Genomic DNA, 72,089 nt, shown 5'->3' on the forward strand with positions numbered 1-72,089 from the left:
GCTCTCTCTGGTGCTGGAAGGGAGCAATTAAGGCCATTGCGAGGCAGGAATGCGACTTCCTAACAGCAGCCACCTCTGCAGGCAGTATGGAAGAGACGCCGGTTCCGGGCTCAGGAGTGATGGTAAAATCTTCTGAGGATGGGAAGTACCTGAACAAACTGGTGAACAAAGGAGGCACCAAACCAATATGGCACATAAAAGAGAAGCCTGTTCCAATAGGCCCAGCTGACTTGTGCTTGAGAGTTTGGAAGGGACATAAACTGGACTCTGAAAGGATGCACATGAAATTATGTCATAGTATATAACACATTGTAAACCTCACTGCATACCCCATATTCAATGTTTATTAAGTGTGTGTATACTCAGATTACCTTAATTGATTTGTGTTAAATGTTTATTTTTACTTTAAATCTATTATTTTTAAATTGTACTGATTATTGATAAACTATGTGTATTTTATATTATAAACTGTATTACACACACTGTACATTCTATATGAATGTTGTTCCAGGTTTATATAATAGAGGGTGTGTAATATATGCACATGTTAGTATAATTATATACTATCAGATTACACAATAAAATGCCATATATTATTTCACAGAATTATGGAATGGCCTGGGTTGGAAGGGACCCCAAAGACCATCTCGTTCCAAACCCTTTGCCATGTGCTGGGACACCTTCCAGTAGACCAGATTCCTCAGAGCTCCATCCACAACTTTAAACACTTCCAGGGATGGGACATCCACAGCTTCTCCAGGCAATCTGTTCCAGTGCCTCATCACCCTCAGAGTAAAGTGTTTTTTCCTAATATTTAATCTAAACCTACGCTCTTTCAGTCTGAAGTCATGTTGCCCTGTCCTGCAATTTGTAAATAGCTCCTCTTCATCTTATTTGTAGCCTCCCTTCAGGTACTGGAAGCCTGCAATTAGGCCATCCTGAAGCCTTTTTGATTTATTGTGATTTATTATATAACACAATGTTCTATTTACATTATAGAATGTATAAAATATATGTATAGTACTGCATTATATAGTCTATCTATATAAATAATATTACATAATATATAAAATAGTATATATTACATATTAGACATTACTTTCTCACTGAATCCTGATTTTATGCTAGAAGGTTAAGGAGGCACAAAATACTGAGTGTCTGTCATGTTCTGCTGAGTTTTTTTATTTTCTAGATAAAAACCCCAAGATTTCTGGGTGATCCTCAGAATCAAGAGCCAGTAAAACTTATGCCCGCAGCTGACAAATAAGTTTAACTGATTATTTGAAACAAACTAACAAAAACCCCCAAAACAAACAAACAAAAAACAACAAAAACCCCTGCCAAAGAAACAAAACAAAAAAAACCCCAACCAACCAAAATAATAATAAAAAACATATATGAAGGACAACATAATGAAATCAATCATTCAAAAACCTTTCAGGAAGTCCTTTCTCAGCAGCTATAAAAATGCAGACTTTTCTTATGGCTACAAATCTGGCCATGATACAAGAAGCAGAGTAGAACAGACAAATAAGTTTTCAGGGTGGCAAAAAATTAGAAACATCAAAACACTTAAAAATATTAAGCTTCAACAGGTGATCTACATAACATTAAATACATCAACGTTTGGAAAGCAGATGTGAACAGCAAGTCAGCAAAATTTGTGGAGACTTCAAGGCTCTTTGTTTTGGTTAAAGACTGAGATTATTACAAGGCAAGTTGAATGAAGAAGAACCTAATGAGAGACAAGTAATTGGAGGGTTCCATGACAAATGGCCCTCCATAGTCAACATAAAGGAAAGAGGAGTGGAAGGAGAAGACAAACCTCTTCAAACACTTGAATTTTAGAGGGAGAATACATACCAACATGGTGGTGAGATTTGGGCACTGCTGTAGGCAGCTCATGGAGACCTCTGCTTGGGGGGAGGTTCCATGAGGATAAAACACTGAAATATCACCTTGAGACACAAATTGGGAAAATGTGGCCATTCTTGTCTTCCTTTCTGAACTTCACAGTTTTATTCACTTCTCACCAATGCAGGCCTCTCTCAGAGGTTGCCATAAAGAAGACAAGAGCCAGCAGCCGTGCTACTAACTGGACATAAGGAAAAGGGGAAACTCCCAGAGGGTAAATAAGCACTGGAACTGGCTGCCCAGAGGGGTGGGGAAGTGTCTACCTTTTGAGATATTTGGAATTCAGGAGGACAGTGCCTTGAGGAATCTGATCTAATGTCCCATATTGCTTTTTTGGAGCAAAGAGTTGAATGAGATCATCTCCATTCCAACCTGAATCATGCTGATCCCCAGGAAAAGATTCTGACTTTTCCCTCTGAGCTATCAGAACACAGAAGTAGATGACTTTCTCATCCAGCTGGACAATTAATTTGCACCAATCTCAACATTTTTATATTACACAAAAATACAAACCAGATGCCCCTTTCAAATCTTGCCTAGCACAACATAAAGCAGTTGCTTTTATTGTACATCATGCATACAGGCTCAAATTTGCAAGTAACGTTGACAGATTTTAAGATACAATATATAAATATCATTATGCATTCTTGGGGAAAAACTTGTATATATTTGTAGAGCATGTTCTGAGCCTTCAAATATCCTGGCAATAAAGTTACCAAATAGCCAAACATGCCCCGCATGTAACCATGTGAAAACTGAGATTCCTTTTTGATCAGCTTTGAGCAGAAGGATCAGGTACAATAATAGGCAAAATCAAAGCTCTAACTGCAAACTGAGCGGCTTTGATGAATGTACAGATGGACATGACCTGGCAATGGGCACTTACAGCCCAGAAAGCAAAACTGCATCCAAAGTGTGTCCTGGGCTGCATCCAAAGCAGCGTGGCCAGCAGGGTCAGGGAGGGGATTCTGCCCCTCTGCTCTGCTCTGCTGAGAGCCCACCTGCAGGGCTGCATCCAGCTCTGGGGGCCCAGCACAGGGAGGACAGGGAACTGTTGGAGTGAGTCCAGAGGAGGGACACAAAGATCAAAGGAATGGAGAATCTTTTCTGTGAAGAAAGGGTGAGAGGTTTGTGGTTCAGCCTGGAGAAGACTCCAAGGAAACCTTACAGAAGCCTTCCAGTACCTGAAGTGGGCCAACAAGAAAGCAGGAGAGGGATTTTTCACAAGAGCATGAAGTGATAGGACAAGGGGGAACGGCTCCCAATGGAGAGTCAATTCAGATATAAGGAAGAAATTTTTACGATGAGGATAGTGAAACACTGGCACAGGTTGCCTGTGGATGCCTCATCCCTGGAAAAACTCAAGGCCAGGCTGGACTTTGACCAGCCCGATCAAGTTGAGGATGACCCTGATCATTGCCAGGGACTTGGACTAGCTGACCTTTAAAGGTCCCTTCCAAAGCACCCCATTCTGTCATTCTGTGATTCTCATCCTTTTGAGCTGCTGCCTGAGGGCATGCACAGCTCTGAGGCAGTGCTGTGCCTTCTGGCAGCCTTCAGTGCCATACCCAGTGCTGAGTCATTTGGAGCAATCTGGAGAAGCCATCTTGTCTTCGGAATGACACACGGATCACGCCAAAGTTGACACCAACTCTTACTGATTTTCATAAGGTCACTCACTCCACTTTCTGAAATATTTGGGTCCCTTTACACTAAGTTAAAAGTTATTTTTATTTGAGTAAAAAAACATGCTTGTAACTAGTGCTGATAAAATGGATAGGATTTTGTTGTCTTCTTTAGGGGTGGGGATGTTAACCACATTTGTCTCTGAAAAGGTGAAGCTTTCTTTTAAGTGATTTGAAGTGTTATGTTGCTCAGGAAGGAAGGAATGGATGCATGAAGGGAGGACAAGGTATTTCCTGGCAACTGAGATTTAATTGTGTGAGTCTCTTTTATGGATGTTTGCCTTACTGATAGAGTGACAAAAAGAGAGTGCAGGAGTGACATGAGGGTGGTTGTCTGTCTCAGCTCAATTCATTTTCTTGTAGCTGATTCTCTGCATTTGCTCCCTTTGGCTAGATCAGTAACATCTTTGCAGGTTGGTCTGTGTTAGCTTTGCTTTCCTTTCTTCTCCCTTACCCTGCCCTATTCTTCTCCCTCCATTTCTACCCCAGCACAAGGAATCTGATAAATTTAGCATTAGTCACTGGCAGATGATTCATTTAGAGAAATAAAAAATGGGAAGGGAAAAAATGTTCTTTTCCACAGGCAGCCTGGTGACAAAGAGATATCTCTGGTCAAGGAACTATGAAATAAGAAGCAGTCTCCTGTTGCATATTTCCTTCTTAAATGGAGAAGCTAAGACTTCACATTTTCTTACAAGAGGGTGGAGTCCATCAAAGATACCTAAATGCTTCTCTTCCAGAGTAAAAAATTTAATCTTGTTGAAATAATTTACTACAAAGCATTATATTTTGACTAGTTGTTTGAGTCACAGAGGATAATCTCTTTACATTACAGATGTTGACTAAACTTTGCCAGTGTTGAGCAATGGTATTCCTGGTTTGGCAGGCTATGAGGGAACATATGAGGATCAGTAAGGCAGGACACGTCTGTGGAGCTGGAAGCAATGCACAGTGGCAGGGGGGTCTGTTTAAAGGAGATTTTTTTTACCCTTAGTGTAAAACTAGCCTCTGTAAAAAGTTAAGGACATTCCTAGGGATCCTTTGAAGACATTTTTTATTGGAAACAGGGAGGTCCTATCCTTTTACTAGTTTCTGCTTATGTAGAGAAAAATCTGGCTAAATATTTAAAAAACCTTCTGTGCTTTGCTCACGTCAGTTTAAGCTGGATATGCCAGCTGTTTACTTTCATGAGTTAATGAGTATTCTTAAGCTTTCCTCATTTGTTTAAGAGCATCAGCATTAGAGGACAAAGGGATGTCGGTACTGGGAAATCAAAATGCTGCTTCAATTTCTCCATTACGTTAGAGCTCTTGTTACACGTCATGTGGCAAAATCTCAGATCACTTGACAAAGTGTCCTGAAGAGAGAATCTATTTCTTGAAATTAATTTCAGTGGCAGAGATGAGATGAGATGACCTTGTTACAAACCAGGACTCTCTACTCTCAGATTCGTACATCTAGCTCTAAGAGGAGATGGCTGCCAGAATTGCTTTGACCCAGCAAATCATAACTTGAAGCCACACTAAGGCTGCAGCATGTTTCTTTGTGGTTATTAAGCTAAACATGCACTTCAATTTACTTTTTAAGGACAACTTTCCTCTCTCGTTCCAGCTGGTACATTGCACAAAACTCCCCAAAAAGAACATATCAAATTAAGTATAGCTCTGCAGTAACATCCTCTGCTTGCTAGCTGAGGATGCAAGAAATACACTAACATTTCTGAGTGCTCTCCCTCCCACTAGCAATTTTACATTTAAAAGGAGTCTGGCCTTTGATGGTGTCACTGACAGGACCCCTTGAGTACAATCCACATGTATTTCAAATCACTTGGGAAAACACTGGGAAAGTAGAAAGGCATATTTAACAGAATAGCTGCTCAAGGCATGTGAAGTAATGTAGGACAAAGAGCTATAAAGAATTTTCTTGTCATATTTCAAATATCTAGGCAACCCCTGACTTCTCATCCATCCCTCTTTGGCTTTGTTTACTGGCAGGAATGAATGTTCTTCTCTGTTAAAAGAAGATTTCAAGAGAAACCAGCGGCATAAACCGAATCTTCTCTCTCAGGAGACTGCAATAACTTCTGGTTCTTTTCCTTCCAAAGAACCTGTAAGCTCTTCCAGGAATACAGTCAGTAGGTGTACTGGTGAAGGGTGTTTCTGCCTCCTCCTTTGCCACCACATCATGGTGGATCCTCACCACTCGTACCCTGGCTTGTCTAGTTACATTTATGCTTCTTCCATAAAGAATTTACCATGGGTTTTATGGGCAGCATCCAGCTGTGACTTTTTGAGGGCTGGTGCATGAATTGTAGATAGCTCCAACTAGCAATGGATGGATCACATCATCTGTCCATGAAATTCATGTCACAAAATACTTGGACTCTTCAGGTCACTCCCAGTGGGCAGGAACCTTTAAATTTATTACTGCCAATACAGAAAGAAGAGCAGAAATGGCCCTAGATAAAGTTGTTATTTCTACCTGAAGTCCTGCAGAAGATGTCTATGTAATTATGCCCCAGATGTGAAAACCTCATGGGTATTATGGTCAAAAGAATACCAGAAGGGAGTCTGTTTCATCTTTGGTCTTGATTTGGGTCCAGGGTTCACCTATATATATGTGTATGTGTATATATATAAAAGTAAATACCAAATAAAAATATATATAAAAAATAAAAGTACACCAGGAATAACTGACTGCCCACAGAGTAACTGCTCAGAAGGTCAGGACGAGGGTCAGATTTTCTCTGCTCAGTGATGGAGGAGAGGGGAGAAGCAGCTCAGGTACACCTTGTTTGCAAGAGCCCTGTAAAGGCTGGGCACCACTTGTTCTCACTGAGAGCAGCAAAACTGCTCTTGCAGTGCCTGACATTCAGACCGAGGGCACTTCCAGGGTGACTCCATTTTGCGGGTGGCAGAGGATAAGGGAGCTGAATCACAGCACTATTCACTCTGGCAATGTTACCAGCTGTGCTCTAGGGCGACTCACTTGGAATGCATGAGCCCTTTGTTCCATCCCTTTGTTTTTCCAAGTGCTCTGACTGTCCTTGTGAGGGAGGGGTACTTGACAACACAACTTTATCTCAGAAATGGGGTCAAAATAAGTGCAATCAGAGAAGGCTTTTGTATTCAGGTGCAGTGATGTAAAGCATACAAGGTAGCAGGGAAGGAAAGGTAAACCAGGTCCTCATATTGCCTGTAGAGCCTTTGATCCTATGAGCTGGACAGGGGAAGTACATGTGTTGACCCAGCTGGGATCTGTTGTGCAGCAGAATGTGGACATCAAATGCAAAGCAGAACTGTACTGTGACATAACCTGGATGTAGAACGTGAAGAAATACTAAGAAAATTTGCAATGACACTAAACTGGGAGGAACTCCCTCAAGTGCAGAGAGACCTTGAAAAATTAAAGAGATGGGCAATCTTTCTGGGATTCTATGAATTTTATCAACTGTATGAATTTTAACAAGGTCAAGTGTTGGATTCTGCACCTGAGATGGAGCAATCCTGGATGGGGAATGAGATGTTGGAAAGCAGTGCTACAGGAAAGGTGTCTGGGGGTCCTTGTTGAACATGAGCCAGCAGTGCCCTGGCAGCCAGGAGGGCCAACCCTGTCCTGGGGGCATCAGGCACAGCATCACCAGCCGGGCAAGGGAGGGGATTGTCCTGCTCTGCTCTGCACTGGGGCAGCCTCACCTCGAGTGCTGGGGACAGTTCTGGGTGCCACAATATAAGAAAGACATGAGACTGTTAGGAGCATCCAAAGGAGGGCAACAAAGATGGTGAAGGGCCTTGAGGGGAAGCTGTATGAGGAGCAGCTCAGGGCACTCGCTCTGTTCAGCCTGGAGGAGACTGAGGGGAGACCCCACTCCAGTTACAACTTCCTCATGAGGGGAAGAGGAAGGGCAGACACCGATCTCTGTGGTGACGAGTGACAGGATTGGAGGCAAAAAGTTGTGACAGGGGAGGTTTAGGTTGGATGTTAGAAAAATGTTCTTTACCAAGAGGATGACTGGGACCCAGAACAAGCTCCCCAGGGAGGTGGTCACAGCACCAGCCTGACAGAGTTCAAGCAGTCTTTGGACAATACTCTCAAGCACAGGGTGTGACTCTTGGGGTGTCCTGTGCAGGGACAAAAGTTTGACTTGATGGTCCCGGTGGGTCCACTCCAACTCAGCAGATTCTGTGATATGACATATTTCAGGAGTAAGTCCCTGTCAGAAATGTTACCAAAATCCTTTTATTGTCAAATATTAATTTGCAGAATGTTTAGAGGAGGTAAAACTAGAGCAATATTGAGAACAGAGGCTTTGGCCCTAAGAACTCTAGGATAGCTCACCTTAGCAATTGTGAGACTTGTACTGTGACACAATTTCAATTGGAGTAGCTTGCTTTCTGTAATTTAAATATCTTTCTTGCAGGAGATCCCCTCTGTAAGCTCCAGGCTTGCTTTTCATGACTTCTACTGAGGGAAGTATTTTTCAATCTTGCATTGCAGGAAACCAGACAACATAACAAACCCCTTAAAGTTCTTCAGGGAAAACAGAATTAAAAGTTCTCTCAAAACACCCATTTATATGGAAAATATTTGTAACAGTGGAGTTGTAGCTGGTGTAGGTATGCAAGAGTTTTAGTGTGAATTAGTGATACCTCCCGCAGGTGTTTGTACAACTTCATATTCCAACATCCATGCAGTCAAGTTAGAGCTCAGGGTGCTTGGAAAGGGACACCTTATACTTTCTGGAGGTTAGCAGCTTTATGAATCAGGCATATTTTTGGCTATAAATTTTGTTTTCCCAATACTCTGAAGAGCAGAATTTTATAATACATATAACAGAATAATGGAAACATTTCGTTTGGAAAAGACCTATGGAGATCTCTAGTCAAAATGCCTGCTTCAAGCATGGATCAGGTTACTCAGTGCATTATGCAGCTGAGTCCCAAAAATTTCCCACAGTGGATATTCCATTATTTCTGGGAAACCTACTCTAGTGCCTGCCTCTTGCATGGTTGGAAAATGTTCTTCCCTTCATCCAGCTGGGACCTTGCTTCCTGCAATTTGCATCTACTACCTCTTTGTTCACCTCAGAGAAGTGGCTTCTTGCATCTTCTCTGTAATCCCCTTCCAGCTAGTCCAAGACTGCTGTCAGCCCCCTATCAGCCTTCTCTTCCCAGTCTAAGCAGAAGCTGCTCTCTCATGCTCTTCCTGCACATCATAGGCTCCAGACCTTGAACCCATGGGTCTAATGCCTGTCACTGTCAAACTTCATGAAGTTCCTGTTGGCCCATTCCTTCAGATTCTCTGGGTTCCTCTGAATATGAGCCCTGCCTTCCAGAACATCAATCACTCCTCCCAGTTTGCTGGGATTATCATAAATTCTATTAATACATTGCAAAAGTATATTTATGTAATAATCAAATAATTAAAACCTCATCCATGATAAGGCATTACCTGCATTGTATTGCTACCATGCATTTTCAGAACAAAATGATCCTGGCAGAAATGGTTTAAATTGCTTGTAAGGATAGTCTACTTTAATTCCTGAGACATATGCTAATCCATGTCAGTGTGGATTTGGTGCTGAAATTGAAGTCTTGGTTTTGTTGAGGAATATCTAGTAAAAGTCTGCAGATCTTGCTAATGCAAATGGCAATTGAAGTACGCTTCTAAATCACCCAGGCAACTAGAATTGGTTCAGTTACATTTCACTGATTTTTGCCAAGAGGACCTGCAACATACTTCACATATTTCTGTTAGTGAACCACAAATAATTTAAACACAGGAGGTCACTGAATAAGAAAATACAAGAATATTTGACAGCAGAAGATAATGAATGCTACGTGTGGTGGCAAACACTGAGTATAAAATGCAAAGTTTCAGAGTTTGAGGAGTTATCTCTGAATTCCTGTTGGGTGAAGCACAACTGCAATGAATATTTATTGCCACCTTATTTAGCAGCATGAACAAAAGGAACTGTTATAAATAAACAAACGCTATGACAGTTCCACGCGGTTAGCCTGACGTTCTCGTCTGCAGTCAGTCAAACCGAAAGACAAAGCAATCAGCGAAAAGACAAAGTCAAACATCCAAATTACAGAGGTTCTATTTTTGTGTTAACTACCGTCATCGCTGATTTGTCCATGACTTGTGCGAGGAAGCTGCTGGTGAAATTTGACAGGCGTCAGCATGGCATTTGTGTGCTTCCAAATTGAAACTAAGGCTTTTAACAAAAATTAAAACACGACTTGCTTAATGTTTCCTTAGCATATGACTAAAACTTTGAAGGGGCTAAAATTTATAAAGCAGAGCAACATACACTTAAGAGGATGCAATTAAGTAGTCAACAATGTGGGACATACACATGGCAGAGGAAGGCTGTCTTTTTAACGCCTTGCAGTGTTGCATGGTGACTCTCCCTACAGTACCTCACCTCCACCCTTTGATGTAAGGACGAAACCACCTCTACAGTGCAACTGTTCTGATAATAGCAGGTGACTCACTTCCAACCTATTTGTGCTCAGACCTAGTTTGAAAGCCACTTTATTCTTCAGAGCCAGCACAGCAAACTAACTGTATTGCTAGCTTACACAAAAACCCACAGTGTGTAAACCATCTGCTCTGCAAGCAGGAACTTGGGTCAGAGGTGTACTGAACCAATACTTCGATTCAATCCAAGGAATATGCATGTTTGTGAAGTGTTTGCAAGGTCAATATTTGACAACAAGACAGGATGCACATTGTCTAGGTAAGCTCAGAGGCTTGCTGCCCCCCTCACCCCACAGCTGGCACTTTGTAGGGCAGTGCATGGTCTCAGCCCATGTGCACAGCTCTCTCTGTCTCTCCTGTTCACTTGGATCAGTGATACATCTTCCCCTGAGGAATGCACTGGGAAGGCTGGAGGAAATAATATCCAGGAGTTTTACTTTAGCATTGCTATTAATCGTCATCCTCTGAAATGTGTTGTCTGTAGCAGACTATTTGAGTTGTTGCTTCTCAGGGAGGGAAAACATAACTGGAAAATCATATTGTGCCAGTGGGTTAGTCTACTTAATTCTATTGTACAGATCATAGCACAGTTTCAGAGGAACTCCTTCACCAGAAGTTACTGCATGGAAGAGACAAACTTTGACTCTATGCAAATCCTTCCCCATGATTTTCAGCTAAGCTTTGGGATGCCTATGCATGCATCACATCTGCCTACGTAACACTGACAAGTAAATCCTCAGTGTGTCTGCCAAGCTCCACACCCAGGCATTCAGCTGGAAGTCAGTTACCCTCTAAAAACTTCTCCAACAAAAAGTGTGTTCATAATCAACCACTTCACCACAGTCACCTAAATTACCACACTGATCATATTGCCAAGTAAGATGAAGACACCTGTGGCTCCATGTGGGTGCCTGAAAATCTTGAAAGAAAAAGAAATTAAAAAGTGGAGAAGAAAAAGCATTTACTTTAAATTAATTCTTTAAACCCCAAAGCCAGTTAATTCTACACTATTTTTCTCTGTACAGTCAGCCTATCAAGAAGCTATTTCTCTCTACTGCAAGTTCCTGTGGAATGGAAATTGCAAGCACATCGGAGCACTGGCCACCACAGCTTGGCAGTTGTGACTCTGTGTATTTCTAAATGATTTTCTAAAAGTATATATACCTATATATGTTACATTGTCATATCGTGTATTTGTCATACTAGAAGGGCTTTGTTCCAACCCTACCGTTCATGAAAGAAGTTTCATTTTAGGATCTTATGCACTGCTTTTGACAAGGATAATAAAACTAATCTCTTTTTTTTAACATAATAAAGTATCACAGCACCAAAGAAACAGATCATACCTATGATCTTTCTCTGGGCTCAGGACTGAAGTTTAGGCTGGAATGAAGGAGGCACACTGTGCTTGGGATAAAAAACAACCTAAGTTCAAGAGGTCTTTGCTAAAGTTTTGATTGTTGAACTTTTAGGACCAATTTCTAACGACACAGAAATACACTCCCATATATAAATCATCAATTCTGTTTTTGGAAATCTTTCAGCATTTAGGTATTCAAGGACAGATTTCTTCCCTTATCATAAGCTTGCTTTTCTCAATGCCTGTATTCATTCAAATAACTTTCTCAGTCTCAAAGAAGATCCTCCAAAAGGATATATTCTAAAGAAGCCAGGAAGTAACTTCCCAATACAGCTTCACACCTCCCCAGATGATAGGTTCAAATTAATCATCTGTTCTGGGGACAGCAGATGGAAAATAATGTTCCTGATAAAATGGGTCTAATGAGAGCCGAAGGACCTGTGCTGACTGCTAATTTTACAAGAAATCCTAAGGAGACTTTTGATTGGATAAATGGGGAATATTGAGGTTTGCTGTCTGCAAAAGAAATCCTCCCACTTTGCTGATTTTGAGGAACTTTGACCAAGCAGATGACTGTCCAATCTGTTTTCGTTTTGGCCTCCTGGAATTTAGAATCTGGGAATGACACTTGGGTTTATTTCTCAGTCACAGAAGAGACATGACGGCCTGATTTGACTTCTACAACACAGCTCCAAATCCTAACATCCTTCTTCTCAGCTGCCAGAAGGACAGGACATGGAAGAAGCTCTCACTTTCTGGGATACAAACAAAAGGACATTATTGGATCTTAGGTACCTGGAGCATCTCTGCAATAAGTTCCTGCCTAAAATGTCCTACCTAAAATGCTATTTCTAATGCTGTGCTGCCTCCCTTATTTTATACCTTTCCATTATCACCCTTTTTTTATTGTCATGTGTTTTACTTGCTCAGTTACATTTTCTCCAGACCATACCTTCTCTCTCTCTCTCTCTTTTCTCAGGTCTTCCTCTTTTCCTTCCCCTCAAACACCCTTCCTTTCCCAATTTCTCCTTCACTTTTCTTTTACTCTTGTCTGTAGCAGAGAAAGTAGAACTTGTCTAGCATACAGCAAGACAAAAAACATGAACTAATTTTCCCTAAAATAGACAAACTCTCTTAATAGATCTCTTAATTAACCACTCCCCTAGCCATCTCCCTCCCTCCCTTCCTGCTCAGAAGCACAAAGCTTCTGCACTCCCTGCTGTCCCCTTTTTCCTGCATGCCCCCAGCACAGGCTGCTCCTGCCACAAGCCATAGTCTCTTTAATAGCAGCAGGATTATTTTTGGTGCAGCAGGAACTTCATCCTGCCCTAGTTCATGCAGTGTACTTTGCCTTCTTTCCTCCTTGCACGAGTTGTTGCCGCAGCTTATCATCACACGCACTCTGCTCCCCTTCTGCTACAGCTTCAAAGCACTCCAGATTTTTTGATTTGCCTCTCCTACTGCTCCAAGACACTGAGTGATGCAGAGAACCTCCTACAGCCAGAAAGTAACTGTGATTTTTAGCGATGATGTTTGCTCTAACTATTTAAAGCACACTTAAGAAGACACATAATAAGTAGGTTTGAGGGAAGTGGTAGCAATCCACCCACTATGTTCCTTTTAGCTAACCCTTTAATTAAATATTAAAGATACGGTTCTCAGGAAGATTTAAAATAACCCACTGACAGAAAAAAAGAGACAGGTTAAAAAGCAGCAGAAAATGAAATAATCCCCCCCCAAAGACTTACCACACCTTCATGCTGTTTTTAACATAATTTTACTGTGCTGATGAGGGAAGAGCTTTTCTGAAGGGAATAACAAACCTTGTGATTTCCAGTGCTAGGTCACTCTCTGTGTTCTCAGGGAGGCCTGCTAGGGATTACAAATAATTTTATGCTTAACTAAACATACCAGTTTCCTCTTCCACAAGGGACAGCAAAGAAAGTTTATAAAAATTGAGAAAGTGAATTTCTGGAAATGTTATTCCTCCCTCAAAAGACACATTCTGCTGCTGGATGCACAGAACTCATCTGCAGTTTGAGAGGAAAAGCACATGTACACACTGCTTATAGCCTTGTCTCCAAGTATAAAGAAGAGTGAGATAAATGGCAGCAAGATATGTGCAGATTTGTGGTACCAAGCATTTCTCTTTGTAGCTAAGTTAAGGCACACCACAAATGATCAGAGGAGAAAGAGAAGTGACTACTGATGGAGATCAGAAGTGCAAGAAACCAGGTTCTTGCAGTGCCCACAAAACTGAATGGCTCTGACCTGCATATTCCTTTTGGTGAAGGCTTTGATTATTTTTCTCTCTATCTAGCTGACAAAGCTCGACAGCCTCACTGAACAGTGTTTTTTCACCAGCACTGCAAGAATATCTGCTCCGCTGTTTCTTGTCTTGTGTTTGAACTCCATTGCACTCCTTTTGTTCTTCTATGCTGCATGTAGTTTTAAATCAAACTCCAGACCCCCAAGCTCTCTGTATAGTCTCCAATGTTGCTGTAATACAAACAGAAACTGGTCAACCATTTTGATTTGTTCTTGTGTTAGCCATATAATGGAAAGTGCTTCCAAACCCACACTGCTTTCCCCCTCCAAATCAGTCTTACAATCGATACTGCCCTACTTTCAATTAAAATACCACCACAACAGATACATCTATATGGTGCTTAGAATCTCACAACAGAAAACCCATTACTTTGAATACAAAAGCTGGCCAAAATGATTGAATTCCTGAGGCAACAGAAACGATACTGGTGATTTTATTCAGCACATGTCCAATACGATTTTCCATTCGGAATCCACATTTTTTAATGCTTTTCTATACCATTCTTAACATTACCTTCAGCTTTTATGGAGTCCCTTAGAAAGTTGTTTTTTTCAATTTGTTTACCAGAAAACTTAAATTTTAATGATTAAATAATAGGACATTTATATACATCAGTGGGTTTTCTCAGATACTGGGCTCTAAGTACATACAATGTCTATTGAGTAAAAATAAAAAAGAAAAATTCCAGTCATGCAAATCATCTTACAAACCATGTTCCATTTGACTTGAAAATTTTTACTCTGTTACTGGCATATCATTTCAAAATTAAACAGGTAAAATTTTAAGGTTGCTTTGTCCATTTCCACTCATTTGTTTTGCTGTTTTGAAGAACTGACAGGCCACATGCTACTGCAGAAGGTACCGCCAGGGTAATAATTTTTCTGCTACCACCGACCAACCCCTCTAAGCCCTGGTGTGGACGTTTTAAAAAAACACCTAACCTTCAGCTAACTGCACTGGTTTATTTCTGAACAGCACATCACAATATCAGCACAGAGAGCACATTGTAACCGGTTGGGTGATTCCACTTAATAATTTTTCAACACTAGGACCTTTCAGCATTTTAATTCTGGTTTCATTTATGAATTAAAGGTCATATATAGAGCACAAATGAGGTCTAAATTTAGTCACAGCAGACCACAGTTCCACATAAAGACAAATCTTCAAGTTATGTTGACCTGCTAGGAGACAAAGATAAACAGCACAGCAAACATGTACCTGCAATGCACTGCTTCCCTATTAAATATTAACTGTTTCATTTACATTTAAATGAACTGAGCAGTAATGGATAGACTTTCCAGTACTGCTGTTTGGTGCTGCTGTCATGGAAAGAAGCTGAAGACAATGTGGGCTGTATGGGGGCAAATGACGCAATCTCAGCATCCGCTCAAGTGACTTCAATGATGACCATTCTCCAGTCTTGAAATATAATCCTACACAGCATTTTTTTTCTCTCCCTCTGTAAACACATCTGTTCATAAATAACTTAGATGTCTCCTTGACATTCATGGTATGTAACAGAAGCTGAAGTAGAAAAGGATGGGCGGTGTACAGCACTGAGGAGATGTCACAGTACTTTTGTTCAGCATTTTTGTCAAGTGCAGGTTGCTAACATCAGCCATCAGAGACGGGTGGGGTGACCCACCCATATTTTTCATGGGTCTTCACCAGACTCTTAAATGTTGCTTCAGCTTCCTTTCGACTGAATGACTTTTTTGATTTGCCAGCTTTTCTGCAGATACGGCCCTGCGCCAAACACAAAAAGAAAACCTTCATTAAAGATGTGAACACGCATCTGGAAACCACAGCTTAATTTTTCAACTCATCAGGACCAGCGGCATTCCCTTACGGGTTCCAGCAAGCACAGTCCCCAGACCTGATCAGACACAAGCATTATCAGAGATGATTTAAAACAATACTCAGCACATGGGTAAAAAGAAGGGGAAAAAAAAAAAAAAAGAAAGGAGGCATCGGCAGGGCTGTTCCCCGGGCATGGCTGCACTCAGGGCTGCCTGTGCCTCACCCCCTGCAGGGACACCAGAGATTACATCCATCCCACAGGGACACCAGAGATTACACCCATCCCGCAGGGACACCAGAAAATCCATGCTGCAGGGACACGGTCCATCCTTCTACCTGCCACCCACCTGTGAGAAATGAACAGCTCTGCCCTTTCTAAAAGGAGTCCCTTAAACCAACTTGCTTCCATCTTAAATCAAAAGTTCTAATTTGTTTATTACCCGTTTGCCAAGTTTGATAATGAATGAAAATATACCCGTTTGCATATACTGCATTTTTATTACCCTGCTATTATTATATTATTATATTACCTCTAACTGCACAGATGTATGAAAATTCAAATCCTTGTTTGGCAGTAGAGACTTTTACTGAGTTATGAATATCTTACCTTATTTTTCACACTGGTCAGTGTCAATTACCAACCAACAGAGATAAAAGATAGAATTATAGCTGAAGATTAATACCACTCTACAACAATGAATACCTTTAAACAAAATCATTAAAATAAAATAAATACCTTTAAAGTATGTGTGCCTACTGGATTTGTTATAAAATAGAAATTTATTAAAGTCACTAGTCTAGTGATTTTAGTAATTGTTTGACAGATTGCACTGAAAGCCTTTTTAACAATAAAGATGAATGGATACCATATTACAGTGTTACAATCATTAAGAACCAAATTAGTATGTTATAATTTTTGTCTGTTCAACTTAGTATGTTCTCATTTTTCCCTGTTCTTTTTAGCTCAAAAACCAACTTTTGCTTCCCTGATTTTACTGTCAATGTGCAATTTAAACCAAAAATTGGCATTTGCAATAGCATGCAATAAATACTGAGAAAATAGTCAGGTATATCGAGGGAGGAAAACGGGGAAAATGGGCAAAAAGAAAACAAAATCTGTCCTCGGAGTATCAAATTTACTTTTACAGACTAAAATGAGTAAAATTCGTCTGCAGTGTGGACAAACTATTTCTTTCTAGAAAGCTGTCACAATATTGCAGAGGCTCTTTTTGCGTTCAGCACTGCTCCTGTTACAGCAAAACTACGGACATATGAAAGAAAAAGCTGTTTCCTACTCTGGTTTTAACAAATAATTTTTTGGTGCAGCTTGAGCAGTCTCTCAGAGCACACCTTAACCAAAGATTACCAACACCCTCCAATTCCCACCTCGATTTACTCACAGTCATTTATACCCATTTGTTTTTCCCCAAAACAGCTGTTTTACCTGTCAATTCTTTTCCTCACCTTTCTCCCTAGCTGCTATTTAGGGACTAGAAATCTATTTCCTCTTTAAACTCCCTTGACAGACCAAACAGCAAGACATCTTCTACATCTCTACACGAATTCAATAATTATTATGTCCCAAACAAGGATGATCTGAATGGTTCTCAACTGAGTCATAATCAAAAATTTTCTTAGAAAATGTTCATTTTTAGTTGTATAGATGGAATAATTAAATAAAGCTGGCTAACATATTTTTAAAATCTTATTCAATAATTATAATACATAATTATATCAGATATAATTATCAATCATAATTATTCTGCAGGAGTATTTTTGTTGCTACAAAACGTTTTGTAATTTTTTCCTAATCGGAGGTTTTGTTGGAAGCACACTCAGAGAAACAGGAAAAGGAAAAAACCAAGTGCAACAGAAGATTAAATCAGTACAGAAAGTGCTGTCCTCAAAATCTCACTGATTAAATACTTTTGAAAGTACACGTAAACTTACTGTGCCGCCTAATTTCTGGATTAGATCCATTTGTCATCTCCTGTGTTTTGCACATTATTTTTTATCCTTTAAGGCTTTGATACTTTCTGAATTATATGCATAGCACCTAGGACAGTATGAGTCACATCTTACCCAGCTTTTACAAAGTAATAATATTAAGCTGTACCTAGAAGTAGGACCTTTGCATTGTGAACAGCTCGTGTTTGGTGTCGACTATGTACAGCTTTCAAAGCAGGAACATAAGAATTCTCTGGTGTCGTAATGATGTGGTAAAGATCATCACATCATGTAAAATGTTACTGGAGCCATATCAGATAAAAGGAGCATCATATCACGAGTTTATTCTGAAACCTTTTTGGTATTAATGCGACAGATCATTAAATCCACTTTGAGTCTGGTACCATATACAGGTTGTATGTGAACTGCACCATCAAAGGCCAGCTAATTCCACCCTGCTGCAGTCCATGTATTCCTGTGCTTACACAGGAACTATGGGTGGCATGGTCAGCACTGTCTCTTATTAACCAATATCCTGTCAGCTGTTTATAGTTTGGATAAAATTTAACCTCCTAGACGGAAAGTTTCCCTATTTGGTGCCTCAAGTAAACCTGGGGTAAAAAGAAAGAAGGCTGGAATTTCAGCTGACCAACTTCAGATGTTTTCAAGCCTATACTTGGGTGGTATCTACTGTCTTACTGATTTTTAGTTTTTTGCCATTCCCAAAAAATTCTTCCCAAATTTAAGTAAAAAATGCCATTTTGGATGCAATTATAGAAGAAAGTGTCAAATGTTTTTACCAGGCACCGCTACCAGCCCTGACTACAGTTTATTTTCAGCCTGCTACTTAAACATGCAGTCATTTTAACTCTGGGCAGGAGCTCGTGAGCTGCTGCATTCTGTAAACATGGCAGTGATGGTAAACACAGTATGTAAATATGTGCTGTCCACAGCTCTGTCAGGCACAACTGCATTTTGACCAATCCCCAAATCACATATGGCACTACTGCCAGGGTAAGGAATACAGATCATTTGCATGGCCGATGTTTCGATGTGTCCACTGCTACATCAAGGAAAGTGATAAAAACTGGAACCTGAACAAGATCAAAACATTCCACAAGAGGTTAAAAACAACAGCAAAAACCCAAGGAAGCCTTTCATAAAGATATCACTGTCGACTTCAGCTCTGAGAAGTCGCACCAGGAGCTTATTTAAATACTTCCAATACTTTCAGACACTCGCAGAGCGCCTTTCATAAAGGGACAACTGAAAACCTAATTAAAGAGTTGGAGAGAACGTTTCAGATTTTGCCATCTGCTATGACTTCATGTACTTATCAAGATATAATTTTAACAAGCTAGAAACATATGAAAGGTGAAAGCAATGCCACAGCACCCAACTGGTTTTTATGCAGCCGTGCTGAAGCGCAGGGGGACGTGTGCTGCGCTCAGCCTCCTCCCTTGCTCGTGCTCCTGCTGCGGCCAGCCTGCGTGGCACAGCGAGCAGTCGCATGCCACTCATCCAGGCTTTGCCCAAACTAATGAGCCTGCACAAACAGCTGAGCAGCATCCAGTCTATAACCCTGATAATGGCGGGCAGAAAGACCTCCTGGAACACGATCTGCTGTGGGCGGCCTTCTCAGGGCCCTGGCTGTACCAAAGGACCAACCACTCCCTCCTGCCATGCTCAGCAAAAGACACAAGGTGAATCTCACGTGTTATTTGTCCCCCTGTCCTGGTTCCAGTTGTAACAGAGTTAATTTTCTTTCTAAAAGAAGCGGTGGTTTGAATTCAGCATGATAATGATATTGATAACACCCCTGTGTTTTAGTTGATGCTGAGCAATGCTCACACTAAACCAAGGATTTTTCACAGTGCCTTGTGCTCTACCAGTGAGCAGGTGCACAAGAAGCCAAGAGGGAACATGGCCAGGACAGCGAGCTGCACTGGCCAAAGGGATGTTCCACATCACAGAACATCATGCCCAGTACATTAACTAGGGAGAGTTGGCTGGGAGGGGCCAATCACTGCTTGGGGATGGGGCTGGGCATCTGTCAGTGGGTGGTGAGTAATGGTATTGTGCATCACCTGGTTTTCTTGTGGTTCTTTTGTCTGTCTTTAATTGCAATTGGGGTTTTTGTTCTTAGTATTATATTTTACTTAGTTTCAATAATCAAACTCCTTAATCTTAACCCACAAGTTTTCACTCTTTTTTTTTATTCTCTTCCCCAGCCAGCCAGGGGATGAGGTGAGGGAGTTGACTGGCACTCAGTGTAGTAGTTGGCAGCTGAGGTTAAAACATGACACATTCACATCTATGGACCTCTGTGGGCAAATCTGGCAGCTTGGCTACTTGCATTTGATGCCACAGTAGTCTCTGTGAACACATCTTCCCTTCATAATGCTCTGTGACACTGCAGCATATCCTCAAAAATATCCAACTCAACAACTATTAGCTCTTTAAAATCTGTCAGTACCACTGCCAGCAATGTGCCACGTCAATTCTTCCCCAGCATCACCAGATCACAAAGTAGTCCAAAGACAGAGTTACATCCTGTACAGAAACCAAATATGAAGCCTGAAACTCTTGAGTCCACTATGACCATATATTTACCCACAGCTGGCCTATGGTGTCATGAAAAGCAGTCTTGCCATTTCTTCTGGTCCTTCCAGAGTCAGGACAGCGTCAAGAGGATTTCTCTGGGCAAACGGAGTTCCCTCTCTTGTTAAATACATGATAGTAGCTCCCAGATACAAACTCAATGATTTTAGGACAGTACCAGGTGTGCTTCCAGTTGGCACTCCCTAGAAGGACAGGACTGTGTAACAGAGGTCAGCCTTGGACAGGGTCATACAATCACCAAAAGTACTGGCTGGAAGGGACCTGTGGTGGTCTCCAAGTCCAGCTTAGACACTTGGAGATGAACTGCCAACACAGGTCACTGTGGCATTGCACAGCCAGGTCCTGAACCCTTCAAGGTTGTGCTCAGTCCACTCCTGATGGCACTCCCTGCTTTATTAGGTCCCAGATTTTCAGAGATTTAGTGTACACAGCCATGAGCCCTTACACAGTTGATGTTATTGTGGAAACAATGTAAGCTCCTGTGCTGTGGATCTCTGAGGTGTCACAGCAAACCTTCAGTCACATACAGGCCTTTTGCCTGGACCAGCTAACAAAAAGCTGTGTAAATTTCCAGTAGTGCACAGCTAAGAGACTCACAAGCAGGCAAACCTTCATGTTGTTAGCACAGCTCTTAACACAATCTCCTCAGCCCTGTGTACTTTCATTAGTCCTCGCAATGCAAACAACTCCATGTTGGTCTCCCAAGGGCAAACCACACAAGCTTTCTGCACATGGGGCTAACCTTGGCCCATCATGTAAGCCACCATAAGGACATACGGATGGCTGCAGCTTTTCTGCCTCCATCTCTTAACAGATCTCTACAGCAGGTTCTGCTGACCCAACCCTAGGTAAATGTCAAGAGATGGAAAACAAGCAGAGAGACAGAAGCACACAAAAGACTGCAGGAAGTCACTATGCCAGACACAGCATCTGTGGCGATGCCTCCATGGACAGGAAGACGATCCACAACGATATGCCCATTTTCCAAGTCTGTTGTGTCAGGTTTCTCCATGTATGACACAAAATCCATGGATTTCCTAAATATTGAAGCATGCTATGAGTTGCCAGTATGTAACATGCTCCACAATGTGCAGGTGACTAATGGCTTTGGGCCCCAACTATTCTATGCAAACACACTCATACATTTTCTGATAAGGAACAGAAGCACTCAGTGCTTAAGCCTGAACCAGCCTTATCCTAGAATATTTAAACAAGCTTTCAGAGGAAAATATTTCCACTGGCTTTAGAGACGCATTCAAAAGCAGAGTGATGCTGAAGAGAGTACTGTCATGCTCTCAGTGCAGTGATTGCAATGTGTCACAACATCGCTGTTAGAGCGCAATATACACAGTCTCTCCCCCCAATTACATGGTTTATAATTTTTTTCCTTCATGTACTGATGAGGCACAGTTAATCATGTCTCAAAAACTGCACACAATTTATATTGCACTGTATATGATTATTAGCTATAGCTAAAATAAAGCGGTATAGAAAGTGATACAGACAAATACTCGTAATGCTGCAGCATAAGTGAATTAAAGGAGGTTTTCCTGCAAATGTGTAACTTCCAAAGCAGTACTTCCATGCCTTTTTGGTCTCCTTTTTAAGAATAATCCATAAGAGAAGTGAAAACATAGCAAGTTCTGGCATTAAAGCATCCTATAAATTGTGCCTTCTGGGAGCATAACTGTTCTTTGTCCAGGAAAAAGAAATCTGAGTTGCAGCTGAGTAATTATTCATGCTCATTTGTCTGTGCCAGTAGCCTGCTGCCAGTAGCTCTTAATCGATACAAACGCTTACAGCCCCAATCCCTGTCTGACAGCTACAGAGCACTGTGCTGCTCTCCCGCGCCTCTCCCTAAGTCAGCACCGAGCTGGCAGCATGATTTCAGCCCAGATGAGGGTTAAGAAACTCCCTCCCTGCATTTTATGGGTGGAACAAACACTGTGCTGGTAAAAGAATAAGAAAATTTGGGTGGCTGGCTACATTACTGGTGACTCAAGCATCTTCAGGGCTGAAGGTATGACAACAAGTTTGGCTTCTGTCAAAAGAGACAGTCCCTGTTCCCTGCCACCAGAAGGGCACTTGCTAGTCTAGGTGACAGAGGAATGTTTTCTCAGCTATGTATTCTCAGTCTTTTGCTGAGCTCCCTGGACTACCTATATGTGGAATCAGGCACTGACAGAGTTCCCGAGGGCCAGTCCAGGTAGGAAAGTTGGGAACATGACAGCAACTCTGCATAAGCCCACAGGTCCTCCACATCAGGAACCTGAAGTCAAACACAGTCATGGGTGTGAACCCAACCAAAGCAAAGCCAACCCAGCCATCCTTTGTGACAGGCTGTAAAGAAAAAGGCACCACAATGATGCCTATCTTCACCTTCCCCTAAGTTTTACAATGCTAAAACAAAAAAAAAAAAACAAAACCAAAAAACAAGAACAAAAGAGTAGTAAAAAGCAGCTTGCCTCTGGGAACATATAATCGAGTTAAACCCAAATTTAGTAAGATCAGAGTCACAAGTGGATGTGCTTTTCTACTGCTATTTATATGAATGTGCCAATCTCTTGACTGCAGTATGTTTCATACTGATGCACATGGACATCTACTCAGAGAGCCCTCCAAGTGCTTCAAGCACATATCCTCAAATGACCTTTGGGTCATTTATAAATTTGTCTGTACTTTATGTATAGGAAAGAGGAATACAGTGAAGTTATATGACTTGCCCATGACTGCACCTGAAGTCAGTGGCAAAACCTGGAACATAAACTCAGATCACCTTTTCTCAGGCTAAGTGCTGCAACATCCTCCTGCAAATAATTATAGAACACTTCAATGCCAGGTATATTTTAATGGAAATAATATTATCAAATTCACAGAAAATTTAATATTTATAGAAATTCATAGAAAATTTGAAAAACTAATTTAAATTTCTTCTGTTTCATGATGCTTTGGTTTTTTCATGGACATGTATTATGGAAATGAGTCCTTACTGCAGCTGGGGGCTTGTTACCAATTGTAGCACAAGCCTAAAAACAGGAGAAATACCAAGTCATTCCACAGCTCATAAAGCCTGACTATGACAAGCATCTGAGCTCCGGGCCATTTCATAACACAGGCTTATGTCTTCCTTCCTCAGGTTTATTTTCCCTCATCTTTGAAGGCAGGTTTGGGATTATAGCTGACTTGTAACTCTATCAAGGAGTCACTGCAGAAGTTCCATGGGTTTTGGAGAGCCTGTGCAGTGAAGGATTAAATCAATGAGAATCATTGATTTTAACAAAGCAAACGCACAAGATTGTGAAGCAGATAAAAAGACATTTTCCAAGGACAGACTCTGCACGTGCACGGGACAGGCACGCACCTGCCACGCGGGGTTGAGGAGGGACATGCCTGATGTATCCTTCCTCAGTGTGACTTTTAATGGGAATAGGGAGAATCAGACTGGCACCTTGATCCCGTTTCAGAAGAGGAATCACCTGAACATCTGAAGTGCCCACTTACCTGTTCTGTGCGCACCAGTAAGGACTACAAATTGACTTTCATCAAAGCACACCTACGCTTCTCCCTAGCCCAGGCACTTTCAATTCCCAGTGCTTGTCACTGGGAGCCAGGTTAGGTAACAGTATCACATCCTTCCTGTAGAGTTTGTCCCGAGACTTCCAGGATCTACTCAGTTACTGCTGTTTCCAGATGGAGTTAAAGGCCAATACCCTGTAATGCTCAGAAATGACTTGTGGAGTACAACACAGACCAGACCCCGCAATTTCAAAAAATACAATGATATCCAAGAGAAACCTGCTATTCCATTTACAAGTGCAACAACTGGATCCCGTGCACCTTACAATTAAGATGCATTTTGAGCCATTCAGCCAGCATAACTACCACAGCATCTGAGGTTCTCCCTGTTTAACTGCAGAGGAATTGCACCCAGCAATCCTCCCACCGCCCATCTCCCTTCGCACTGAATGTCAGCATTACCTTTTTTGGCATTCACAGGAGAAAACTGGAAACTGCATGTGAAGGACTGAATACGTCAAACAAAATAAGAGCCCATCACTGCCTCTCTCACCAGCCCAAAGGAGCTAAGACTGGAAAAAGAAACACAGGAAATATTGTATTACTTAACCACCGTCCCACTTTGTGAGAGCAGATGCCCACAGGGGGACATGCCACAGATCATGCCTGGCAATCAGACTCCCAGGATATAAGGAGCTGAATTACTGTGGAGCTACAAATCTTCAATCTGGAAGTAGCCAGTCATGCATGGAAGTCCCTGGGCATTGTGTGGATGCTAGGAAAGCTGCATATTTTCAAGGCTAGCCTGTAAAATGAAGAGTAAATCTTCCTCACAATAGAAAGTGGGTTATTTAGGTTACTCCTTCAGGACATCACCCTTCGTGACTAGGCTTTCTGCATTTAAAAAAATACAATTTTCAGTGGAGTATCTGACAAAGCACCCCAATGCTACATGGTTCTCTCTGCCTGAACACTCACACTGAAGAAAATGAGCACTTCTTATATAATTCAGGGAAGAAGAATCTTGCTCTTTTCAGCAAATTCAATTTTCTCACAAAATCCAAAACCACAATTCTTTCAAATTTTTATTTGGACATCAGCTAAGTATTGCCAAGAAGAATAAAAGCATGTTTTAAAATAAGTAATTTGGCTTAATGTAGGTATTTTGTTTATTTGATAACTATTTTAACAGTAATGGGGATAGCTGAAAGAATTAAAAAATTTTCATTTTTCTGCTTTGAAGTAGAAAAATGGAGATTATGTTCCCTCTGCTTTTTAAAAGAATTAAACCAACCTCCTATTTCAATGAGTTGGAATCCCTGTGTCTTCATTCTTCTCAGTAGAATATATTTGCATAATAATAGTGGATGGCCAGAACACCAATATATCAGAGTACACATGAACAATTATTTTTCCAGCCCATTTATCAGGCCCAGCATCTCAATACATATGCTCCTACTTAAACTTCAGCTTCCAATCCTACGTTTCTCAAATGAAATGAAGGAGACATCTTAGAAGGCCAATAGCTCTGCTTTTCCTCTGTAGACAAACAATATTCTGTTATCTCTTTGGCCCAGCATTTATACCTTTTTATGGGAAACACGTCCCCTAGCACAGTCTTGGTCTCCTCTGTCATCCTTGTATTTGAGTCAATGTTTTTCATCCCTGGACCTAGAGCAACATTTCCCCTCTTGAGGATAACCATAATCACTTGCTCAGGCAACTAATCAAAAGCAAAAAGTAAAACAATTCAATTTTTAAGGGCCTAATAGGACACAATGGCTCCAAATAATTCAGAGACCACTGTGCTCTCTGTACATTTCTGCAGCCTTTGAGATTAGCTGATTTATTCATAGCTACACTCCTCCAACCCAGCATCTGGAGTATGAAAACCCATGGATCTGCAATTAATTTCTGCTATACATATTTGAAAGACCTGGAGTCTGCTGACCTCCTGGACACTGTGCAAGTCCCATCTGCTATCTGCTCGCTCACACTTTTGTTCGAAAGGATGAAGAGGGAGTAATTTAGACTATGATTAACAGCTACCTTCTGTAGCTGCTTGTCATAAAACAAGCCCGTTTCTGCTGTTTCAATCTGCTAAAACTCAGCTGAGATATTTGAATATTTAAAATGGAAAGATAAATCCATTCAATAGTCATACGAGGCACACAGCATTTGAAGCAAACAAACAGGGTTCCACTGAGGCATTTCTAATGCTGCAATAGAAGGAATCAAAGACATCAACAACTTTTATTTGAATTCAGGAACTTTTTAGATATAAAACTAAAGCTTAACTATAAACTATCTTTTCATTTTTATTTAATTTTTTATATAAAAACCCACAACAGCAACAATACTCAGACTTAGGGGTACCCTATTGCTATTGTAATATGTCCTAGCAAAATTTCTGTTTCCTCCATTACCTGCAAGAATCCTGGAAAATTTTTTATGTTCCTCCTATTCACTGGAAGAACAAGGGAGTATTTCCCTCAAATGAAGGCCTTTTTTCATGACAATCTGCAGAGCTGACAGCTACCTGACAGCTGCCTTTGTCCGGCAGTCCGGCCCCCAGCCTCCAAGGACAGAACAAGGGACTTGTAAAAAAAGAGGACAAGGCATCTACTGGTCAGCACTACTGCAAGCTTATATCTGAAGTCCCCAAGGCATCAGGTGCAGCTCTGTTTGTTGCTCTCAAAACAAGAAAAAAACCAAAACCCTGATGCATTACTTGGACACTGGTGCATATAGCTCCTCTTTTAAGCGTCCACCACACCATTCTGTCCCGTGAGAAACAACATATCTATTAGAAGACACAAAACCCTCTTACTTTTGGACAAAGTCTGCTCCTTTTCCTTTGGGACCACATCATCTACCATGTTTTCAAAGGAGAGCAATGACTCCTCCCTGAAACAGGGGCATTGGTCTCATCTGTGTGCACGGTCACTTAAGGAGAGCCATGATGGACCTCCTGCTTTGAGACAGTACCATTCCGTCCTTCCTGCCTTCCATTATTGCTATTATTGTGACAATGACACCACTATCTGGAAATGGAGAGCAACTGACTAATTTTTAAACCTCTCTCTGAAATTACCAATAAATCATTTTAAAGGGCTAAGAAGGAGTAACACTTCATGGCCCACCTCCGCAGCCTGGACAGACACAGAGAGACAGGCAAGGGAAGCTCTGCCTAGCCAGACATATCGAACAGTTGCCTCCAGGACAATAAACAACTGGTATTTAAATTATTTCATTAGCATCACCCCACCTCCCTGGCTGGCACCCCAGCTCCGTGGAGGCTCACGGTGACTGTTTCGCTGGTTCAGCAGGGCCAAGCTCCTGCCTGTGATGACAGGAGCCAGCGAGCAGCTGACTGTGCAGGAAGCAAGTACAAAGTCATCCCTTTAAAAGCAAGGCTACAGTTGAGTTAAGGACAACACCAAGTTTTTTAAAATAAGATTCTGGATCCCAGACAGATAAACAGTCTTTGGCCTTTGATGTACTGAGAATTCCCCTCAAGATACTGACTAGAGCTGTGTGAATAATTGATTTTCTCAGCTGAATAGCTGAAGCAACCAACCAAACAAACCCCAACTTGTTTGTTAATTAACATTTTTTCCTTGAAAACTGAGGGGGAAAAAAAGTTAAATTTGGAGCTGTTGAATTGTTATATTCAAACAAAAGTCATCTCCCTTTCATTTTGAACATTTTTATTTACAGACAAAAAAAATCTAAAAATACAATGCTAGATTCATGCTGGGAAGTTAGGGTGTGCATCCCATAACGTAGGGCATCTCTCAAGTAAAGTCACCTGAGGAGTGTGGTTCCTGCTTGGTGAAATCTAGAGAAACAGTGACTCTGCTTTAAAATCCAACCCCTGGGAGATATGCTCAGGTCTGGGAACTTGGACACAGGTTTCACCACTTACAACTGCAATGCTGAAAAGTAACAGAAAAATGCTAACTCTTAATTTCTCTGTTGCACATTTAAGTTTTTGTACAGACACAACTCCTGAGTGACATCCCACGAGATGTCAGAATGACTTATCTCAATTTCCCTTCTGTGAAATCTATGAAAAAACTTTTGAGTTTGTCAAGAATCTTAACCATCTGAAAATGTATTTTCAATGTTAATTTTATCTGCTTTTGGATCGCTTTGTGAAAAAACAGAAGGTCATACATGCTCACAGCTACTCCTGGCTCTACCAGGAGACTGAGAAGTGCTGTTTCCCTTTGAAGAACCAGCAGAGAATGACAGTGCCACAGCTGGCTCAGAAAAATGGGACTGATGAGAAATGTCCAACAAAATGAACCACCTTGGTTCCATCCCCTGAACGGCCCCAAGGAGGAAGGTGTGCCAGCAGAACGCTCAGCCCTGCCCACTCACACTGGCACCCGTGCCAGCCAGGCGCGCTTTTGGATGCGTCACAGGCTGGAATATTCGTGGTGATTTCATGCTAAATCACTGCTGGCAACCAGTGACATTTCTCTGGAAGGTCCCTTTGACTCACTGGTGGCAGCAGTGGCCCATCTCCCCCTCAGTGCAATGGCTGCTGCCATTTGCTCAGGCAGGTTCATTCTGAGGCGATGGAGAATGGCCCTCACCCTTCCAGCCCTGCTGATGAACTGCATCTTGAATATTTCATGCTACTGCAGGTTGCAGGCTGCTTACAGAAATTACAAAATTAACCTGATGACAGCCACGGCTGTTTGTTTGGGACGGCTCCTTGCAGGCACCAGGACTGCCCACGGCACGGCAGGCGTCACCCAAACCCGGCCACGCAGCGCTGGGGAACGCAGCGCCTCAGCCCTCGGTGCTCCGTCGGCTCCATTTTTATTTTTAAAAACTAACCGGTCTAAAGTGGATCACCTGTAAAATGAAACGGGGATAGGGGAGCGCCAGTCGTATTTTGAGCCCTATTATGCAATGGAGTGGGGATTACATAACGAGGGGAGTGCAATTACAGAAACGTGGCTCCCATGACACAGAGCCCAGCTACGGTGACAGGCCGGCAAACCCATCACAGGCAACATCTCTCTAACCCAGAAAATAAATGTATTGACCGTACTGCCTAATAACCTTTCCACTTGGATTGAACAATCTGGGAGGTTGACACGTGCCATGTTATATCAATTTAACTACTAAGTTACTGTCAGCAGTTTATTTCTGCCCTTTTTTTTTTGTTTTTTTTTTTTAATCCCAATTCTCTTTCTTTCATAACTGACTTTGCAAACTTCTGGAAGAATGTTATTGAAACTCTTGCTTTTTAAATGTGTTTATTAATGATGCACACATAAACATCCTCTGGTAATCAAAGACTGCTACTACTTTCTGGAAATCGCTTAAGTGGTTTTGGGAAGAAAATTGTCAGATTATATAGCAGAGAATGTATTACTAATAAAACAATACAGTGCTTCTGTTCACTGAGCCATTTTATGATCCCAGTAAATATTCATTGAACCCCTTTAATATTCAACACCTCAGAAAGAGGTTGAATTGCTACAAAATGAGAGAATTTAGCACTATCCTTCTAAATTCTTGTAACAATTAACAAGAACTATGACCTCTCTAAAAAGTGACAGGTTAACAAACAGTGTAATGCAGTAAGAACAGCTACAGAACTTCAACGTACTTCAGCCTCTGTGTTAATTAAAACTTTTTTTTTTTCTTCTTGGTAGATGTTTTTTTTTAATATCCCAAGGTGACCTAGGAAACTTGACCTTTTGAAATGAAGTGCAGAGAAAAATACTATCTGATTTTTAAAAAAGGAGCAGTAGGCCCAAACCAAATAGGTTAAAGGGAGGACATGCCACTTACAAAAGAGCCTGTTGAAAAATCAAAATTAATTTCCGTCTTAAGAAGAAACAAACCTTTACTTCTGCTCAGTTCTACAGAAGCAACAGGAGTAGCCTAATTTTTAAGCAAATAAAAAGTACATTATTATTTACCTTTTCCCCACCTCGTTACCAAGATATAAATTTCAGAAGTTACTCAGTATAATTTACTGACGGACACGGAGCTGTGCAGGTGCCTCGAGTTCAAGGGCATTCAGGAACAGGAAAAGCACCCTGTCACAGCCATGTGTGCACTGCCCGCTATAATACAAAGGGTAATAGAAAGCATAAAGAACTACTGCCTACCAGCAATACCCATCCATTTATTAAAAACGTCTTATGAAGTATTTATCTTCTACAGATATTCTGCAGAAGGAAAAAAAAAAAACCAAAAACAAAACAGCATAAAGTGCACCGATTCAGGCCAGACGAAATCCTCTGCCTGGAGAACCGATCACCTCCTTTGAAAAGGAGAACCGGCAGGAACCGTCTGGCTGCTGCAGCACCTAGCCCAAATTTACTTGTTCCTTTCGGGCCGGACGATTTGAAACCTGCACAAGTTTGCCAGCAGCTCGGGCAGCGACTCCCGGCGCGACCCCGCGGCACACCTGAGCGCGGTGTGCCGAGCCCCAGAGCCGGGGTCGCCCCCCGTCCCCCCGCAGGGATGCTATGCGGGACAGCACAGACAAAGACCTGGGGCAGCAGCTCCAGCGTCGCGCCCTCCGCCAGCGGCAGCGCTGCACGCAAGGGACCAGCGAGTATGGCCGACGGCTTGGCGAAGGGCAGGAGGCACCAATCCCAAAGCCCACTGGAGCCCGGAGAGCCCCCTTTTGCTGTGGGCAGAAGGAGGCGCCCATCAGGGGTAACGAGCACGATATCTTGGTGTGCCACAGGCGGCAGAGCCAAGCGCAGGGACAAAAGCCGGGCGGGAGGACACGATGGATGCATGTGCTCCTCGACCCTCTAAGCTGCCCCGCACCTCTACCGCACCTGCGGGAGAAGGGACCCCGGAGCCAAAGACGTGTGTCCCTGCCTTCGCCCACCGGTGACACCGGGCCTGGTGTTCCCACCCGAGCACCGCTCAGACACGCACCCCGAGCGATGGATGCGTGTGCTCCTGCCCCAGCAGGGAGCCCTACCTGCCCCTTGACCAGGCTGGCGGCGAACTGCCTCATGACGGCCTCCACGGTGTAGGCGCTGGACCAGCCGCGGGGGGTGAGCAGCTCCATGCAGATGGCCCCGCCATCCAGGACGTAGCCGTTCTCCAGGCGGGGGCTAAGCACCCTCATGAAGGGCGGCGAGAAGGGGAAGTTGTCGGGGAAGGTGAGGTTGAGCAGGATGTACTCCGTGTTGGTCTCCTTCATGTCCTGCCACAGCACCGAGTCCTTGTCCACCTGGTGCAGCTTCACGTTCCAGTCGAAGAGGCTCTCGTCCACCAGCTCCACCGAGATGAAGCGGTCGCTGAGCCGCGCGATGTCCTGCAGCTCCTTCATCAGCCGCCGGGTCCGCACCTGCGTGCAGTGCTGCTGCCGGCCCGCGGGCACCAGCGCCGCCGGCCCCGACCCGCACCCGGGGCCGGAGCCGGGGCCGGGCCGCTGCGCCGCCTCCTTGCCGGCGCCGGGCTCCCTGCCTACCTCCCGCGGCTTCTCCCGGCCGACTCCGGAGCGCGCCTGCGGCGGGGGCTGCTTGGCCGGCTCCGGCGCCTTCTTGTTCTTGTGGCCCCCGGGGCTGCCCTCGCTGCTGCTGCTGCTGCAGCCGCCCCCGGGGGGGCCCTGCGGCTGCGGCTTGTTGCTGCTGTTCTTCTGGTTGCCTCTGCCGCGGAGCGAGGAGCCCTGCTGGCTGCTGCTGCTGCGGTGGTGGTGGTGCTTGGGGTCCTCCGTGTCCCGGCTGTGCAGCCGGATCAGCCCGATTTTCCGCAGGAGAGTGGCCATGTTGTGCGCGGCTCTGCGATCCCTCCCGCCTCTGAGCACCGGTGGGGCTCTAGTGTGGTTATTATCAATTTAAAGCCCGGCTCGGCGGGTGTGCTGTTGGCGGGCGGGCGGCGAGGCGCCTCTCCGCCGGTCCGGGGCGCGGAGAGGCGGCGGTGCCGCCGCGGTGCCGGAGGATGTGCGGCCGCCGCTCAAACGCCTCCCCTGCCTAGAGCTGCGGCGGGGAGCATTGCCGCAGCGGGGCTGCTCCCGCGGACATCACGGCCCCGCCGCCGTGGCCATGATCCCGTGAAAAGGAAGGAGGAGGAGGGTGGTGGTGGGGGGAGGAAAGGTAGGAAGGAAAAAAAAAAAAAATCCCCCAGCCTCCCGCACGGGAGAGCCCCCTCTCTCCCCCCGCACAGCGGCGGCGAAACCGCCTGCGCTGCAGATGGCTTCCCCGGCACCTTCGGATCGCGCTCGGCCGAGCCAATCCCCGGCGGCTCCCGGCGGGCCGGGCCCCGCGCCGCTCCGGGCGCCTCCCCCCGAGGCGGGCGGGGGCTGGGAGCCCGCCCGCGCAGCCCCCGCTGTGCCCGCGCCGGCCCGCGGCGCTCGGCCCTTTGTTCGGGGAGAGCGGCCGCCCGCCGCTCTGGGGCAGCGCCGCCACGGCTCCGCCGCTGCGGGGCTCGGCGGGGCGGCGGCCGCGGGCAGCGCGGGGACCGTCCCGTTCCGCTCCGCCCCGCGCTGCGGCAGCGGCCCCGCCGGCCGGGCGGGCCGGGGGCGGTGACGGCGGGAGGGGCGCCGGGACAGAGCCGTGGATGCGGGGGCAGGTGCTGCACACTTACGTGTGTGTGTGTGCGCGCGTGTCGGCGCCCACGGGGCCGGGAAACGACCCCGCGGCAGCTCCGCGCACGTGTGTGCGCACGGACAGCCCGCACCTAAGGCACGGACACAGCAGCTCTGCGGGCATGTGTGAGGACACATGCATGGACGATGGCACACAAGTGCGTGTGCATGTATAGTTACACCTGCCTGCCTAAACACGTGTAATCATATATGTAATGTCTGTAAAAATCGATAAATAAACATGGTAAAAAACCCACGTGTAAGTACATAATGTGTCTATATGTGTGTGTGTGCATGTGTGCACGCCTGCATTTCGGGATTTGTTGCGTTGGGAATGATGGGACAATCTTGCTTTCTTCAGTACAGCAGATGTATGTATCCCAACCCTCCTCTCCAGACCAAGTAGATCTGTCCTCCTGGGACTCTGTAGCATGGGAAGGAGCAGCTGATTCCCAAAATCTCTGTTCCCATCATCTTTTTTACCTGAAGAAAGAGAAAAAAAAATTCAGAAGAGAAAAAAAAAAAATTAAAGAAATGCTTTGAATTGAGGAATAGTGAAGGCAGGGCCCAAAGTGTCATTACATCAGTTGTGCGGGGGATGTAAAGCAATAAGCAGTGTGTGCACATAGCAGTATTTTATTCCATAACACATTTCCCAGTGGAGGATCAGGAGTTGGATCTCCCCTTGCTCCCTGAAGACTCTGTAGGGCAATGTTAGGAGATGCTGGCAGAGTTGACCTGTGTGTGATAGCCAGTGCTTCTCTATCAGCCTGCTTTGAACAGAGAGAAGATGAAGGGCTGTGAGCAAACTGTCAGTGATGACCTGGGAGGCCCAGGTACCACAACACTGTCCTTGTTTGCTCCTGCCCTCTGTCCTGTTGACCTTGCCAATCCAACAGTATGATAACCCTTTGAGTTGCTCTGATCTTTTCCTGTGAGCAGACACCCAGCTGGGTCTGTTGCAGGAGAGGTGTTTGCTAAATCCCCTACCCCTGAGATCTGTATTGTCAAGTACTGTTGACAGACTGTTTCCCTGGAGGACAGACATCCTGGTGAATGTGAAGTGGGTGGAGGCTGAAGTGTCAAAGATTGTTCTAGTTCATCCAATATTCATCTTCTACCTCCTACTTTTGCCTGAGCAGTCGAAGAACCTCCAGTTTATAGGTTATTGGAAACTGTGTCCAAACCTTCCCTTAGTAGCTTTCTGGTATGGCAGAAATGTCACCTCTCTGAACTATTGATGGCCTATCCATGGAGCTGGGAAGTTTCTGAAATGCAGACAAACTGCACCCAGACATCTCGTGGTGTGTGACGCTTCCAGGAAACAAGTAATCTGTGCTTCATCAGGAAAGTGACTCCAGCAGGACTTGCAGGGGGAGAAGCTAAGGCAGACATGGAAAATTCTTATCAGCATATAGAGCAGGGCACTGAGAAACCTGATGGGACAGCTTGGAAGACTGTTCCTGCTCTGGTGCAAAAACTGGCAGTCACAGAATCTTCACCTGCAGCTTCAATCCCCACAGGCAGTCAGGTGGAACAAGGTGCTCAGTGGTCACCTCTGGATGAATACCTAGGGTGAGGCAGGGTGGTGCAGCAGAGATACAGACCTGAAGCACGCTGCCAACCAGCAACGTGAGCCTTTGTGTCGGCTACATTAATGTTTTAAGCTGAAATGTCTCTGCATGGTGTTCCTGTGGCAGGTGGCAGCAGGAGCTGTGATCATTAATTTAACATTATGGAAGTTATTTACCTGTCTTACATAACTGAGGTATCTACCTAGTGGTGAAGCCAAAAGGAAAGAGCAAGGTCTCTGCAAAGGAGGGCCAGAGCCAAGCATCCCCTCTGTGGCCTTCCACCACTGCTCTCTGAAATGGTACAAGATTAATGAAGAAGTGATGAGAAAGTTTCAGCAATGAGGAAGGTGTAATAGGTGTGCCTGGCCAAATAGTTCTGCTGCCACAGGGTACTGCTCTCGTGGTGCTAAAAGTAGTGAAATTCATCACAGTCTGTGCCCATACTGTCTGCAGGGCCAAAAAGCTGAAGTGATGGAGCGAACTCTTCTTTTTCATACCCAGTCTTCCTCAGCAAGCAAGTTATTTTGTTAGTCCAGTATAGACTCTGGATGCCTTGAAGTCAAGTCTCTTGTAATAAATCAGCCGAGACTCCATTTTCTTCATGCAGGAAAAAGCCAAATCTTTATTGTATGGGTTGTATTTTATAAGACTATCACAAGGCGCTGTGTCAGATCTAACTGGTTAACAATATGTTCACATTGGTTGGTACATGACATTTTGCATATCTATAGTTTACATACTTTTTCTACTGATTCTCCCAGGACAGATGTTATTGTTTATATAGGTGCACTTGTTTTTTACCCAAGGAATAGATTGTTGTGTTAGTGAATTCTCATTCTAAGATTGTTTTTGCATGGCAACTTGCAAAGTACTTAGCTGCACTTAGAAGAAATGACAGGCCAGCTATTAATTTAGCAGATCAGGCCTGATTTTATTAGGCTTTTCTTTTATAATTTCTCTACCTGTCTGTGGCAAAGTCTTGAGGGAAAACTGGTAGTAAAATCTCTCTCCTTGCAGGGGAGACTTGCCTATATCTAGACTGTCCTTATCCACATATTCCCTGACTGGAAAAAATAAAGATCAAATTTGGTCCATTATCTCTCTTTACACATTTCCTAATAAATTTCTGTTCCTTAGTATCTTAAATAGTAGAAACACAGCTATTACCTTTGTTCATTATGATAGCTTCTCACCAGTTTTCCAAGTGCAGGAGTCAAACTGGACTCACCTGCCATCTCCCAGACAAGGCTTTCCTGTCCTTGTCTTGGAGCAGGACTGGTTGGTCCACTCACAGTGCATAAAGACATCCTAGACTGATGCAATGACTTTCAAATCAGAGAGGCCTCTGGGTATGCAAAACAGCCTGACCTCTGGCAGATATTTCTCCTATATATTCAGCTGGAGAGCTGCTTTCAGGCTTAGCCATTTGTTAGTGACACAGGGCAGCATTCAAAGCTCAGGTCTGGCAGCAGCCCTCAGCTCCATGCAGAGCAGGGTGCAGCTGATGAAGGGCATCTCAGACTCTTCTTTGGTAGAGAAGCATCTGCCGCTAGCTGGAGAGCTGGAGATTGAACTCCCATTCCAGTACCAATTTGATATTGGGGCTGGCAGGAAGGGGTTTGTTTGTTTGTTTTTGTTTGTTTGGGTTTGTTGTTTTTTGTTTTTCTAGTAGGATAATATTGGCCAGTGGTTTTCTTGGTTTTGCTAATTTGCAAAAAAGGAGTTACCTTTGGTTTAGCAAAAAGTTCATATGTGTATTGTTTACTTCCATTTAAATGCAGAAGAATTTTAATGCCAAGTGATAGAAAATGTTAAATCAAACAAGTGCACAGAAGCATTTCTAGGATGATTAGGGGAACAAAAGTCCTATCTTCATAGGAGAATTATAAGATTTTTTTATTGTTTAGTATTGCTCAGCAAAGACTGAATAGGGCTGTGATAACACTTAATAAATATATTTGAGAAGTAAATGTCAGAGAGGGATATTGACTTCATCACATGATCAAATGGCAGTACAGTGAGTAATCCTGAATACATCTGCACTGGAAATCAAAGGCTTCCAGGTATATGATGAAGGAAGCATTTGAATACTCTCCGGAGCACTGGAAGGAGTAGCTTGCAGTCTGGTAGCAAGGAGCCTGAGAAGTTTATGGGCATAATTGTACAACACAATAGAATAGGAAAATGCCTGAAGAGAGAAAATTAAGCTTATATTATGAGTCCCTGGGCATCTGGTGTGTCAGTATCCCCAAGTGTGTGAGAAAATAGATTAGATCACTGTCAATTTGCATTATAATAATTCCATGCCTCAGGGCTTCCACTGGAGTTGGAAAAGATTTTATTTTACTGTTCCTGATGCATGATTTGTCCTCTACTGCTCTTTTTTTGCCTTCCTCTGCAGGTCTGAAGATAAATTGTTATAGGTGGCATTAGAATCTTAGGGTTCCTGCTGGCATACTCAGGATTAGGTCAGCCTCTAGGCCTGGAATTCTTTTGTAGGAGTTATTTTTCTAGGTTGGCTTGGTAGGCTCCATTTATTTCATTTATAGCATGGGACACAGCCTCCTTCCTAGATTCAAATGGACTTATATTTAGATAATTCTTTGCCAACTTGCAAACACAAACTTTTTAAGAAGGCAAGCTATTTATTAATCTCTCCCTCTTTTGCCTGACTTGTCCTGATACCTACTAGTATCTCACTGGGCACATTTGACTGTTCATTTTCTCTTTGCCTCCTTTCATCCTCCAAAGTGACAACACCATTTATTTTTAGAAGGATATTCAGAAGAGAGGCATTTTCAGCAACAAACAGCAAGAATGAAGAAAGACATAAAATTGTTCACTCCTGAAATATTAAAACTTATAAAGATATAGGTGTGATTCCTACATTCCTCTTAACACATCCTTTGAAATTACCTACTCCTTGGTGTTGGAAGTCCATCTGGCGATGCTAATCTTTTTTACCATCTTAGATAAGCAACATTCTTGAGATGACATCCACTCAACAGACAATATAAACCAAGCTAAATGCAAAGGATACCTGGGTAAATGAAGAGCCATTGTATCACAGTGATAGCTTTTGAGAATGAGTGAGGTAAACAATATCCATGGAGGATATGGTTGGCTGTCTGATTTTTAAGTCTGCACAGCATTGGAAATGCTCAGGAGAAGCTTTTTATGTTCAGGGCATTCATGTTCACGTATTGCTACTTACTGACTAAAATACATTTGCATCCGGCAATTCTGAATCACAGAACTCTGTGTCAGAGGTGACCTTCTCACATACACACACAAGTATTTTTAAATTCTTGCACTCATACACAAATTCAAGATGTGGCCAGTACAGGGCAGGAGTCACTTACAAACTGCTCCCCAGATAAAGGTACAATGCATGCTTTACCTTGTTCCACCTTCAGCCTGGACATCTGGCCACATTTTTGTCCTATAATATCATCTTTGAAGTAAATCTGTAGCTGCTCAGTGAGGAAGCCGTATTCCATGGAATGGTTGGAGGAATGGCAACTATTTGATGGTCCCTCTACTTCGGATACAAAAAATTTTGTTTGTGTGACTCTGTCAATTATGACTAGAATTTTTAAATTTAGGCCTGAGATCATGAACTTTTCTAAGCTCCTGCATATAATCCGAGAGCCAGGACCATCAGTGACGCCTTGTAGCAATCCTGCTTTTAACTGGGGGCAAACAATATGTATCTGAGCCCTAGGTAGCCTCTTTTTTTGCAGAGGAACCAGTTAATGGATGCCTCTTTACTCCAAGAAGAGTCTGAGGGGTCTCCTGCCTCAGCTGCAGTCCATCCTTCATGAAGCTGAGGGCTGCTGCCAGACCTGTCTCACTTGTCAGTGCCCAGCAGCTGAGCCTGAAAGCAGCACACCAAGTGTTCCAGTACTCTGGTTCACAGCACCAAAAGAACACACAAATGTCTCTTATTTACCTGCTCAGAGCACCAATTAACCTCTGGATCAGCAAAAGCACTGTAGATCATCTAAGCAACAGGTGGATGTTGGTGTAAACCACACAAAATTAAAATAGAGACACCAACTTTAGTTAGACTTTAAAGGCAGAATGCTGGAGTTTCAGTAATTTAGTCTCAAAGACCTTATGGTGCCATGAAATAATTTTTGGATCCAGAAGTTTTTAAATGGCATCACAGACCTTCTGCTTTTCTGAAGTGACAGGAACATGATAAAGTTCCATAGTACAATGTACAAAGTGCTGAAAGGCCAATGATAAGGAGTTTTTACATAAATCCAGAGAAGCAGACAAAGAAGGAAGGATGTGTTGGTAGAAGGGATTAAAAAGATGTGCTGCCAGAGTGATGCAGCTTTAAAAGAACAGGTTGATGTGACTGAAGATGGCACTCAGTGACGTATTTTGAGTAAAGATGGGGAAGTATTAGAACATTTGTATAAGATTATATAAGATCACATTTGGATCTCAGAGCAACACACACTCCTCTTTGATGCCAGCTCAACAGTTTTTATTTGACCCCAGTCAATTCTTTTCCTTCATATTCCCTTAAATCTCACCATATTATCTCATTTTCCTCTTTACAGCACACAGCCATAAGAAAGGTCACTTGCAATGCATTTATGGGCAATGAACTCTTCCTCCTTTATCCTAAGACCTTAACATCAGCCTGGTCATCACAACGGTGAGAGACATGTTTTAGCTTCTTATTTCTCAGTGCCAATTACAAACCCCAAACTACTAAGCAAAAAACTCAAAAGGTGTCAAAGGATTAGAGTAGCAAAGTTATTTTTTAAATAGTTAGATTAGTTGCAAGGTTACTGGTAATGCCTCAGTTTCTTTAAAATGAGGAGTATTGCTTACTTTCATACAGTGTCGCCAGGATCTGAGATGAAGTCCTCACATTCTGATCTTGGAGCAGCTGCTGCTGCCACCAGCTGGTAGCTCCCTGGTCCTTGGCTGAAGAGATGAGTACATAGCTTACACAAAGAACTCCCAGGGAGACAGGTGGACCCTGAAGGAGGTCACATCTACAGAATGTTATAGAAACATTGATCCGGTCTGAAATACGTTTTGGAATATGGCAAAAGACCTGTATTATGTGTAGATGTGGCACTTAGGGAAATGGTTTCGTGGGTTAATGGTTGAACTCAATCATCTTAGAGATTTTTTCCAACCTGATTCTATGGTTCTACATTAACAGGGCCAATGGATGATAACATTCCCAGTCAGCAGTTATCCACAGGCATGGCTACAACAGCAAGCCTGGTGAATTCACAGCATCAGGCATGCAACACTGGCTCTTTCTATGATTAAATGACATCATGTGCTTCACCACTGAGGTTCAAGAAATAAATTTTTTGGGTGGCAGCTCCATGTGAAGTAGAAGTGACAGTTCCTTGCATGATTCATTGCTGCTTCTACAAAACTAATGAAAGGAGGAATATAGTGAACACTGAGTTGTATACCTTGTGAAGAACAAATGGTTTGTCACCCTGTGGCTGCAGTCATAGATGTAAAAAAGGGATCTTGCCATGTGTGGGATCAGTGCAGGTCAATGGTTCTTTGTATACATTGAGAAGCACATAGAGATGGTGGATTATCAGAATCTGCACACAGTTGTAGATCAGCTGCTGGGTTTATCATTAGCAAACAAAAAAGATGCAGTCTTTTAGTTAGATTTAGGAACAACAGGCACTTCCTGCTGCAATATCATCTACAAAAGAATGGTAGGAGCAAACCTGTGCATGAGTCCTGGAAGCACTGGAAGGTATCCCAGCTGCTGGCCTGCTGTGCACTTCAGAGGGGGTTTGTCAGGGTTGGAATGGTGGTACTGAAGAGCAAACCTCAGCTGGCTGCTTCACATCTGGTTGTTCCTATGAAAACTAATTTGTTACAATTAACTAAATTAGAAGAAATAAGAAACTTTTTTTGTTTCTAAAGAATAGTGCTGTATCTGGATTTATGAGACAGAAGATGATCCTGGACATCCTTGTTTCTAGACTGAAATATGGGAAATAGAAACAAAAAATCTTCTTGGGTCTAAGACATGCATTCAAAGTAGGTTAAATTAGGTCTGTTTTAGACCTAGACTACAACTACGGCAGTGGTGATGGGTAGAGCTAAACACAACCTCTCAGCCATAGCTGGCTATTGCAGCAGAATCCCATGCAACAAAATTCATACATATTCTTGAACTCTTAGCCAGTGGTGGCATTTGAAATGCATTTGGTGGTATATGAAATGCAAAAGCAGAAAAATATGTGACAAGTGGAAAAGGAGGATCTATCCAAGCTTCTAGGTAGGGTGTGTTTGTTTTCAGAAGTGTCTCATGAGGCTTGCCCAAGGACTCATCCCTCTACCTGTGGTACTCATCCAAGGAGGCTGTAACCAGGTCTGACAGTATGGTTCTGCTGGCAAAGGGAAGACAGAGAGTGGAAGAGCTGTTGTCAACCCAGTAGCACCAGGTCCTCGAGCAGGCAGGGGACCAAACACCCCTGGAATCAATTTAACTTATTCAGTTTCCTCCTGCTCTGAGAACAGATGGCCTCTTCCTCTTCCATCAGCCTTTCTCTGGCATCAGGGTACACTGTTCCCTACCTATGCATGATCAGTCTTCTCTGCCATGGTCCCTAAGACACACAGTGTCTTCTGGTTCTTCAGTAGATGCCTGCTAAGGTGAACATCAGGGAAGATACATGAGGCCCCCAACACCATTTTTTTACCTCCATCTGCAGTCACGTTTTGTCCCATTCCAGAAGAACTGCCAAGGCAGGAGGGCCAACTGGCATTCCCTGGAGACGTGCTCTGAGGTTGTGTCTGAAAACCTGTGCTGAGGAGCAGCAAGGAGGCAGGAGGCACGGAAAAGAGCCAAACTATGGGGTCTGTGAGGTGATCATCATGAGAATGGGCTTTTCCTGCTCTGGCTTTTCATCCTTCACGGTACAGAAAGCAGTCTGACAGCCTGTGCTACTAACTGTTTTGGAAAGTCAGGGACACTGAAGAACCATGAAAATAGTGGGTTTATTATATGATGATAAGGTTTTATTATATGATGCTATTATATGGCACAGCCTGAGCCGGGGCTTGTGGAGACATACAGGGACATTACGCCTGTTGGAATAGCATTGGACTAATGGCCTGAGCCAGGCAAATCTGAGAAAACTCATCCATACAGTTTGTAAAAAGAGGACCCTCGAGCAGTCTCTTATGCCAGACTTAAGCTGGAATTTTCCTCACATCAGGCTGTTCTAATCCTTCCAAATTCAGTTTTGGAAGCAATATGAGAGACCAGGTGATCTGTTTACAAGTGGGACTTTATCTGGCAATATTGCCAGCAGAATTCCCAGGGGACTGCTGCTGCCATAATTTAATAGTTGTATTGATGGTCTGGAGGTAAATAAAACTTGCAAATAAAAGAAAAACATATCAAAAGGCCAGCAAAGTGATAGAGTGTGGAGGCAGACTGAATAGAATAAATGTGTTTTAATAAAAATAATTTGTGAAGTCATCCTACTAGGAGCAAATAATGAAGTTTATGTAACTGCAGACCATATTCCCTGTAAAAGGAAACACTAAAGGAAATTAGGGGTCACTATTTACCAGATCGTCACAATCTGATGGCATAGAGGAATCTTGTTGAATAGAGGAATTCTGCAGCCCTGCAGTGCATAAATAGGAAGGAATAGGGAAGAGCCACAAGGCATGGGGGAACAGGGATCAACACCATTGTGGGGACCAATACTAGATTGAAATGTGCATGTCATCTTCCCTTTTCTGCTGATATTGGAAAATAATTGAAACACCAAAAAAGCTGAAATTCATTCAAAAAAAAAGGTGTGAAGAATTCAGTGTGTTTAATTTATCATATAGAAGTCTGAGAGATGATTCAATTATTTGATTAAAGCACAGAATAGATATGTATACTATCTAAACTAACTGAGCAATAAAGCATTTTTTCATCAGTTAGACAGAGGTGTGGAAAGAATCAATAGCTATAAATGAGAGTCTTCCTCGGGCAACTTCTGTAAATAAAACCTATTTGAAGACTGGATGCTGGGTATGAATAGTAAAGTATCTTTCACAGTGATGCAGGCAGATTGTGGAGACAGTGGGATATCAAGAGGGTGAAGGACAAGTTTAAAATTGAAGAGTCACTTGAAGGCCCCTCCCAAATAATAGTAGAAAGAGAGACTTTTGTGCACTACCTGCCTGTCTTCCCAGTACCATGATAAACTATACCAGAGAGCCAACAGGCTAGGATTATGTCCCAGGAGTCCACAGGATAGGAGGGACTGGAGGAGCCATCTATTCAAACCTTTTGCCTCATCACATCCTGAAGTCCCCCAGAGCCTACTGTCACCCACGCATTTGTACACCCTTATTGGTTTAACCTGTGCACTTCAGAAGAAGAACTGGTAGTTCCAGTTCTGGAGGCAGCTTGTGGGGATTTCTGTGAACATGAGACACCTTGTATTGATCAGCCTGAACCCTGTAGTGTTCACTACTTCCAGTCTCTACTACAGGACATCCCCATAAGGCCCAGGATTATAAAAAAGAGGGAGAGCAACTTTTTTACCCAGGCAGGTAATGACAGAACAAGGGTAAATGTTTTCAAACTAAAGAGGAGAGATTTAGGTTAGATATTAGGAAGAAATTCTTCACTGTGAGGGTGGTGAGACTCTGGAACAGGTTGCTCAGAGAAATTGTGGGTGGCCCATCCCTGGAAGTGTTCAAAGCCAAGTTGGATGGGGCTTTGAGAATCCTGATCTAGTAAAAGGTGTCATGCCCATGGAAGGGAAGTTGGAACTAGATGACCTTTAAGGTCCCTTCCAAACCATTTTATCCTTTTCTATTCTTTCCTTCTATGATACTCTAGCCCCAAGTAAGTGGTGCCAGTAGTTCCATAGCAGCTGTGACCATGGCTGTGCTCAATTTGCTCATCTAAACCTCTTTCAGGGGCAAAACCCTAAATGCTAAGTAATTTTTCTGATTTGCTGATTTGTCCCCTGGTTTGAACCCATGTGGTCATTACTTCCTTTTCCCTGTACACTGTGACTACATTGGAAAAATGAGAAGTGACAGGGAAGGACACAAGCACAGGCACCCACACTGTAGAACAGTGACAAAGATACACAGCCAGCTTTTTCATCTGGACCACCCATATTCTTCCAGAGCTGCTTTCAGGTACATTTCAAGATTTTGAATGCAAATAAGGACTGCTCCATGGCAGCTGGACTCAGTGCTGGAAAAAGGTCCTAGGTCTTTTTCATTTTCTAGCACACATGTTGTCTGGGAGTCTTAGAAATGGTCTCTGCCCAGGATATTCCTATACACCTTCTTTCCTGTATCATAGGTAATGAAAAATGCATCAGTTTTAAATACAGGATGCTACTTATTCTGAATTACAGGGGAAAAATAAAAATCAGCAATAGGCATATCAACCTTACTTGTTAGTATTGCATAATCAGAGGAGCATTTTTCTAGGAGTATGATTATATATACATATACGTATAAGTATACATATATAAATATTTATATACACGTCTTTCTCACACATGTGGTAAAAAAACCCCTACTCGATAACTGTTGAAAGCAACTCTGCATTTCAGCAGAGTAGACCTTAATTTTGCTTTAAATGACATATGGCAGCAATATGAATGTAACATAAACTGAGTTGATGAATAAGTTTAATATTCCAGTAGGGGAAACCACAGATAATTCCACTGATTTCTCAGCATACTTTTGAAAAAAACAAATTAAGAATTAATTCTTTATGGGATATTAAAAGCACTATGAAATAAAAGGTTTCAGTATTGCAGATCTGGATGTGTTATCACTACACTGTGAAAATTATATTCCTGTCCTGAAACATACATGTAAGTCCTTTGCTGTGTCTTGCTGACCTCCTCAGAGGCAGTGTTGTGAGAACAGACTGTCATCCAATGTCCTTTACCATCAATAGAAAGAACCTCATGGGTCTCAGTTATCTTTGGATCAGGTCCCAGAACATTTCCAGATCTGCAGGACTTGGAAGACCACAAAATTATCTTATGAACAAAATCCTGATCCTGCTATTTCTTAGATAAATAAATTTAGATGATCTCAGTAAGACTGAGATCCAGCCATGATACATAAATGCATCATCCTGCTAATTTGTGGTAAGGCATGTATTATTTCAAGTCATTATTGAACACATTACTAAACACAAAATCTGTATGGAAATTATAATTACAGCTCTTATTCAGCTGCATAATTGATTTTTAAAATGTGTTTATTTTATTTTATTGTATCCCATTATTTTTATGCAGTAAAATGTGACACTACCACATGCTTCTGAGTCAGCTGAAAAACAACCTAAACAAAATTGCCATCAGCCTGACCTATCAAGAGCAGGTGAATGGTATTCCCTGTGCTGTTCACATCTATCTCCCCTGCTTCTCTTCTGCTTATTTATTACCTGGTGTAATTAAAACAATGAAGGGTAGATGGCTCACACAATGGAATTCTTAGCAGGTGGTGCTCCCAGTTAATGACCTGAAATTTCAACCTCCATTTCTTTGTCTGCAGAATGAAGAAGAAGTGATATAATAATGCAGAAGAAAAGAGAGAAAGACAGGAGACAAAACATGATCTATTTTACTTTCTTTATTAATTTTCCTCCACTTTATTGGCCAGCAGCAGAAAACATAAGCTGGGAGGAGAGTTATAATTCTAAAGATGGACAAACAGATGAATTATATGTTGCTTTTTGTATTCATGAGAAGTTGGCTGGCTCAGCACTTTCGGTAATGAATCTTAAACACCACATTGTGTCGTAATATATTGGACAAGTCATTTATCTGGAGTATATGTAAGACTAAATAAGAAAACAGCAAGCTGAGCTTTTTTTCCAGATCCAAAGGCTGTATAAACAGTCTCAAATCAATCTTTTTATGTTCTGCTTGGTAAGAAGCCATTATGCAATCGGTCTGCATCCTTCACAGGTCATCATTTGACATTCCAGGCAAGGAGGGCCTGATAGTAGTAACCCCCAGATTCAGATGAAGGCTCCATCTGGGCCAGTATCCTGTGCTCAGCACCAGCCAGAAGTAAATGCTGAAGAGCAAAGACAGGAAAAGCATCTATGAGACCTCTCCTGACTGCCCTCCTGGCCTGGGGCTACCTTCAGTTCAGGGGATTTCCTGAGCCGGGAGGGGTTTACCTATATCTCCCTGTCTGTCTACCAAGCATTTGTCCCATATTCCCCTCAAGACAGCTAAGCATTTTCTGTCTGTAACATCCATTGGCAAATAGTCCCACAGGGCTTATCAACTTTGTATGACAAAAATCACTGCTTTTTGCATGTTCTGAAGTTGTCACTTCTTGGCTTTACTTTGATGGCCCCTGGTTTTTGTGCTGAAAGACAGTCTAGGCTCCAGGCCACGCGTGGCTCTGTAAACACAGTGAAGCATTGGCCATAAGTCTCATTAGTGGGCTCTCTCTCTCAGGCTGAAGAGTCCCTGTCTGCTCATACAGAAGCCATTTCATATCTACTGTTATCTTGGCAGCCCTGCTCTGACTCCTTTCCAGATCCAATCCAGGGAATGAGAACTGCACACTGTGTTCAAGGTTGGGGCAAATTGTGGATTTATGCAGTAGCATGACATTTTCTGTTTTATTCTCACATTCCTTTTCTGACAATCCCTAACTCTCCACATGACTTCTGAACACTGCTGAGCACTGACCTGATGTTTTCAAAGAACTTTCTATTCTGATCCTCAGGTCTTGCTCCTGTATGGTAATGGTCAAAAGGTCATGAATCTTCATGTGAAACTAGGGGATTTTTGCTCGCTATGCGCATCACTTTACATGATCCATCTTAAAGTCTTTTCAGGTCCTTCTACAGTTTCCTACAAACTGCATTCATCTTTAGTCTGCCAAATAATTTTTCCATAAGCCAATTTACTCATTGTATCATCTCATCTCTGTTCTGGGTCATCTATGAACATACTAAATGGTAAGATTTTCAGCCTAGTTCCCCATTGAACTCTTATGGGATCAATTCTCCCCTTGCAAGAATTAAATGTTTGCCCCAGTCCTGAATTTTCTATCTGGAATTCAGTTCATTATTCAGTTTAGGATTTCTCCCTTCATTCCGTTCCTTTATTTTCTTAAAAGATTTATTTTAAGGATTTCTCTAAGAGCTGATGGGAAATCACGTAGATTGTATCATTTAGATCACTTTTATCTACACGCTTGCTGACCCCTTGAAAAACTCATTAGGGATTTGCAAAACAGGATTTTCTTTCATGTAATCTGTGCTGCACTTCCCAAATGGGTCATATTGATCCATATGGCCTCTCATTCCATCCCTTATTACAAACCCTGCTCAACTGCCAGTGCAGATGTCCAGCTTACATGTCTGTAATTGCCCACTCCCTGTATGAAAATCAGGGTATGAGTGCATTACAGTTACTTACATCATGAGCCATGACATTTTCTTTCTAATTCTTTCTGTCTCTACATACCTATTGATCAATTCAGTTATTTGTCCGACTGACTGACTTTGTTTCTCTCTCTCTGTCTCTCTCACTGGAACACAAGTTTCTCATCTTTACATTTTACCCCTGAACATGAAAACGATGCCCAAGCTGGTGACCATGAGAAAAATTTAACAACTGGTAATATATTTATAGCAAATTTTGCCCTTAAAAGCCCTGTATACATTTATCCTACATAATTCATTAATCTTATCTAACCAGGCTAGTAAATGCAGATTTACAGTGAACTGAATATCTCTATATTTGATGTTAAACTTCCATTATATTCTTCTGCTGAATACATTCCCTGAGTTAGATGTGATCATGGACATTTCTAGGATTTATCCCAAGCAAGCTAGAAGTCATATTTGCTCAGTTCCAAGAACCAAAGGCTTTCACCCAAACAGGAAGGAGAGGAAGTTTTAATAGTACCTCAAAGCACTTGTTTGTTTCTGAATTTAATGCAAGCGGTTCTGCTCTGTGCTTCCACTGGATGTGGTTGCCCATATGGAAAAATGGACATAAAGCAACTCTTCTGTTTGAATCCCTGTCCCTTGTGCTTGCAGAGCCATGTCTGACACAATGTTCTTTCAGAACTTGACACCCCCATTCCTCATGTTCATATCTAACTTGGTAAGTGCACCCTATTCTACATTCTTCTTTTGAAATATTAGAAAAAGTTATTCTTTTCCTCAGACCAAGATCTCTCATGTATGAAGCACTTGTCTTAAAATCTCATAATCCCGGGACTTCTGCTGTCCAGACAACATTCTGCCAACAACAGATACAGGATGGTCAGCAACTGCAGGTCAATAGACAGTGGGATTACTTTATCATAGGATGACAATACTGGTCAAGGCCTAGAATTGATAAATTGTTTTCTGCATCCTAGGAATATTTTTTAAATTTCACATCTGCATAGTCCTATACCTGCCTTAATATTCAGTGCTCTTTACAGTTGCTTGCTTTTTAATTTTAGGTTAGCATACATAATAATCCTATAAACTCCCAAACAATGCTTTTTATTTTGCAAAAAATCCCTGGTAGTTATCTGGCATGGTAACCCAGAATAGAAACTGACCATTTGATGGTGTTATTGTCATGAATAGAAAATGGAAAAATAAGATGCATCCAAGAAACAAAGAGTTGCAGATTTTGATGGTTCTCATTGTGCAGCAGAAATCACTGCAAGTTATAGCTACAAAATGCATAAAATACATTAAATTCCAGTTTGGGATGGAAGGTATAATCCAGTTACAACCCCTGTCATGGGCAGGGACACCTTCTACTCATAGCCTCATCCAGCTGGGTCTTGAGCACTGTCAGGGATGGGACATCCACAGCTTCTCTGGGCAACCTCTCCCTAAGGAGGTCTCACTAAGCCCACAGTAAAGAATTTATTTCTAATATCTAATCTAATCCTACTGTCTTTCAGTTTGAAGCCACTGCATGCTCTTGTAAAAAGTCCCTCTCTATCTTTTTTGTAGACTCCCAACAAGTACCAGAAGGCTGTAATTAGGTCACCCCTTCTCTTTTCTAGGCTGAAAAATCCCAAGCCTCAGCCTCTCCTCATTGAAGAGGAAATCTTCAATGCTCCATCCCTCTGATCAACGTGGTGGGTGCCCTCCTCCAGACTCTCTCCAAGGGTCCGTGTCCTTCCCGTGCTGGGCACCCCAGAGCTGGATGGGTTATCTCCTGACATTAGTGGACAGATCTGCTCAGATCCAACCCAAAACAGACATGCTGAGACAAGCTGTTTGTAAAACACAATTATTGAGATGTGCCCTGGGGGCCTAAGCATGTCAGACAACCTCCCCAACTGATAGTTGGATTATTTAATATAGATTGATTCATGATAGAACAAGAAGTAACGGGCTCAAGCTGAGAGAGGGTGCGTTTAGATGGGATAAGAGGAATAAATTCTTCACTGTGAGGGTAGTGAGGGACAGGCTGCTCAGAAGCTGTGTATGCCCCATCTCAAAGGCGTGCAAGGACAGGCTGGAAGGGTTTTTGAACCACCTGGTCGGTCTAGTGGGAGGTTTCTCTGCCTATGGCAGAGAGCTAGATCCAGACGGTCCCTTCCACCCCAAACCACTCTGGATTCCGTGTTCCTACGTTCTGCTATTCCCCGGATGATTCCAGTGTGGGGCTTTTTATGAAGCAGAACCTGTCACCGCTTCCATTTCTTACAGAGGCCCGAAGACGGCTCAGAGCTGGCAGACACAGAACACGCTGGAACACACACATACACATACACACACACACACACACACACACACACACACACACACACACACACAAAATCCCGGGATGCGCCCGCTGCCAGAGCGCTGTCCCGCTTTCCCCTCGCGCCACGGCGGCGGGAGCCGGAACGGCACCGCCCGTGAGGGAGGGGGCGTGGCTGTGGATCAGGGCGTGGCTTTGGTACAGGGGCGTGGCTTAGCCCTGGAGGGCGGCCGCCCCGCCCCGCCCTCCCTCCCTCCCTCCCTCCCTCCCTCCCTCCCTCCCTCCCTCCCTCCCTCCCTCCCTCCCTCCCTCCCTCCCTCCCTCCCTCCCTCCCTCCCTCCCTGCCTGCGTGCCGCGCATGCGCGGCGGAGCGGAAGTGGCGCGGCGCGGGGAGGGCGGTGGCGATGGCGGAGAAGTTCGACTCCCTGGAGGAGCACCTGGAGAAGTTCGTGGAGAACATCAGGCAGCTCGGCATCATCGTCAGCGACTTCCAGCCCAGCAGCCAGACGGGGCTCAACCAGAAATTGTGAGGGGCCGTTGTCGGGGCCGGGTGCGGGCCTCCCCCGCTCCGGGCCCAGGGTGGTGCCTCGGGCTCCCTGTGTGCCTGGGTACCGCCGGCCTCGCACCCACCGTCGGGGGCAGCGCAGCCACCCCGACATCCGCTAAACCCCACCCGTTGTTCTTCCCAACAGGAATTTCATGGTGACGGGCTTGCAGGATATCGACAAATGCCGGCAGCAGCTTCACGACATCAGCGTGCCCTTGGAGGTTTTTGAGTAAGTGTGTGTGTGCCTGGGAGGGGCGTGCTGCAGTCGGTGACTGGAGTGGCCTGGCCTGGGTGCTCTGGCTGAGGCTGCTGCCCTCCAGCCCGGCCCTTCTGAATGCCTCATGAGAGCACGGGCAGGCAGGAGGGGGTCAGGAGTGCCTTGTGCCTGTGAGGAGGCACAAGTAGGAGAAGTGATAAAATATACACCTGTCTGCATAGAACCACGGGGTGCTCTGAGTTGGAAAGGACCTTAGAGCTCTAGTTCCAGCTCCCCCGCCGTGGGCAGGGATGGCACCTACTAGATAAGTTGCTCAGAGCCCTGCCCAGCCTGGCCTTTCAGACTTTTTTTTGACTTCTGCGTATGTAGGCAGTAACACGAATTCTGCCAAATGTAGTGATTTCATAGCATCACAGAATGGGTTAGGTTAGAAGGGACCTTCAAGGACATCTGGTTCTAACACCCCTGCCATGGACAGGGACACCCATTTAATAAATCAGCTTTCATTTTGCAAAATAGACTTTTACACTAGATTAGGACCAGGATTTAAAGTTGCAAGTGAAAGTAAACTAAGTCAGTACTCACATGTTTAGTTTCAGGAGTGGCTGTCTGGCAGAGAATTGCAACATTAAAAGAAAAATGAACTTAGAGGAAGAGCTATCCTAGAGAGCTTTTGTGATACAGCTGATAAGTTAATTTACTGGTGTTTCTTCTAGGTCCAGACGTTGCTGGTCTGCTGCACTCCAGTGTGTTACTGGCTGTACATTGCTTTTTTCAGTTGGGCTTTTACTCCAGCTGTAAATTTATGATACCTCTCTTAAATGTTCTCTCTAGTGAGTTTCCCTTGGCCAGGAATTGTATTGCAAAACAAAATTGCAGCTAAGTTTGCTGCTACAGTAGTGTTAATTTTTTACTCTTTACTGTGCTATGTGCAGCTCCTCCTCATCCTTGATTTGCTGGGTGCCATATTCCCGTGTGCTTAATGCTCACCATGTCCTGACTAATCCACTTCCTGGTTAGTGCCCTTCCAGTTGCTTGGAAAAGGACCATCTTCCTCTGATCATCTGTTTTTATTGCCTGTGAGGAGCTGGTAGATACATGTGGGTTTTTTTTGTGTGCGTTTAATACTTCATTCAGAGCTCTCTGGAAACAGAGGTTTGCTGGCCATGGCCTTGTCCTTGAGCTGCCTTTTGGAAATGGCTGAGTTTAACTGTGGTGGTTTTTAAAATGCGCATTTCAGATAGCAGTAGAAAGAAAAAGACAGCGAGATGAGTAATTCTGTACCTTGGAGAGCATCCTAGTAGGGATATGATCATTCAGCAGTGTCTTTTCTGTTTTCAGATACATCGATCAGGGCCGCAACCCCCAGCTTTACACTAAAGAGTGTCTGGAGCGAGCTTTGGCTAAAAATGAGCAAGTGAAAGGAAAAATTGACACTATGAAGGTAAGCCAGAACTAATGGAAGTATAATGCAATAATGTATTTGATAAGTTTTTACTTTCCTGTAAATATGTGGGTATTTTTCACTTGTGCAGTTATTAACTTCTGTTATTATGTGATTTGTCTTACAAATTCCTCTGCATCCCTGTATCTTAATTTATGCTGATACAGCCTGTTCAGGAAAGCAAACCTGTAATTTATCCCACAGTTGGGGATGCAGCTTGCACTGTGATTTTGTATTGATTAAAGCTATATGTAGCAGTAGAGATATTTTACTTGGGCTTTTTGCAGGTGTGGAATTTTGCTGTGTGCAAATTCAATAATAAGCAAAAGTGAAGGGGTATTTTTCCAGTCTGGAATGGATAGTGGAGGTTTAAAATGTCAAATATGCTCTATAATCATCCATCAGTCTTTATAAAATTAGTGAAAATGCATGCTGGTGCTTAGGGGTTTCTGAATTTGTACTTTCATTTAGTATGGACATAAGCATTCTGTGATACAGTTAACTCCTGGAACTACTGCAGAAAAACCAGTCAGAAAAGGAAATTTAGTGAGTTCTGAAAATGTTCTTTGGCTGAACTTGGTGTGGAGGATGACAAGTTGTACTGCAGAATGTAGACTTGTGGAGATAGGTCCTGAGCTTCTTTTTCTTTTCTCTGTGCTTGTGAAATTGTGTACTTGTAAGGCAGGTGTGAGTTGCTTTTTGAAGGTGGATTTGATTCCATATCAAATCAAGAGGACATGTCCTTAATCAGCTTTCCTTAATAAGGTCAGGCAGATATGGGTGCATCGGAGTTTACTTGAGAGGTCCAACTGCTTTGTATTTCTTAGGAGAACATGCAGGTGAATTTCTGGGAGTTCACACAAGTTTTAGTTTGCCTGGTGCATTCCTTGTGGATTTCACTTGGGCATTTTATGTGGATTTTGTAAATATAGCTTTCTTTGTTGTGTGGTTTTGGGTGTTTTTGGGTACTTCAGCTCACTGAGAGGTGTGTTGGGTACAAACATGTCTGTTCATCGGGTAATATTGCTTGATGAAATCTAAATAAATTGTCCAGATGATGTATATATGTTTTCTTTCTCTTTCCAGAAATTTAAAAGCCTGTTAATTCAAGAACTGACAAAGGTGTTCCCAGAAGATATGGCAAAGTACAAAGCTATTAGAGGGGAAGATCCTCCTCCTTAAGCTGACCTCTGATAGCTCTAAAAACATCTCATAAACTGACACCATGTTACAAAAACATTGATTGGAGAGAGAGAAAATCTAAGCCCTCCTGAGAACTGCACTAAAAATGGCAGTGGTGACTGTAAAGGGGTTTGATGGTTGTTCCTGGTTCTGGTCTGAAGCTGCTGAATCTTTCTGAAGACTTCTACTCAGTGATTGTGGTTGAAACTTCCTATGGTAATCTGCTTTTCTTTCCTGGAGGGTTTGAGAAATGTAATTGGCTACAGGTCTTCAATGCTGAGCATTTCCCACAAAGTGCATTTCTATAGCAGAAAAACAAGGTTTTTTGTTTTCTGAAAAGTGTGCCTCAGGATTGTGGGCTTATCTGTTTTTTTTTAGGAGAAATGCATTTATTACACTTGATTATTTTTCATTTGTAAACTTCAGGGTTTTTTTACTGCAGTATGAACAGTTGACTGCTTTTGTCTTGCCAAATTCGACTGAGCAGGAGCCTGTCAAGGGCTGCAGTTCTCATGTGTCATAATTAGTTGCAGCCAGGAAAACCTTCAGATCTTTTGTTCTGGGAGCTGCAGTGCAGATGGCTAAGGATATAAAAAGTGAGCATACCTGGGGACTAGCTCCTCTACAACTTCAATATTTTGTACAGTATTTAATGTAAGCTTTTGTTTATTCATTTTCTGCAAGCAGGTTGTTGAATAAAAATTTGAAAAAAATCTCAATCCTGACATCTTTCTTTTGTATGCTTCTCTTTGGAATGTGAGCTGAAAGCTGTGAAAAAAATAGCATATTCTTCAGTTCCTCACTGATAGAAATAAAACGTGTATCAAAACTTGGCTCTTAAAATTTTACATCTGAAGGTGGTGTCAGCTTGGTTATTTGGTTTTATGATTAAAACCTCCATTTTCGTATCTGAAACAGGAGATTTTGGGGATCAGCAATTGTCACCTGAAGTCCTGGTTAGCTGTGAGCTCATCTGTGGGATCTGTAACTGTTCATATATAAGGAAGCCCCAGTATGGAACAGGATGGTGGCTCCTCACCCAGGGGTTGGAGGTTTGTGGGATAGATTGGGTTTGCAGTAGGAGCAAGAGGAGCCCTTTTAGTCTTGTTATTTGTGAAACTGGAGCCCTTCGTGCTTATGTTTGTTCTCCGAGATCTGGCTTGACTTTTTTTTCATCAGCAAATTATTTTATTGCTTTAACTTTCTTCTGGTTGCTAAATGGATTGGTTTTAGGCAGGAGCCCCAAAACAGCACTGTATGCATGTGCTCCATAGCAGGCCTGCCTGGTTGGCTAAGACTTAACAGGGATTTTAGGCATGTTTGGATTGCTGGTGGCATAATTTGCACACCCGAAGCACTCTGTGCTCAGTTACCTGCCTGATGCCAGGTACCATCAGGAAGAGGAAAAACAAAACCAGAAAACTAGGTGTTTCTTTTAAAATTTGTTACCTACCAGTCTCAGGTAATCTAATTGCTACCTGATATTACCCTGCCCTGCACGCTTGCTTTTTCTTGTATTTGTTCCACCTGTAATCACTTTTACCTTCATGATTTTACTGTATGAACTTGGAAGAGAAGAGTGACAAGGAAGAGGTGCTCTGTGTTTGTGTTTGGCTCAGCCTGGATTTTTCTGTCCCTAGGAGCTGTTGGAGCACAACCTGTGACTGCCAAGTGGGATGTATATGGAACATAAGTAAAGAGGGCAAAGAGGATTTTTCCTGTGTATATAATGTAGTTGGAAAAGGAGCTTAAGAGCAAAATTGTTGACAGCAGGCAGGGGAAACGGTATTTAAATGATAGTTGATGGAACATTTAGGAGGCAGGAGGCCTGTAGATACTGCTCTGGATACTGGAGCATTCTGTCACCTAGCAGTGACACCAGCTTGTGTGTCAGATTTGGTGGAGTAGGACTCTTTAAATCTGATACTTCCAAGAAGTCTTATTTAGATCTCATGGAGTCATAGAATAACAGAATAGTTTGCATTTGAAGGGATCTTAAAGATTATCTAGTTTCAACTCCCCTGCCATGGGGGAGTTGCTCAAAGACCTTTCCAGTCTGGCCTTGAGCACTTTCAGACATGGGAATTCACAGCTTCTCAGGACAACCCATTCCAGTATTTCACCACCCCCTCAGTGAAGAATTTCTTCCTAATACCTCAGCTAAACCTGCCCACTTTCAGTTTGAAGCCATCACCCCTTGTCCTGGGATTAGCTTGGAGTTAGAGGGCCATGGGGGATAAGCAGCTCCACAGCCCAGAGGCCCTGAAAAATGTGTGCAATGTCTGCTCTGTAATGTATTGATTTATTGTGGTCATTAGTTAATGAATTAAGTGCCCAAGGCTGGCCACAGTGATGATGGCTATGCCCATAACACTGGCACCCATGCCTGCTGATGAGAAGAAGGTTTCAGGCTTCCCCAGCATAGGTGATTTACAGCCAAAGCATGGATCACATGCGTTCCCTGGATGTCTAGGTAGTCATGGTAAACATGACGACTGGGCTAGTTAGTGGAGATGGAGGATTAGGGTATAACATATAGGTCACATCATCACAAAATCTCAGCTGCCTGTGTTTTGTGAGGAATCCAAGAAAACTTTTTTTGGGTGGTGGAGATATACATTAGGAATAAAAATAAATAAAAAAAAAAACAAAACAAACAAACAAAAAAAAAAAACCAGAAAAAAAACCCCTCAGTTAATTTATCAGGTTTCATGTTCTGCTCAGCTTCTGTTCCAACTTTTTGATACTTTCTTATTCTGTTATTTTAAGCTTGCTTCCTTTACAATTTCTGGGCTAGTGATTCAAAATATTGCTACTGCTGCAACTGCCCATATTTAGCATAATACTGAAGAGAGATAACTTGTATATTATGTCTGTCTCGGACAAGCAAAGGTGGCTAGAATGAGTGTGTATGAGTTTATAATGTAGAATGAGAATCAGAAATAGAAATGTAGAATGAGAAATAGAAACAGTGGTGTTTTCCACTTCCAGTTGTATGTGGAACAGAAAAATCCAACCTAATTTTTCTCATTTGTTAATTGATTCTCTGAAAAGGAGCATATGTCTGAATTATCCTGATGTCTACTTTGTTTGATGATAACCTTCAAGGCATTTGGTGAAGGAGACTGTTAGATCTTTCCTCTTTCCCTTCCTCTCACCTGGAGGTGAGATGGAATTTTATTTAAGAGTAACATTAAAACAACATCAGCCAGGCAGCAAAGCTTCTAAAATAGATTTTTGTTGGCCTTTCATTATCTCAAAGGAAAGTTTGAAGCCATTCAGGTTTCAAGTGCATCTTTGAATTTTTAGTAAGATTAATAAGATTTTGGAAATAATAGGGAATATGTAATTACAGGTAGGTTTTTTTAAACAATTATTATTATTACATACATTGTGAGATGAGAAGATGCTGGATAATGCTGCTCAGTACACAGTTCTTTAAAATGGAGTGCGTGCTCCTATACTCCATTTAGGATAAAGTCAGTGTAAAATTATTTTGCTCAGGCACAGAAAGAAATGGATCAAGAAGGTGCTAAGGATTTTGCTGCAACCTGTTAAGGCTCAGCATCCTCTCTGTCCCTTTTTTTACTGAAATGAGAGAGAGTTGAGTGCCCAGACTTCGCCTGTCCTTGAAACATTTTTTGATTAAACCTCCTTGTGAAGAACAAGTAATGAAGAGCTGTGTAGTCTGACAGGGACAGACATAGGTGCTACAGGAGTTGGATGCTGCTCAGCTGTTGGTTTATCCAACCTATAGCTCTCATTAATTTGGGGTTTTTTTCATGCAGATCAAGGCACTGTCATTGTTAGCCAGTTCTCAGCATAAGATGAATCACCAGTGTGCCTGAGACAATCTGTTTCTCTCATACCACTCAGAAAAGAGTCTCTTGATGGCAAAAAAATCGTCCTAGGCAGAGCAGTTTTGATTTCAGTGATTGACCTCTCTAATTCAGTTGGATGAACTGCTAAGTGGTGGGAATGGTTTAACAATTTCCCAGATATTTCATATTGTGATGTTTTTATAAATTGCTTTCTTGATGAGTGCAGTTCCCAAGTGAAAGTGCTTATTGTGTGATTCTAGCAGTTACCCCAGGTACTCTATAATCTCATCTCTGACTCTGCTCTGATCACAGAAATAGAGCAGATAAATCCTGCAAACCACTTCCTTTTGCCCTCAGTGATCTTTGAGATTTTAAATAGACCAGTTACAAACTACTGACTTAACTTGTAGTTTACTGAAACCTTGCTAAATAAATGTCTTTAAATAGTGAATTCTATAAAGAAAGACTTAAAAAACGTGTAAGAAGTGTTCCAAACACTCAGCTTAACAGCAAGTTCATAATAGAGAAATATCCCTGCCAAGAATATTTCTGGATACTCATGTTTCAACACAAAGTCATTTCTTACTCTACTATGATTAATAGCTGCAGCGTTTCTGGGCAGGTGCCAGATGTCCTTCCAGCTCTGCAGAGCAGTAAGCCAAGGTGACACGAATATCTGCCCTGCTCTGAGAAAACTGTGCTTGCTGCGTGTATTTCAATTACTTCCATATGCTTAAGATCCTTCTGTATATTTTCTTAATTAAGGTAATGGACAAGCAAGCACACAATAAAGGATACTTCTCTAACAGTTCTCGCAATGCTCTTAAATCAGGAATCTCTATTTTCTGTATTGTGACATATTTCATACTGAGAACTAGGTTGTATTTAGTCTCAACAAGATGTAATGCAGACAATAAAAATGAAACATCTTTCTGCACAGTATGAAAATTTCCAAAACAATTCTTTCTCCTCTCCTGGAAGAAAAGTCCTTTCATGTGCTGAGGAATGGCACTTAAAGTTTCTTTTCCTACAGACCTGACCTGAGTCTACTTCACTCGCTATTTGCAATTTCATTACATTAGACATTTTTTTTCCAAATATTCCTCAAAGGAAGACAAAGCTACTTTTGTATATAATCTGGGAAAAGGTAATTCAAATTAGTGTCATGCTGCATTATTTTATAAGTTACTTGGGTGATATTTATATAATTTCTGCAGAAAAAAAAATAGCATCTTAATTGTTGACATTCATAAACTTTTATTTGGAGTGTTACTAGGGATTCAAAATTCCTGTGTCTATGTAAATGTAATGGCACATACCAAGCCATTTCTGTACCATCATGGAAATTTTCAGTCCTTGTCAGTAAACAAACAGAAGATTGTAATTGTCTCTGAAATCACTGGTAGGTCCCATTTTTGTAGAGAAAATATTTTACCCTGAGTAACCTTAAAAACCCACTGCTAAAGTAAGAGATTTTATATTAAATATATGAGAAATTCCATCTTCAGGCTTATTATTTGTTTTAAAGTATTACTACATTTTCAATAATAGACTATTACCTACAATTTTATTACATTTGACCTATACTTTTTTAGACATTCTCTGATTTGGTCAAAGCATAAAAGCATAAGACTCAAGAAGTTCCAGCAGATAAAAATGGCTTTGAATAGATCTCTGATCAAACACCAGATGTCACTTGGTCTAAGATTATTTAATAAAATTTCCAGGCATCACTTATTCGATTACAATACTTAAATGAATAATTGAATAGGCATCTGCTACTCAATAAAACAAAAGATGGATTCAGTGATACAGCACATCTTATTTAAGTGTGTGAAAGAAACCCAACAACATTTCTGTTTTCAGACACCTTAGGCATAAGCGATGTCACATTGCTTTTTACCCAAGCTGAGCAAAAAGCAGCACACTGCAGAAGACACATTGCTTCACAGATACACTGTTTCCTTGGACAGACTTTCTGCTTTTATATAAATGGATTTCCTAAAGTTGCTCTTCTCTGGAGATGACGCATAATCTCTGTCATCTCTAGAGGTTGATACTCATGGTTGCAGAGCATTATGATTCCAAGAAAAGTCTGACTAGCTGCTCAGCTTAGATGCTCTACTTAGATTGAGTGGAGGGGAAAGAGCCCTTAGGAGTACATGTTGTAGCTCACTGAGAACATGGTGAAAGCAAAAGATAGGAAGTCATTAGTAAACCTCTTTTTTCTCTCATCTTTTTGGCTCCAAAATTTTTCAGAGAATCGATGACAGTGCTTGCCATGCAAATACTGGTGTTGCTGTTACAATATCTGAGGAACGCAGACAGCCTAAGGAAACATCACAGGCGTGTGAGGAGAGGATTTGCAGGCAGAGAGAATTGTTTCTCAGAACGATGTAGCAGTACACAGCTGACTGACTGGCTGTGCTTCCCTAGTCTCCACTGATTTAGGATGCGTAGGTGCAGCACTTGGGGGCATGGTTTTGTGGTGAACTTGGCAGTGCTGGGTTAATGGTTGGGGTCAATGATCTTGAGGGTCTTTTCCAACCTTAATCAATTCTATGATTCTGTGACATCATCATCATCTTGATGTATATTGCATTATTATGATGTATATTATATTTTTTGAGCTTTATAAGTCTCAATTTTTTTCCTCCATGAATTTTTTGGGCTGCCCTCTGAATGCCTTTAAACTGCAACATCTACAAAATCTCAGAGTAAGGGGTTCCACGGTTCATATTTGCTTTATGTGAAGAAGTCTACTTTCATTTGTTTTGATTCAGTAATCCACCAATTTAATTCTGAGTGCTTGCATTGGAAGATGTATGGAGAACACATCTCCTTCTCTCCTCTTCACTTGTGATTGTATAGAACACAGCAATATTCCCTTCCCAATCATATTTTTTCCAGGTTTCAGGCTACTCTGTTTAGCTGTTGTGCATACAGAAACCTTTGTGTGCTTCAGATCATAATTGCCACTATTCTCTGAATTGTTTCCAATATTCACTTCAATATTTTTAAAACCTGAGATGCTCTAAGATTCTTTATAAGATATCTTGTTGAAGACCAAAAGGAATCCAAACAGAGCTTGTCCATGCATCTTTGATGTACAACATTCACACACACTTTTATGCAGCTCCAACAGCCCTCCCTATATCTATGTAAAGCCTCCCCTGCACCAAAAGCTGTGCTAGCTTATTTCTAATACATACTTTCCTTAATATATAATCTTGCTTTTGCTGTTCCTCTGTGACTGAAGTGTTCTTCCTTATTTCAGGATTACAAATGTAGTTGGCAAGTCAGATTCCTGACCTACAAAGATATCTGCACACACTGTATTTATCCAGAACCATGCCATTTAAGGCAAAGACAATGTACACAGCTTTTAAGCAAACATTTGCATAAAGTTTTTGTCAATTTCGGTTCACGTATTAAACCCTCCAGTATTTTTTCAGAGGATTTGTCAACATTGATAGAATGTTTAGAAATCCTCTTTTCTAAATGATGGCAAAGGAAAAGGACCTTTGCCACATGTGCATTTGCTGGATCAGGTACATGTGCTTTTTGGAGTAAATATTAAACTGGGAGTTATAGAGACATTCTCCTTTGCACAAAGATCCTCCAGCATAAAACCATATTGCTGTGCCTAAGACCTCTTGCCACTGATATAACATTAAGTTTAATTTCAAAACAGCTTAATAGACTGAGTTTTAATATTGTAGCCTGTTAACTCACTCTTGTAAGACATCTGGGAACTACATCAGATGCATTTTGAAAAGTACAGAAAAAAAGAATTTCTGCCTCACAGCTTTGGCATTTCCTTTTCTTATCTTCTTATCTGCACTCTGGGGCGGGTCAAGTGAACACAGACACATTTAAATAAATATGTAAAGGTTCAAACTATCATAGCCTGTGGTTGTACAGTCATTTAAACAGCCACAGACACATGTTAGCGATTATGTATAAACAGATATAAAAATGGTATTTAAATGTACAGGTATGGAGTCATCCAACCCTACATAAACTGGAATTGTGCATCTGTCAGGTTCTAATGGTCCCACACCACACTGTGCATATCATGCAGTACTGACATTTTCTCATGTAAGAATCTGGGAGTAATTTTTTTAACTATAATTCTATATTCTCCACTAACTTATATTTTTATAAGTGACTATATGTACTATGGGTAGTAGTAATGAATATTCTCCAGGAAGCCATGGCCATATTGTAGCTCCATGAGCTGTAACAGCTGCTTTATTTACTCAGTGCTTTAGCAATTTCATACAGATTAAAGCCCCAGCACAAGAGAGCTATTAAAAATGGAAAGGAATTATAGCAATTTTGCTGGTCTGTTTTCTCTAAGTGATCTGGTAAACTGCAGAGCTAGAAAACTGCAGAACAATTTCCACACAATTTTGTCCAGTTGTCAGTAGAATTAGAGGGTGTTGAAGTGGGTCCTAATAATCAAATACATGGTTAATGTACTCCCTTCAAAGAAGGCAACCTGAAGACTCATCAATAATTATAAATTGCTGCAAATTATTGAAGCTGGTTTATCTCCTGGGAATAGCAACAGAAAAAAAGTACTGCAGAGGCAGCAGTATTTGGGGAGTTGTGATGATGAGGCAAAAGGCTATTCTGATCCATTTTTATAGTAGTTGTCTTTGAAACAGTCCTGAGGCAGCCCCAGTAAGGGCAGGATAAACAATTTAGATTTGCCTGAGGAATAGATAATATTCTCCCATTCTTACATTGGTCTGAATTGACTCTGTTCACTAGAATGAAAATCTTGTTTAATTTTGCATCTTTTGCAATTACTGTGGAACTGAGGCACCCAAGGGCAGGGATTGATTTACTGCCTCTTTAGTGTTTAGTTGCACTGACCAAGAAATTGCTTGCTAATTTCAAAGGACTGACATATTTTAAAGGAACATGCTGCCCTATTGTTGCAGAGAGAATATGCAAAATTGTCTGGATTTTTTCATACAGTTGAAGCTCTTATACAACAGCAACCTTTAGTATTACTGCAACTAAGATTAAAAAAAAAAAAGCAAAACCAGAGTGACTGTAAATACAAAACCCAGAGAATTCAAAAGAAGATAAAGAACTTAATAAAATGCTTATGTATAAGGCTAGAAGAGACAAGATCATCTTACCAACCCTACTACATTCCTGAGAAATTCTTATAATTGGAGAACATAAGGTTTCACTCAGGCATTCTTTTTCTTAGTTGTAAAAGTGAGCTAGGCTAAAATATTTCACTAAAAAGCAGGCAGAGTCCAAAAGTAGGTTTTAGACACGATGGTTCTGATGTAAACTAAACCTTGTGGCCCCCAAATTTATGAGCAAGCTCTAGCAGTTATGTGCCTGATCTGAGCTATCAAAGTGATGACTCATTGTATCCCTCGTTTTTCTCTCTGTAAGTGACTTATCCGTGTTGCTCAAGGCAGGCAGGAACAAAGCCAAAACTCTAAGAGAGTAAGTCTTGTTAACGGTGTGCTGGGAATAGTCTGTGAGGGGCAGAGTGGGAATAGTGAGGGACAGAGGTCCACCCTGGTGTCCTCATCAACACTTCAGGTAAGCACTGTCACAGAATTGTTCAGATTGGAAAAGGCCATTGAGTCCAGCCATTAACCCAGCACTGCCAAGTCCAACATTAAACCATATCCTAATTGCCACTTCTACACAGCTTTTAAAAAGCCCCAGGGCTGCAAATATTCAGCAGCAAAGTCCTCTCCTTGCAGAGCTGCACGGGTGAAGCTGAGGTGCAGTGTAAAGGTGGTTAGGCTGCAATTACCTGAGGGGCCCCCAAAGTGCTCTCACAGTCCTGTCTGCAATTTCATGTCCCACAACACCCACACCCTGTATCAGGCATCAGCCCTGGTATGGTCTGGGTCTATATACACCCTGTACAGTGTTTTAAGAGTAAAGGTGCCCATGGTGCTCGTTTATGTGAAGCAGCATTTGAAAACAGAACTCTACTGTGTAAATAAACAACCAGCCTACTGTCATCCAGAAAATAGCAGGAGTGAGGGTGAGGCACCACCAAAGAACAGTGAAAATACTAATTTTCACAATATTCCTTTGGCAAATGTGGTTCAAGTTGCAGAATTATAAGGTGAATGAAAAACATAAGCACAGGCCACAGGCAGAGGAAATGTAGGAACCAGACTCCAGCTGCCTTCAGATCTGTTCCTCAGATAGCCTAGAAATGTTTTACATGTGCAGCACAGATAATCAGAAATCCTGCCAGCCTTAAACTGAAGAAGTGCTAAACTGATCAATATGACAAAATGTTTTGAAGCTGCATTAGCTTGCAAAGCTGCTGAAATCTGTTTCATTGAGGCTGTGTTAAAATTAATTTTGATGCATTTTAGCAAGTATGTCAAAAGAATTCTGAGGGAAGAAGTCTCTTGATACAGATCACTCACCAGACCCAGAGTGAACGGTTTTGCAGCCTGGCATATAAAAACAACTTTTGTCTATTTAGCAAGATGCCCTAGGAACCAATTTTCTAGAGCCATTGTAATTGCTCACCATGAAAATTGCAGGTTGTGTTCAAGAAAGGCTAAACACCAGCAGAACCTTTGTGCGTTTGCTCCTCTTTCTGCCGAGCAGCTTTGGCTGCAGCTTTCTGAGCATCGTATCTCATTTACAAGGTGACCCAGAACACAAAACCTTGTAATTAGCCTGAAAACCCAACCTGCTTTCTCTCCCTGCCTGCCAGCCCTCTCGCCTTCTGCTGCCCTTGGTTGCGATGGCAGCGTTTTCCCAACAAAGGGGGGTCTCATGCAGAAGGAGAACAGTGGAGCCAAGATATTCAGAGCTTTTGCATGCAGCCAGATAAATATTCATGATGCAACTGTGTGCTTAAGAGCTGCTTTTGGAATTAAGTTCTGAGGCTATTGTTCGCCCTCAAATGATACCCAGGAGAAACTTTTCCTTATTTAAAAGTAAATAAATTCCTAGGTAGACTGCAAATGTGAAGTTACTTTCCTTCCCCAAAGCAGCAATAAAGAAATGCCAGGAGAGGTGGAAGAAGGATGAATCAGGTGCTTGACCAGTGTAAATTGGTCTGTTGAGATGTGTAAAACCTCCCTAGCTTTCACCAGGTGACAATTATCATTTGGCCCATCATATTCATGGTACAATCAAAAACAGAATTATTCTAACTGGTGAGTAGTTATGCAATGATCTATGTGTTACTTCTAATTATGTGGTACGAATTTCTTACACGGTCACAAAATCACAAATGACAAAAGATCATAAGTAAATACTTACATCTGCAAATGTATTAAGCTGCTGATCTTCTTTTAAATGATTTCCCATCTTATCCTCCTATGTGGCTTTCTCTTTTTTCATGCCACTGAATTTTTTCTTTACCATGAGATGGTACAACAACTAAAATGTCTGAATATGCTTTGGCACCTATTTCAGCACAAAAAAAAAGGTAAATAAATTAAAAAAAAACATACTTAGGGATGATTTCAACAGCATTTTTTGAAATAGTTAACATCTATGCTGACTAGGGCTTATTTTAGCTCATAGATCTTATAAGCATCAAAAAAGATGCTGTACCTTCAGCAGAACACTGATTACTATAATACATCTTTCTGCCATGAGCTGACAGAGATGCAGACACAAAAAAAATAGAAGGACTTGAGTGGTAGAGATCAGCTTCAGGTTTGGTGACATTAAAACATCTCAGGGAAAGGGGATAAACTGAGGAAAGAAGTCTGTTCTATCTGGGCATCCACATTTGGATTAAGAATTTTATATTTTTTAACCAGTGTATGAGTGTTATATGTTATTGACAAGCTGCTGTAAAGAGAAAGACTGAGAAGTACTCTATCACTACAAAGTGCGTTTTGGTTTCTTCTAAATAATACAAAGTAAATTGTAACTCATTCTTGAAATAACAGAATTTACTTAATGTTAAAATTAATAATTTATGTAGTTGCTTAGCAACTCAGACAATACTAACATGCTTAGCCAGGTATAGAGTTCCTTTTCTGAATTCCTGACAGTATCTTTCCTTTCATTTAAAGCTTTGGAATAGCTTTCCTGCCTCTTCTGCTCTAAACCCAAGGCTCTCCCCTTCCTTTTCTCTCTGTATCAGAGGTAGCCTTGATTTAGGGGAAGTGATTCCACAGAATTGAAAACTGTGATGTGGCCTTTGAACAATTTAGGAGGAAAGGCAACTGACTTTTGTTTTCATTAAGTAATTTGATTAATTTAATTGATTTTTTTAACCTCTTTATCCTGAACCACACGTGTTGCTGCTGTGACGGGATAAGCAGAAAAGTGGATTTCATAGGATACAGGAACAAACTTTCATTTCATGTTGTAAAAGAGAACTTTGCACCAGACTTGGATCAGATGTGCGTAGTGAAATGACAAGAGGAAAATTTTTCAGCAACAAGGCAGAGCAATAGAACTGCCAGTGATGTGTAAGGAAGGAATTCTTCCATGGTGAGAGTAGTTAAGCACTGAAACAGGTTGACCAAAGAGGTGGTGAATTTCCTGCCCTGGCAATTCTCAAGACTCACCTGGATGACTTCCAGAAATCCTTTCCAATTGTGTTTTCTGTGATTCCATCTGTGGGACAAATTCTTTGTATTTTTCTGTGATTTCTGCACCGAGACACATTATGGATTACTTTCCCCACTGAAATACATTATGAAGATGACCAGGCCCCATGGTGAGGCTTAGGTAATGGAACAGAACACGAGAAAATAGGGAACATAACAAGAGAAACTGCCAAACATAACAAACAGCAAAGTGAGCAGCTGGCAAACATTACAGTGTAACACCATGAAAAATGGCTGGATTTCACAGCTGGTTATGGGGAACTATGTGAGAGAAGGACAAGCTTCCCAGGTAACGGAAGGCAATATTCAAATCTTTTTGGGGAGTGCAATCTTGGGGAAAAAACCTGCAGTGTCCAGGTTACCATATCAATAAACCTTGAAAATGTTTGGGAAAACTTCTTCACAGAAAGGGTTGTCAGGCATTGGAACAGGCCCAAGGAAGTGGTAGAGTCACTATCCATGAAGTGGATTAAAAATGTGTAAATGTGGCACCTGGGGACATGATTTAGATGTGGATTTGGCAGTGCTGGGTTAACAGGTGGACTCAATGATCTTAGAGGTCTTTTCCAACCTTAATGGTTCTGTATCATGTAAGGTTGAGATGTAATAGCTAAAGGTGTCAGAAAAGCCAAATGTGGTTATGGATGTAGCAAAACTGGAACCAATGGGGAAAAAGTAACTACACTTGTTTATTTGGGAGGGAAAGGGTGGGAAAAAAAGATGGATCAAGGTGGGGGCAGGAATTAGAAGCATGGGAAAGTGGAGAAAAGTGTGGATAGATGAGAACGGCCATGTGTAAGCAAGCTGCTGGTTGATATGGCTGTCTGATCAAGTACTGCTTCAACTGCAGTTTCTCTTACCTTCTTCCTAAAGTATTCTTTATTATATTTTTCCTGTGCAGTCTTACTCTCTAGCCTGTGCTTGTGTGGAGAAATCTGTGTCAGCAACCAGAGAAGGATTCACAAGGATTCACAGTGCCAGCAGTAGGACAACACAGGATAACCTCCTTTCCCTCTGTGATGAGGGAAAGGAGGTTATGGCTGGGGCCTATGAGTTGCCAGTGTGAAGTGGAAAACTTGGCAGAGCTGCTTTCTGGGAAGAGCTGATGGCTGATACCCAGTCGTTACAACACTTAATCCCTCCTTGTTCCAGGTGGGACAAGATCAGGCTGGATACCCTCCGCAGGAATAGAACTTTGAACGGCTAGGTAAAAAATGTTTTATCCTGTTCAGTAACATGATTCTTTTAACCTTGATGTTTCTGACCCAAACATCATAGTACATGTTGCTGGCAAATAACAAAAAACAGGAAGAGGGCTGAGGGAAAGAAGTATGCAGCAGTAGATGTTTGCTTATTCTTTTCTTAATTGCTTGGCTGCCATGGAGATAAGTGTAGTGCATAGTTCCAGCAGGAACTACTGATATTCTTGCACATGCAATTCTATAGCTCTGTGTATGTCTATCAAACCTTAAGTATTTCAGGAGAGATTGGCTTTAGGAATTCCAAACCTCACATCTACAAATTGTATTGTCTTTCAATGGTCTCTCAAAGACTTGAGAATAAGGACTGTCTCTCCATATATGAGGTTTTGAAATGAGTTTTGAAGAACAAGAATTTTGTCTGGGAGTTGTTATAATAATTTATTTGACTCTATGAGCTTTGTTCTGTGGTTTTTTTTTTGGTTTTTTTTTTTTTTTTTTTTTTTTTTTTTTCTTTTATTTCAGTAAGCCTTAAGCAGCTGAGCAAAAAGGGGGAGATAGTGACAAATTATTGACATTTGATATTGGCTTCCTCTTTCCATAGAGAAAGAACTCTTCCAGAAGGAGAATTTCTACACTTGACATCTCTGGTCTGGTTCCACAGCTGGGAGGAGCATGTGTAGACCATTGTTGTTGTTTAAATTAGTGCCTCTGGAAGGCTTAATAGGAATATACTAATTCTCCCCATGCATTCTGATGCCTACAGATAAGACAGAAAAAAGTCCAGCGCCTTGAGAGTCTCTGAAGCTCATAAGAGAGTTGAGGCAAGGCATATGCTTTAAGCACCGCTCTCAAAGTCTGTCATGCCTTCACCCAGGCTGGAGGAAAAGAACAGAAATACACAGACTGAGATGACAGCATGAACAGAAACTGATCTACATGAAAGCACCCCAAGAAGCACTAGAGCACAGGTTGGAAGAAAGGCCAGCATCAATGGCCAATGGCATATGTGACCAGAAATAAAATCAGTAGCAGCTGAGGAAGGTGCCTTGGCAGTGGAACACCAGCACTCTGGCAACAAGAGAATGGCTGTGTGGAAATGTCGTGTGGGTTGTGCCCCTCTCATCCTGGAATTCCAGCAGGAAGACAGACTGCTGCCACAAGACACCCAAAATGAGGAAATAACAGAAAATGGGCAGCTGCCTTGCCTAACATTTTTGGAGGCTGTTGTAAGTGAATTCCTGAGGCAAAGGACTATGCTTCAGTAACTGGGGACTCCTGAGGAGTACAAAATAATTGGCTCAATACAGCGACCAGCATAGAGATTTCAGAATACATAGCAAGGATTCAGCATCTTCATGTTAAGCAGAAGTGATCCATCCCATAGCACCAGTGTATATGTTTATGTCAGTAAAACTGAGGAAAGAATGATAGGATGGGTGGAGAATAAATTTTGTTTAATATCACCTTTCTTTCTCATAGGGTTTTGTGTTGATTTTCATTACTTTAATTTGAAAGGGTTACAGTCCTTTTTTTTTCAATATATCACTGTCATATTGGGTATTCAGCAGCTTCTAGGGAAGTGTTCTAAAACTTAAGTTATAGCTGCCATAAGTCTCTGATTCAATAATCAATAATTATTCCATACAAAGTAGGACAGGTTGGGATGCTGAGGGCTTTTCATCTCAGACTTTCTGGTATCAAGAATGTTTCACCCTTTTATTTGTGGGGGTAAAGTCTGACAAATTAAAGGAAGGTAAATATGCACATACAAAGGGTTGGATTGAGGGAGCAAGGATTGAGCAGTAGTACGCCAGTTCTGCTCACTCTACTCTTACTGCAAAAACCTAAAAGTGATCTCTGGCCCTTCCCTCACTCACACACATTTATCACATCCTGTGAAGTTTGGTGCAGAGAAAGACTTCTGGTATCAGCAGGATACTTGTTGGTTGCTCGCAGTTCAGATTAACCTGTGAGGTGCCACTTGAGAAACTGCAATGAAGTTTCATGGAGTGAGTGTTCAAAAAGAGCTTTAGATTCTGATTTCCACAGGCAGAGAAACACTGTCTCTGCAGCATTGTCTCTGATGTCAACCTCAGGGTCCTTTTATAAAAGAGATGACAGAGCTGCTTTCTCTACTCACTGTGTTCTCTTTCCTCCTTAGCTCCTGTCTGTGTACTGGGTAGGACCATCCCCTACAGGACTTTAAAGAATGTGAATTGTTAGCATATAAACATTGACACTTCTAGCCAGATTTTTTAGGCTTAGGCATCAAGCAAAATGGAACTTTTGAGAATACAACATTTGAATCTAGGCACTAGGAGGGATAACTGGACAACACTTGAGTGCATAACTCCTTGCCTTGCTAGAATTATTAATACCACTTCTTTCTTGCTGCACTTTGACCTTCTCAGAAGATCATCTGGTTATTCCCAGACCAGTTCCACCTTTGAAACAAAGAGAAGCCAAGGTGATATATATGTTCATGCTTAACACAAATGCAATGCTACTAACCCTGTAAACCAGAATACAGGTGGAAATAATTTGATTAATGAAGTAACTAATTCTTACTTTTACTTGAATACAAAGAAGCTTAAATAGCAGCTGTACTTCCAATGATCACCTATTTAATTACATTTTCACTATGTGAGTCAGTATGCAAAGGGGACACCATAGGCTGTAGCTGTAGAAATCACTGAATGGAACACAGCAACATATTCTATTACTAAATATATATAACTTTATGAATCCCTAGCTCACCTTTGTGACACTCACCAGTTTTGTTGTAAATAGTAATTTGCTGGGAGCATGTCTCTGCTTTGTGATAGAAGCCAAATGTGGATTATAATAGTAAGCATTATAATTAAATGTGTATAGAAACAGTAAAACAATCCAAGCAAGGAAAATTATGTACAGACAAGCAAATACACAAGCAAAAATAGAAACATGTAACAAGCAACACATGGACAAATATCAATGATTGTAATGGAGACTGGGGAAAGATCCCAGATCAAAAGCTATCAATGGAGGCTTTCAATACAGACACATTCACACCCACTTATGTGATGTTGCATTCAAGTCTATGTGCAAAGAGGAAGCACACCTTGAGTATAAAGGCCAAGAAGTAATTGCTGGGAAAAGTAAAATCTTAAGTCTAATTCAGGAATAATTACTGGTCTAGATGTAATTATTACAGAAAAAGCTGGTAGAGAAATAGGTCAGCATCAACATACAGAGGTGATAGAGCTAAAAAGCAAAGGTGTGGATGGGCTGCCAGCATGGGGAGAAGACTATTCTATGGTTGTGTTCTTGCTGTTGTCTTCAGGAGCTGGACAGCTGTGGAGGTTCTGCCCCAGATGAAGGAATATTTTCCATAGGTCGTCTCACACAGAAAGCAAGTACCTGTGTCGTATTCCTACATCCATTTTACTGCTGTCAAAAAGCACCCTGAAGTTTGGAGCTGTTTCTGGAAGGAACTACTTGACAGAAACAGGAATGGTCTGTTCAGACCCATGTGAGTGTGCCTGTGGGCAGAGTGGAGTGGCTTTAGTGCCCTTCAGAGATGAGCAAGTTGCATCACCTATAGACATTTGCAGCAGAAGGCTTTGGATGAGTTTGCCTAGAAAGGGAAGACCTTAAAAGCAGTAGTGGAGGTCAAGAAGAGTGATAAGCGTTGATGGCATGTGACAGAGAAGGTTCACAAGATGTCAGCAGATCTCCATGCAATGCCTTTACTTACCCAGATGGGAAAAGTACGGGAAAGACAAGGCTAAGGTGAACCTGCTCTCAGCCAAAGAGCAAGGCAAAACTTCAGTCTCCAGACAATTATTTAAACCTGCAGGTGCAGTTTTGCTGGTGATTCCAGAAATGTGACTGGTTATTGTCAGGGTGAACAGATATTGAGAAGGTTTCTTCTACAACTACTGCTCTGATCACTTCCGTTTCATGTCCTGTTGACACTTTATTTGTTTTTCTTCTCCTCATTTGTGGCATTACCACAGGTGCTCTGCCATCCCATATCCACTCAGCTGGATTGCAGACCACCACCAAAAGATCCGGGTGTGGACCATTGCTTATATATGGGAGAAAAATATGTCAATACAATGGAAATCTGTATTGCTTTTTCATGGAAATAAATATGAGAATATCTTCCCTGTATCTGCAGCATGGCAAAGCCATAAGTTGACTCACATAACTATTTGTGTGAGTTCTTCTTCCATGCCAGCTCACTGTGGTCATAAGCTGCTAAGGACCCATGTGGTGACTGGTAGCAATACTACAGAACTTTATTGGTTGTAATTTTTATTTTTTTAAGTCGAGAGAAGGAAGAGTGTTTTAAAAAGGGCTGACAAGTGCTAAAGACAAGGTCAAAGTCATCCACTGCTCTCCCTTTGTCCACAAGTCCAATCATTTTATCATAGACAGCAATCAGATTGTTCAGGCATGACTGATGCTTGATAAAACCATGATGATCCTTCCTAATTACTTTCTTCTGCATAAGCCCAGAAATGTGGTCCAAGGGGCCTGGTCCAGGATTTTTGCAGGCTGGCCAGCCTATAATTCCTGATCCTCACTCTCAGATTCTTGTAGGCACTCTTGACCCCACTGGTCTCCTCTGGCAGTTCTACTGGCACCCATGTGGATAAGCAGCAGGGAGTGATAGCCCAAGATCTATGGTAGTTCCTCTGCTACATCTTGCATCTGTGCCCCTGGCAAGCCATGAATTGATCTAGACAGCAAGCCAAGGAGGCAGATGGGGACTTCTGTCCACCACAAATGGAAACCTACCACTACTGTCCCCTGCCATTTCCTCCTGTCAGTAATAAGTGGTTTATGCATGGACAGCTTGGATGCTTCCACAGGTGCAACATTCTGCTTCTCTCCTGCTACCAGGTCACCAAACCTGTTCTGCAACTGTCCTGAAAGTGGAGAAGGAGCCATCTTCCACATGCCACAAGTCAGGTTAGGCAAATCAATTGTATTTAATTCAGTCAAAATTGTTTCTTAATTATCTTTCCCTTTGATGTTTCATACTAAGCTCATGCATTAATGCCTCACTGCTACTTGTGGCCAGTCTTGATTCTTTGGTTAAATAATAACAGGGAAGTCAACCTACACTTTCCAAAAATGCATGCAAATCCTTGAATACCTGAATGTTTTACTGTTTCCAGCATTAAAATGGAGGAGGAGGAGGAGGAGGAGGAGGAGGAGGAGGAGGAGGAGGAGGAGGACGAGGAGGAGGGTTATTCCAGATAACACCATCAGACCATCTCCTTCAGTAAGAAGGCTCTGAATACTTGTCATAATGCAGGGTTAATAAACAGCATATGCTAAGGATATTGCAGAGAATGTTTCAAATTTGGGTACTCTTGTAACTGTACTTTTCCTTTCAAATGAGTTTGCGAAGTTTGGGGACTATTTTTGTTGCTTACCTGCTTCTAATTTAGGTGCTATATGCTAACTGCATATTATTCTCCATATTGAAATATTTGTGGATTATTGCATAATTTTCTATATTATACCTGCTTTTAGGGGCTTTTCACTCATCTATATTCTTCACTAAATGAATAAGATGGGAAGAATTTAATTTGGATCCCAGGATGTGGGACTGGCCATAAATAAGTCTTGCAAGAAAAAATTTTGAAACTGTAAAAATGAGAACCTTACAGCAAATAGATTTGTTCTTGAAATTTCCTGGCTTGTTACACAAGTCTTTTCTTCCCATTTTGTAATACCACTTGAACAAAAAACCCCAACCCTATGCTGCATAACTTATACAGAGTGTTTTACTATTTTAAAAACCACAAGCCCAGAATCATGGACCTTGAGCATAACTAATGCCTGATTGTGAAAACAAAGCATATGAAAATCCAAACAATCTCTCCCCACTGGAGCAGGCAGGCATTTTTTGTGAAGGGAGTGGGGCTGGTGCAATCATGCCTCATGCACAGCAGCCACATCCAGCTCAGTTCCTGGCAACCTACAGATGCAGCAGCTAGCATTTTAATTACTTTCTTTTTCAGGACACCTGAGATAGCAAACAAAGGTTTTGTGAAAAAGCCATGACCAGTTCCTCACCAGTGCAGTGCATCCTGTCTTCTCCTGAATTTCCGTTTCTCTTTTCCTGGTTGTGGGGCTCCCTGTTCCGTGTGTGTTTGTGGGGTTCTGTGTGCAGCAGCTGGGGAGCAGCCGTGGGTCACAGGGACCCTGTGTGCTTGAGGCAGCATCCAGAGCAAGTGAGAGCATGTGCTGGTGTTCTCCCTTCCAGCTGCCTTCTGGCAGTCTGCAGTTCCATTGCAAACAGCTCATGGTGCCAAAAGGTAAAGAGAGGATGTGGCACTTCTAATCCAAACCTCTTCTCTTTGTCCCTGTCTCCCAGCTGCTATGTCCCAAACAGCCCAGGGCCTAATGACTAGGAAACTTTTTGAGGAGACAAGAAGATACAGTCCCCATTCTTGCACTCTAAGCCAGCAGAAAGAATGAGCCTGAGTGCTGAATTATGAGGCAAATTTTCTACCCACTGTTACAGAAGGATG

The 72,089-nt window shown here is 42.2% G+C and overlaps 2 protein-coding genes and 1 long non-coding RNA gene across 4 annotated transcripts; 1 reads left to right on the plus strand and 2 right to left on the minus strand.

The window, feature by feature from the left end:
• Positions 1-14,722: 14,722 nt before the first annotated feature.
• Positions 14,723-31,859, minus strand: UBE2QL1 (ubiquitin conjugating enzyme E2 QL1). The gene is made up of 2 exons (XM_064429101.1): positions 30,633-31,859; positions 14,723-15,520 (listed from the first exon to the last, which is right to left on the minus strand). The coding sequence occupies exons 1-2, from the start codon at positions 31,422-31,424 to the stop codon at positions 15,389-15,391; spliced, it is 924 nt and encodes a 307-aa protein (XP_064285171.1). The 5' UTR covers positions 31,425-31,859; the 3' UTR covers positions 14,723-15,388.
• Positions 31,860-44,437: 12,578 nt separating this feature from the next.
• Positions 44,438-48,576, minus strand: LOC135288728 (uncharacterized). Its single transcript, XR_010351701.1, has 2 exons — positions 48,517-48,576; positions 44,438-44,902 (listed from the first exon to the last, which is right to left on the minus strand). It is a non-coding gene; the product is annotated as an uncharacterized LOC135288728 (long non-coding RNA).
• Positions 48,577-48,894: 318 nt separating this feature from the next.
• On the plus strand, positions 48,895-52,790 carry MED10 (mediator complex subunit 10). Of its 2 annotated transcripts, none has more exons than XM_064429123.1 (4): positions 48,895-49,078; positions 49,245-49,328; positions 50,658-50,760; positions 51,526-51,618. In XM_064429123.1, exons 1-4 carry the CDS (start codon positions 48,957-48,959, stop codon positions 51,601-51,603), a joined length of 387 nt encoding a protein of 128 aa, XP_064285193.1. In that variant the 5' UTR covers positions 48,895-48,956; the 3' UTR covers positions 51,604-51,618. The 2 variants fall into 2 exon arrangements, with proteins under 2 accessions (XP_064285193.1, XP_064285186.1); XM_064429116.1 differs by lacking the exon at positions 51,526-51,618 and adding an exon at positions 51,847-52,790 and having other exon boundaries at positions 48,905-49,078.
• The last annotated feature ends 19,299 nt before the right edge of the window (positions 52,791-72,089 follow it).

Source organism: Passer domesticus, chromosome 1, assembly GCF_036417665.1.
Source record: "Passer domesticus isolate bPasDom1 chromosome 1, bPasDom1.hap1, whole genome shotgun sequence".
Lineage (NCBI taxonomy): Eukaryota > Metazoa > Chordata > Aves > Passeriformes > Passeridae > Passer > Passer domesticus.

Excerpts from the sequence above, each read along its gene's own strand:
- MED10 (XM_064429116.1), top strand. The coding sequence starts at position 48,957 with ATGGCGGAGAAGTTCGACTCCCTGGAGGAGCACCTGGAGAAGTTCGTG. Across the intron at positions 49,329-50,657 it reads GTGCCCTTGGAGGTTTTTGA|ATACATCGATCAGGGCCGCA; the intron begins GTAAGTGTGTGT and ends TTCTGTTTTCAG. Across the intron at positions 50,761-51,846 it reads GAAAAATTGACACTATGAAG|AAATTTAAAAGCCTGTTAAT; the intron begins GTAAGCCAGAAC and ends TTCTCTTTCCAG.
- UBE2QL1 (XM_064429101.1), bottom strand. The coding sequence starts at position 31,424 with ATGGCCACTCTCCTGCGGAAAATCGGGCTGATCCGGCTGCACAGCCGG. Across the intron at positions 15,521-30,632 it reads CCAGCCTGGTCAAGGGGCAG|GGCCGTATCTGCAGAAAAGC; the intron begins GTAGGGCTCCCT and ends TGTTTGGCGCAG.